Below are 72,089 nucleotides of genomic sequence, written 5' to 3'. Positions count from 1 at the left end.
GTTGCTTACCGCCTACTCAGAGGTGATCTGTGCCTAATGTATAAAGGCATGTCCAACCCAGAATTAATGGACATGCTCCACCTCAGGAAATCCAAATCCCTTAGAGCTACATGCTCCAGGGACTTAAACCTCAGCACAGAAATAAATAGGACATGCTGGAGGGACAGATTCATATCCCAGAGGCTCCCCTCACTCTAACAAAGTCCCAATCCATGTTAGGCAGAGTCCCTCAATGACCCTCATCAAGAGAAATCTTGACAAGTGGATGGGAGATAGTAGGTTTACCCCTGGGATCCCTTCTGTGTGCCTACTAGACAGAGGCACAGTAAACTAACCTCAAAAGGGCTATCTTCTGTGACCTACTATACAGAGGCACAGTAAACTAATCTAAAAGGGTGGTGAAAGCCAAACACACTCTGGCTATGCTTATAAATGCCCTAGGGCAGATAGCCTAGTATCAACCTATGAACCTATGCTGTTCTATTATTACTAGGATTAGTGTTGGGGGCCACCCCTGTGATTTGTAATGCATGTTGTTCTATAGTTTACTAGGATTAGTTTTGGGGTCCACCCCTGTGATTTGTAATGCATGCTGTTCTATAGTTACTAGGATTAGTGGTGGGGGCCACCCCTGTGACTTGGAATGCATGTTGTTTTATATTAATTATGATTAGTGTTGGAGGCCACCAATGTGACTTGTTATGCATGTTGCTTTATTGTTACTGGGATTAGTGTTGGGGGCCACCCCTGTGACTTGTAATGTGTGTTCTATAGTTACTCGTATTAGTGTTTGGGGCAACCCCTGTGACTTGTAATGTGTGTTGTTCTATAGTTACTCAGATTAGTGTTGGGGCCACCCCTGTGACTTGTTATGTGTGCTGTTCTATAGTTACTTGGATTAGTATTGGGGGCCACCCCTGTGACTTGTAGTGCATGCTGTTCTATAGTTACTCAGATTAGTGTTGGGAGCCACCTTTGTTGAGGGTGTGACCACAGCTGCTCACTCCTCCTTCCACATAAAACCTGTTGAAAGCTGAGTCTGAACAAATTTCACAGTTGAAAGGCTGAGTCTGAACATATTTCATAGTTAATCGATGAGTCACTGCTTCATACTAACGAGGAAACAGCCCTTGCGTTATCTAGACTCAGAAAGCTAATTTTTTTAGCCTTGAGAAGTACATTTTAGGCTTGCACCAGGATGATCTTTGGGGTTGGTGCAGACATGATGGCATGCGTGATAAGATGGGGAGACAGAGGACAGAAGTTTGAGCTAAATATGTCAGTTAGTATGTTGGCTATGTCCTCGGGGGCTGTCTGTATGTTATTGTCACATGTCTGCATATTGTTCATAAGGTTTCTACCATAGCTGGAAAGGCTCATGTTTGTCCTTGACAATGATTTATCACTGTCAGATTTGATTTTACATCTAAGTTCCTTATTTAACTTCTGGAGTTAACTTGTTGACAGCAGAATTTTCAGTTTAATCTTCAGTATGAAGATTTATTTTTTCCGTTCATTGCACAATTGGTTTATACTAGTGTTCCACCACAAGGATTTGTTCTTCAATGTGGCACTGAATGTAAGTCAGATTTAAACCAATGCTGTGTACATGGCATTGAGAGGTCAACAGAAGCTATCTGCCAATGATGTGTTGTTAACTACTCTGTTCTCAAGGGCAGGGATGGCTCTTAAACTGTTTCAGGCCATCAGGTAGCTGTAGTAATTTTACCTTTGATAAATCTCCTAAGCAGATTTCTGAACCTCTTAAAACAAGACATCTGAACAAAGTCATAAATAATGGGGGGACAAAGGTCCAAAAATAGTGCCAAATTTTAAATACTGGTCTTAAAAACTTAGAAAGTTAATTGAATAACAGGTTTTGCATTACAATGCATTTTCTGAAGAGTATAAAGCCTGAAACCCAAATGACTGACTCACCTTGAAATGACACCTATAAATAATTTAATTATTGAAGTTGATTATCTTCTGTTTATTTTGTGGCAAAATTCTCAGTGAATGTAGGATGCTGCTGCTGAAGAGTAGATCCATACCAATTCAGGACACATTCTGAGTGCTCCATCATATCAGCCCGGGGCACATTCTGAGTGCTCCATCATACCAGCCTGGAACACATTCTGAGTGCTCCATTATACCAGCCCAGGACACATTCTGAGTACTCCATCATACCAGCCCAGGGCACATTGAGTGCTCCATCATACCAGCCTGTGGCACGTTCTGAGTGCTCCATTATAACAGCCAGGACACATTTTGGGTGCTCTATCATACCAGTCTAGAACAAATTTTGAGTGCTCCATCATACCAACCTGAAACACATTCTGAGTGCTCCATTATACCAGTCTGAGACATATTCTAAATGAGCCATCATACGTTTCTTCATATACTCCAAGGAAGTGTGTAATGGTTAAGGTGATTAGCTCATTCAGGGACACAAGGTACAAGGTTTATTTCTCATGTTTGAAGGAAAATATCTAAGCTTAAAATAACTCACAAGGGCACAGCTAGCCTAGTATTTACCTATGAAAAATATAGGTGTTGGAAAATTTTAGGTTGGGGTTTGGCATAAGGATTAAGACTTTTACTTCCTACACACAAGGTACAGGGTTTGAGTCACATCTTTGGTCACTGTCTGGTTATTGGCTAGGCATATACTAGTCTGCAGACTAATTCCAATATATTTAAGTTGGATGAGTTTGGCATAAAGGTTAATGCCTTCACCAAGGTACAAGGTTTCATAAGATCATAGGATCGTACAATCATATGATGTTACTAGGCTAATGGCCCTAGGGCCCTTACAAGCCTAGCCAAGAGTTTATCCTCAGAAAAGAAACCTCAGTCAGCACGTGTCACCCCTGTCAATGAGGGACACAGGTGGAACCCCTGGGACAAATTTGTGCTTTCCCATCCACTCAATAAGGCTGTGCTTGAAGACAGTCAGCGAGGTACTCTGCTTGACATGTATGGGAAGTCAATTCCAGAGACAGGGCAGCCTCTGGGAGACAAACCTGTCTCTCCAGAAGGTTTTGTTGATATTGCATATTACATTTAGGCCTTTTGAGTGGGTAATGCTCAAGGAGTTAAACTTATGGGTATGCAGTATCTCAAGTAGGGCAGTGTCCAATATTGCCTTGTTGGCGAGACACAGATTACCTCTAAACAATCTGTATGATACCAAGTAGAGTGACAGCGATTTGAGCTTGTCTGCATTGGACATGTGTTGGAGGCCATGGATTCTCTCTGTGAGGTATTTCTGTGACCTTTCTAGTTGGTGTAGGTGTTTGGAGAGGTACATAGCAAATGGGCATTATACTCAATTATTGGCCTAATGAGGGACGAGTACAGAGAGGTAGTACCTCCTTTTTTCTGGATGCAATCCCTTTACTTATGAGATGAACCAAGTAAAAGTCTTTTCTGGCCACTGCTGCTACATGATGGTCAAATGTGAGATTGTCATCAACCCAGCCTGAGTTTGATTGTGACCTTGGGTTATTAGCTAAGTACAAAATGGCCTTTCAGTGCAGTTAGCCTAGTTTTCAACCAAGAACCATGCTGCATGGTTCCTAGGGCCTAAATATCATAGTAACTTGTTAAATCCTGCAACCTGATAGGCAGCACTGTCATTCTCTACACAGCTTAGTGAGTAGAGCGTCAGTATGGAGTCAGCTCTGCCTTTGATATTTCCTTGTGTAATGACTCACACTCAAGTAACCTTATGGTCTTATGCTTATGAGTTGGGTGACTGTCTCTGCAATGTACGTGCTACATGGTACTATATGCACAGTTAGTGGGCTGTCTGTGCCCAAGTTGGGGATCTGTGCTTCAGCCTTATGCGTTTAATGTTTTGGGAGACATTTCATAAATATTTCAGTGTAAGAAGACGTACTGTTCGGTGAGAGGCATGCGAGTGTGAGGTGCACATGGGTAGTGACAACTGGATGAGTGCTGACATTATATTTTAATGAAAAGCTTGTCTTGAGATTTAATAAATATCAGCACGTCTGACATGCAGATTCATTATGTCTTAAGTAAGTGGTTGTCAGTCAGTCAGTCATAATAAGGCTGTCTGTGCAATGCATCAGGGTATTTATTACTAACAGACTGGTGACAGATGTTATAAGGGCAGACTGTGATGCTGTGATTTCTAAAATCTGGTATACAATGATAAGCTGGTATATAGTAAGCTAGAGAGTTCTATCTACTATAGGCCTTAATGGCCTGCTTAATGTTCTAATAATGTAGGATCTTTATGGGCTTAACTGTGTAGCTAGCAGTAGACTGCCTAATAAACTAGCAAGGAAGTTTTTTAAGAGATTAACCATGCATGACTACTAACAATTGGGATTTATAGAAGTGTATCTGGTATGCCTCAGACCCAGCTTGTTAGAGCATGACTTGACTTGTGCTTCTAAGTCTAGATGAGGGGAAGTCCATCACTGTAATTTGAAAAGGGGAGGGAGGGTGGCTTGGTGCTGCATGGCATTTCAGTTTCAATTCTTTCACAGATTCCATCTAGATAATGTATGGGACAGTAAATTTCCGTCTGGATAATGTATGGGACAGTAAATGGAGGAAGACAAAGAAATGGATCATGTTTACCTATCTGAAGGAGGAAGAATAAAAAGTATTTTGCTAAAGAAAAGTGCAGAAGTATTCATTCAAGATTCACATAGGATGGTCTCCACTATGGGCAAGGCTGAAGACAAGTACCTTATGGTGTCCAGCTATGCACATGGATTGATGGGTAGGTTCTACTTCTCCCGAATGCACTGGGAGCTGAAAAACTTTGCATACGTTCCATAAAACAGGTAAGATGACAAATGTCAGTGGAGTGCCATCCAAGTAGCGTGCTTCCTCCCTCCACGTGGAATCAGCTGTCTGTAAACACATGCAAAAACCAAGTAGCACAAAACTGTTGGAAAGAAGTTCAAATAGAAATGCTTAAGGATCTGAAGCATGCAGGGGGGAAATAAGATCAGGCCTGTAGCCTTGAAATTCATGAATTTTGGAGATATTTACAATCACAGACACCTGAAATTATGGCCCTTGTTGGATACATAGACCATTCCTGCATTAATGTATCAATGGAATACACTCCATCTACTGTAGTCTTCACTTTAAATTAGAGCATATCTTGTTTACATGGTCATGGCAGGAAGTTGTATTCAACAGATGGCAAATGGCATGAGCACAGTGAGAGACATGGCAGCACAGCACATATAGAGTGAGTGAGTTAGGTAAGTACTTTAGGCTTGGCAGCACAGCACATATAGAGTGAGTTAGGTAAGTACTTTAGGCTTAGCAGCACAGCACATATAGAGTGAGTTAGGTAAGTACTTTAGGCTTGGCAGCACAGCACATATAGAGTGAGTGAGTTAGGTAAGTACTTTAGGCTTGGCAGCACAGCACATATAGAGTGAGTTAGGTAAGTACTTTAGGCTTGGCAGCACAGCACATATAGAGTGAGTTAGGTAAGTACTTTAGGCTTGGCAGCACAGCACATATAGAGTGAGTGAGTTAGGTAAGTACTTTAGGCTTGGAAGCACAGCACATATAGAGTGAGTGAGTTAGGTAAGTACTTTAGGCTTGGCAGCACAGCACATATAGAGTGAGTGAGTTAGGTAAGTACTTTAGGCTTGGCAGCGCAGCACATATAGAGTGAGTTAGGTAAGTACTTTAGGCTTGGCAGCGCAGCACATATAGAGTGAGTGAGTTAGGTAGGTACTTTAGGCTTGGCAGCACAGCACATATAGAGTGAGTGAGTTAGGTAAGTACTTTAGGCTTGGCAGCACAGCACATATAGAGTGAGTTAGGTAAGTACTTTAGGCTTGGCAGCACAGCACATATAGAGTGAGTTAGGTAAGTACTTTAGGCTTGGCAGCACAGCACATATAGAGTGAGTGAGTTAGGTAAGTACTTTAGGCTTGGAAGCACAGCACATATAGAGTGAGTGAGTTAGGTAAGTACTTTAGGCTTGGCAGCACAGCACATATAGAGTGAGTGAGTTAGGTAAGTACTTTAGGCTTGGCAGCACAGCACATATAGAGTGAGTTAGGTAAGTACTTTAGGCTTGGCAGCACAGCACATATAGAGTGAGTTAGGTAAGTACTTTAGGCGTTGAATGAATTGAGAGACATCTTCTTCTGATTGCTTTCTTTTCTATTACTGTACAAAGAAGTGTCACTTTTTAAAAACATCATGTTTAATAAAGATATTAAAGCAGAGAGACAGAGTGACAGAGGACACAGATGTCTTCGACTTTTAGGAGACTATGCTTTTGTTTGTCAGGCTCATTATGAACTCCAGTCTACAGTTTCAGGTCTGAATGCCTACTACCATCAGAATCCTCTTGTTGTAGGGCACAAGTGGCAAGGAAGAAACAACTTTTTGGGGTTATCACTGGAGATCAGTAGGATGAGTCTTCCTGAGAAGGCGTCTGCAGCTTTGAACTGCAGGCCTCTCCTTCTAGCAGAGGATTGTGGGTTCACTTACTCCCAACCTTATTTTGTTGGGCAAGTGATATGGAAGGGAAGTGGATTCTACAGCAGGCTGACAGGGACTGAATAATGGCAGTTGCTCAGTGATAATTTCTATAATTGCTTGGTTAAAAAGAGATAAAAAAAGAAGTTTGGTAAGGCATGTGATTAAATTAACTATTGGATTCGGACTTTTGTAAAAGTCACTGGCAACCCCGCAAGATGTAAACGTACCTCTTAGCTAGTATGGCAGTTTCAAACTGTATGTTGTTATTGTTTATGATTATTAAAGAAATGTGCACAAACTATACAATGTAGCAGATCAATTGTTTTCCATTCTGTCCACCCTACTGTAATAAATTTCTCTTTCTTCACTGAAACATCCATCAATAAAACAGTTAAAATTAATAAACAAAAGAAAATGGATATAATTAAATGAGAAAATGACACCAACCAAAACCACAACGTTGAACTTCAGGGTGTCGCCCTTTGCACTGTAAGCCGCCTGATCAATTGCCTACTTATCACAAATATGGTGAGGACTGAATGTATTCACTACACACACCAGTCATCTGCAGTCAGAATGAGACTGCAGGTTTACGGTGCATGGGTGGAGTATGTCATATGTACACATAATGGACATCATCTTACAGAAAGACACTATGCTGCAGATATGTCACAAATGACATGCACGGATATCAGATATAATCTTACAGAAAGACACTATGCTGCAGCTATGTCACAAATGACATGCACGGATATCAGATATAATCTTACAGAAAGACTATGCTGCAGATATGTCACAAATGACATGCACGGATATCAGATATAATCTTACAGAAAGACACTATGCTGCAGCTGTGTCACAAATGACATGCACGGATATCAGATATCATCATACAGAAAGACACTATGCTGCAGATATGTCATAAATGACAGGCACAGATATCAGATATAATCTTACAGAAAGACTATGCTGCAGCTATGTCACAAATGACATGCACGGATATCAGATATAATCTTACAGAAAGACTATGCTGCAGCTATGTCACAAATGACATGCACGGATATCAGATATCATCATACAGAAAGACACTATGCTGCAGATATGTCATAAATGACAGGCACGGATATCAGATATAATCTTACAGAAAGACTATGCTGCAGCTATGTCACAAATGACATGCACGGATATCAGATATAATCTTACAGAAAGACTATGTTGCAGCTATGTCACAAATGGCATGCACGGATATCACATATCATCATACAGAAAGACACTATGCTGCAGATATGTCACAAATGACATGCACACACATCAGAAATCATCTTACAGCAATATACTACACTACAGATATCTCACAAATGAAATGCATGCACATTGGATATCATCTTACAGGAAGACACTACACTCCAGATATCTCACAAAGCACACTTGTAGTTTCTGCTTCTAGATTAAGCAGATAATAGATACAGAAAGATAAAATAATTGCTACAACTGGTCAACAACTACAGAAGTGGAAACATGGAAAATATTAATATGTTTTGCATATAACATCTGTGTGCACAAGACTAAAGTAAATCCAAGCTACAGAAAACAGTCCACACTCCAAGTATTTCTGCATTTTATATTTGCCGCGAATAAAATAATCTGCAAGTTTCATAAGAGCAGAGGCCTCATCAGTTTTTTAAATGGCGCGGTGCACAAGGTGCGATTTTAAATACCTCTCATCACGTGACACAGCATGCGATCGAAATGTGACTTTACACTATGCATAAGAAAAACCAGAATAAACCACTACTAAGCATTTGATCGATGGAATAATAGGATGTCTTGTACAGTCAGCAAGATGAATAAATACTTTATGTACAGAAACATATACATAAATTAATCAACTGTACTACTATATATTTTTTGGTGTCGTTACTTTTATTGACAAATTCTTTAGGAAAAAAGTCAGTACATTTCATTAAAACTGAGCTAATCCCACATTACCTGCTTTTATTGTGAATGACATCGTGGAAGACCAAGGATTGGGGAAATTGCTCTTTTCGCACTGTAGTACAATCTCAGACTTATATATTTAAGTTGCAGAGAGTGTGGTGGTGAGGGGAGGACTTTCCTCTCTCATAAAATATGTTTATTTTGTTTTTGTTGTTTTTAGACAAGTTGTCATTCAATCAATGAAGATCAATGTGTTGAAGTTTGATGACTTAAATTTTCATTTTAAGGACTTACACCCATATCTATCTATCTATCTAGATTTATATCTAGATAGATAGATAGATATAGATATATATAGATTAGATAGATACATAGGTATAGAATGTGTGTAGATATATATATAATATATATATATATATATATATATATATATATATATATATATATATATGTATATATATATATATATATATATATATATTCATATATTATATATATATATATATATATATATATATATATATATATTATATATGTGTGTGTGTGTGTGTGTATATATATATATATATATATATATATATATATATATATATATATATATATATATATATATATATATATATATATATATGGGTCCTCTTCATTAGATCGAATGTTTATAAGTTCAAACCACATATGGCCAAGACCATATGTTCGAACTTGTAAAAGTCCAATCTGACTGAATGGAGATCTCCTTACAGAGCGGAAAGGGAAGATTTCCCATTTCCTCAATGTAGTGCGATCTCGGAGTTAGGATATTTAAGTAAGGGGATGTGGGAGGTGCGGGGGGGGGGCTATGCCCCCCTGTTATAGACATTTAGTATTGTATTTTTTGGTTTTATGTGGTTTTACGTCAGTGTTCGAACTTTTACGAGTACGAACATATGGTCTTGGCCATATGTGGTTCGAACTAGTAATACTTCGATCTACTGAAGTAGATCCATATATACATATAGATATCGCTATATATATAGCTATATAGGTTCATAGGTTCATAGGTTTATACTAGGCTATCTGCCCTAAGGCATTTATAAGCCTAGCCCAAATTATTGTGGCTTACGCCACCCCTTATATGAAAAAATACTGTGCCCATTAGTTTGTTGTGCCTCTGTCCAGCAGTGACACAGAGTTGATTCCTGGGGTAAACCTACGATCTCCCATCCACAGGTCAAGATTTCTCTTGAACAGAGTCAGCGAGGTGCTCTGCCTCACATGGACCGGGATTTTATTCCACAGCATAGGGAGTCTCTGAGTGATAAATCTATCCCTCCAGCACGTCCTATTTATATCCGTGCTAAGGTTTAAGTCGCTTGCTCTAGTGGTTTTGGTGGATTTGGATTTTTGAGGTGGAGCATGTCCATTAATTCCGGGTTGGACATGGCCTTGTATGTCAGGCACATGTCACCTCTGAGCAGACGGTATGCGACTGAATAGAGCTGGAGTTTCTTCAATCTGGCAGCATATGACAGATTTTGGAGTCCCTTTATCCTTTTGGTGAGGAACTTTTGGGGTCTCTCCAATTGCTGCAGATGTCGGGTGAGATACATCTCGAATGGGGCATTGTACTCGATCATTGGTCTGATAAGTGAAGAGTACAGGGAACAATGACCTCACTAGATCTGGATGTGAATCCCTTCATGATCAGGTGGGCAATGTAGAAGGTCTTTCTAACCACTTTAGCAATGTGAGTGTCAAAAGAAAGGCCACTGTCAACCTGGGTCCCCAGGTCCCTGATAACCTCTTCTGTGCTTAGTGGATTGCCACCTATATGGTAGCTTGGGGTTACCTTGTCTTTCCCGAAGGGTATGACTATACATTTTTTGGCGTTTAACTTCAGGCCATGGCTCTGGCACCAGCTATCTGTTTCCGTGAGTCCCTTCTGAAGGATATCCGTGTCCGATGCACTTTCCACTATGGCGCCCAGTTTGCAGTCATCTGCAAACTTTGTCAGCCAAAGTCCTCCCATGTTGGCCTGTACTTCTGAGAAGTAGATGCCAAACAATAGGATGCCAAGGACCGAGCCCTGTGGGACACCACTTGTGACCGGCTTGGAGTCTGACACAGCGCCAGCAACTCTAACCCTGTGGGTTCTGTCCTTAAGCCAGTTTGCAACCCATCTTGTGACATATGGGTTTACATTTAAGCTGGTAGTTTTTCTACAATACCCGAGTGGGGTATTGTGTCGAAAGCCTTTGCAAGGTCAAGGTAGGCTGTATGGACTGCCTTTCCTCATCAATGGCCTTGGTGACTGTTTCAAGAAGTCAACCAAGTTCAAAAGGCATGATCTTCCCTTGACAAAGCCAAACTGGGTCGGGTCCAATGTCTGCAAGTCCCCTATATCTTTGTTTATGAGCTCCATTATGATCCTCTCCATAGCTATGCAGACTAGACTTGTTAAGCTTATGGGGCGGTAATTACCAGGGTCCGTAGAGGCACCGCCTTTGTGCTGTGGGTCCACAGTTGCAGTACGCCACTCCTTGGGCACGTATCCTGTGGTAAGGCTGAGATTAAACAGCTGCCTTATGTGCGGGTTTAATTCCTCATTTAGCTCGTGTAGCACACAGCCGGGGACACCATCCGTCCCATTGATGCTGTGTTTTAGCTTTAGAGAGACCAGCTTTCCCCTGCGCTTTTGAGATGCCGGGGAGGCTACACTCCGCGGGGATAGTTATCTCTCCTTTAGGGGAGAGGGGTGAAGTTTGCACTGAACCTGTCTGCCAGTATGTTGGCAATGTCTGTGGGTTCAGTGATTTTTGTATCATTTTGGACTAATTCTGAGCATATCTGGGAGTTTCCACCCAGGTTCCTAACATAGCTGAAAAAGGCCTTATGATTGTCCTTTGAATCCATGGCAATTTTTCTCTCAAAATTGGCCTTAGTTGATTTTATGAGTGCTCGTATTTTTTACTAATAATGATCAGGGGTGACTTCCCTTTATGGATTTTGTTCTATCATGTAATAGCTTTCTCCTCTTATTGTAAAGTTTGTTAATGGCTGGGGTCCACCAGACTGGACGTTTGCCCTTTGTGGAAAGAGTCTTGGTTTTATTTGGGATTGCCTGATCCATGCAGTCCTGGAGGTGTTCATAGAAGGCATTTGTAAGGGCTTCCAGCTTGGGTTGTGGTTTCCTCTGGCTCAGGGGCCTTGAAGGATACCACACCAGTCTTGAGTAGTGTGAAGTTTGCTTTAGAGAAGTTCTTCACTATGGTCTTTTTTGCTTGGGGTGGGGGCGGGATGTGGATTTCCAGTGAGATTATTTTATGATCAGATCTCACCAATGAGGGATATACTTCTGGTGTGGAGCATTTTGTCCCCATGTTTGTGACAATGAGATCTAGTATATTTTCTCCTCTCGTGGGAACAGTGACTAGCTGTTCCATGGCATTTGAATTTATGAACTCCAGGAACCGTTGGGCTAGAAAGTTAGGGCTTGAGTAATGTTCCCAGTCTATATTCGGGTAGTTGAAGTCACCCAATATGATGGTGTTTGGAGATACATTTATACCCTCCAGTGTCTTCAGGAAGGCTGTGTGGGGTTCCTGAGTTTGAGAGGGTGGCCTGTAGCATGCTACAATTTGTAGAGCAGTTTTGCCTATGGTTAGTTGCACCTGGATGGTTTCCGAAGCTTCGTGCGTTGCCACCAACCTGGAGGTGTGAGTATCCTTTATGAATATGGATACACCCCTCCTTTTGTGGTGTGGTCCGGGTTTTGGGGCGGAACGCATGATATGAGGTAAAACCTAATAGTGCCGGGTGCTCTCAGGAGCCTTGAACCAGGTTTCAGTTACAGCACAGACATCGATGTTCTCCATACTGAGAAGGGCCTCGAGTGCGTGCATTTTGAGATTTAGACTTCTGGCATTGAGCAGCATTACCCTCAGTTTCTTCCCATTTTTGTTTTCTAGGGTGGTAGGTTTAGAATTTGAGCCTTGCCTAAAAGGCACTATGGGGTGGCAAGAGCCTTAGCCAATATCCGGAATCCCAGGGTGACAGGTGCAAGCCGTCCCTTGAAGCAGCGTGGCTTGTCAAGCATGTCATCCCAGGCAGACAGACACTGGATCCCCTTTGAATGACACCAGACATTAAGCCAATTGTTAAAGCTGATCATCTTGTCTCTATATTGTGGCATCATTCTTGGTGAAGGAAGGATACTGCTCAGGGTTAGGGTCATACCTGCCTGGGCTACATAATCAGAGAGCTCCTCTATGTCTCTTTTCATGTAGTCCAGGGAGGTACGTCTCAGGTCGTCCACACCAGCATGGACAATGACTGTGTCATATTTGTACTTGCCATGGAGTGACCCGAGTGCTTGTGTTATGTGGCGGATTCTAGCGCCCGATAGGCAGCTTACTGTGACCCTCTCCTTGTTCAGCCTGGTGAGTGGGACGTCAGTGTGTCTGACTATGGAGTCACCTATGACAAGTATGTTTGGTGTTGTATTTGGCCTTAAGGGCTGTGACTGCTTTGCACACTGCTTTTGTGGTTTATGTGTTGCTTGTGGGGTGTCTTGAGGTAGCAGTTGTTTGGGTGTCTGCTTTGGAGGCCTCTGCTGTTTAGGTAAATTTTTACTCAGAGCCTCCGAGTATGTCTTTGTGTGTTTATGTGTTTGATTCAGTGGAGTGGTAGCATTATGTGAGGCTGGTTTTGTGGTGTGTGTATTATTTATTTATTTTGACATTTGTTGACAGGTATGTCCGACTGAGTCAAAGCCCATTTTCAGTGGAAGCCTGGGGAGAAAAGCTCCATACAGAACACTTATAAATGCAGATTAAAGTAAATTGTACAAATTTCATTAGATACATGGGAAATCGTATACACTGCTAAGATTGATAACATGGAAAGTCTAAGTTGCAGTACACTAATATGTAAATCAGCAGACAGTGAGGTGGCTGATATCAAGAATCCATGCTTGTATTAGAATATAGAACTCTGGATGTTAATTAGAATGGTTAGAAGGCTCAGGAAATATTAGTGACAGTAAGCGAAGAAACAGATTCAACCTAATGTAGTAAAGGAGAACAGTTTATAAGTAGCATAAAAAGGACATGAGTACGTAGCGTGAAGTGTTGCAAGAAAGTTAGGTTATGCTATGGCACAAGCACATCCATGGGTTTAGTAGGGTTTCCTATAAAGCTTTTTTGAAGATGTTAACATTGATTAGAGTTCTGATGTCCAGTGGAAGTTTTTTCCAAGCTAAGGCAACTGTGCAGCTGTATAACTGTTGGCCAGTTGTTCTTTTGGGCTTGTATATGTCTAAGAAGGATTGGTCAGCACTTCTGACTGAGCAGTTTGGAGTATAAAAGAAGATGAGGGAGAAGATGGTGTGGCAGTTGGAAGGTTTGTTGAGGATGGAGTGATTAAGGAGAAGTTGAGGTTGTAGGAGTTGATGGGGAAATTAGAGCCAGTTAAGGGTTTTGAGAGAAAGGAATTATGAGAGTTATAAAGTTGATTTGCAGCAAACCTAGCAATTTTCTTGTAAGTGAGTTCACTCTTGTTCTTTAGTGAGGATTGCAAGTTGGTCAAGATGGTAAAGGCATAAAAATGAGTCTATATTATATACTCGAACGCTTAAAAAAGCGAACGCTGATTGATCGAACTTATTTTCGCAAAACTGCAAAATATCGAAGCAGCAGAAACTCAAATCTTTTCCTAGGGAAAGAATTCGGTTGTCCGTTTCTGTAGCTTTGGTATTTTCAGTGTTTTGGTGGAAAGTTACCGGTTGGATTCAGGTAAGTGTGCAATTGTGTGGATGTGAGGGTTAGGGCGGATTTAAGTGAGTTAGGGTTAGGGAGCGGGTAAGGTGAGTGTGCGATAGTGACGGACCTTAGGGTTAGGGTTTGGGTTAAGGTAAGTGGGTAGTTAGTGGTGTGTGCACAGTTTAGTGTAGGGTTAGGTATCAGATTTTAGGTGTATGTGTGTGGATTTCTGTTTGTTTGGTGTGCTTGTGTTGTGTGTATGTGTTTTAGATCAGCGATTTTTTTCCCTGGGAAAAAAAAATCGCTGATCTGACAGTTTGAGATTGTAAGCTTTCACTTAAATTAGGTCGATCAATCAGCGTTCGCTTTTTCAAGTGTTCAATGATATAATATAGACCCATAAAAATGACTGGGAAGAAGGTAGGCATCCTTGGTGAGGATTTTTTAATTTCTATAAAATCAGTGCAGGTATTGGTGAGTTTTCTTAATACAGTTTTGGATGTGCAGATCGAATATGAGTTGATCACCAATAACTACGCCTAGTAGCTTGGTATGAGCTTCAGTGTTAATGACAGTGTTGTTGAGTGATGTGACAGCAAATGTGGGTTTAAGATGATAAAGAGATTTAGGAAGGAATATGAGGAGATTTTTTTTAGGACTGAGTATGAGTTGATTATTAGTTAAGCACCTTTTGACTGAGTTGAAGGAGTTTTGACTTAGAGAGTACAGATCTGAGAGAGTATCTGAATGTGATGATGTTAGAATCATATGCATATTGTATAAAAGAAGAGTGAGTACATAAGGTATGAAGACAATTTGTGAAAATATTAAATAGAAGAGGTCCAAGAATGGAGCCTTGTGCTACCCCTGTATTGACAGGCCAGAAGTGCAAGAAGGAAGAGAGACATTTGACACACTACTCTCTATTGGTCAGTTTTTTGAGAACCAATTTAGAGTAGAGGTAGAGATGCTAAGATCAGACAATTAAGAGCATGAGGTTGGAGACAGTATCTAAAAATAGGAAGCTAGTTTGTTATTGTCTGGTGCTTGTGATATTTATTGAGTGAAGGAAATTAGAGCAGTAGTTAGTTAGATTGCAAGCCATGTTGGGTAGGAGTGAGTAGGTTTTCTTGAAGAAGCTAGTCCATGAGTTGACTATGAATGCAGTTTTCTAGTATTTTTGATAGGAGGGACTGAATAGCTATGGGTCGGTAGTTAGAGACTTCTGTAGAGTGTCCTCCCTTGTGGATTGGCATAGTGTAGAATAGCTTCCTGATGGGGGAGACAGTAGATTCTTGGATTGATTAATTAATTATGAGAGAGACAGGGTAGGCTATAGAGGTAGTGGCAAGTTTTAGAAAGTAGGGTGGTAGATTATCGGCTAAGGGGGAGCATGGCTTTAGTTTGCAGAGTAGGGATTTTATATAGGCAGTGGGAAGAGAATTGAGTGAGAAGGTAGGTTTAACATTGGGGGGATTAGAGAGGGTAGAGGAGTTTCCATTCTGGGTTAATTTGCTGATGGAGTTAATAAAATAAGGGTTAAGAATAGTGGCGTTTTCTCATGGCGAGTTGTTGGGACATGGGTTAGGTGTACTAGGGCTTACAGATGAAAGAATCTTATTAATAGTGTTCCAGAACCTTTTGGGATTATTGTGTGGACTTGACTGAGGCTTAAGATAGAAGTTTTTTTTGTCAATGCTGACAAGTTGTTTTGTGAGGTTTCGGAGTTCCTTTTAATTTTGGTGGTATATTGCGGATTGGGATTTCTGCCAGTTTTTCCAGGATTTGTCTCTCTTGACCATTAAAGAGTGTGTGTACTGTGAAATCCAGGGTGCAAAGAGAGGTTTTACTCTGATTTTCCTAGGGGGAGCTAGGGAGTTTAGGATTTCTAGGAGAATGCAGTTGAATTGATGTACTGCATCGTCTAGGGGTAGGTGAAAAAGGAAGGACCACTTTAGGGAGGAGAGTCTGTCATTGAATACATCAGGGTTAAAGTTAGAGAGAGTATGAGAGTCTTTGTATTTGTTAGGTCTACAGTGTTGTAGGGAGTATCTATGAATGCATGTGGGTGAGTAGTCACTTAAAGTTTTAGGTAAAGATTTGGGGTTATGGTAGGGGGTTCAGATTGGGGACAAGGATCCAGTCCATTATTGTGCTTGAGTTATTTGTTTTGCTAAAGTGGGTAGGGGTTGTAATCAGTTGTGTGAAACCATGTACATTTATGCTAGAGTTAGGGGAGTGAGAGATTAGGGTGCAGCAGTTTATGTTGACATCACCTAGTATGATAGTTTCATTATATATGGAGTCAGTGATCCAGGACAGAACATGTTCGAGTGGAGTGATATTTCTGCTGGGGGGGGGTATAGATGTCAGCAATAGTAAGTTCCTTATGACTGATGAGTTTGCAGTTTACTATTAAAAATTCCGCGGGGTGAATGTTGTGGAGTGATATGGACAGAGGGGATAGGCTAAGTTGGTTTGAGTAAAGTGTAGCTACATCTCTTCCTTTTTTATGGACTGTCTAAATGGACGATATTGTATCCAGGAGGTAGGATATCATTGTTACTATTGTGGGCTTAAGTCAGGTTTCAGTGAGTGTTATTACATCAGGACAGTATTGGCTAAACCATGAGTGGAATTCACTAACTTTATTAAGAATGCCGCATATATTCAGGGAGTATAAGGTCAATTATTTGGAGATGGAATTGGTCTGAAGGGGTGTGGTGTCAGGGAGAGGTTGTCAGGATCAAGTATGGAGAAGGAGACTGGGTTAGCTTGGATGTCTCCAGATATCAGTAAACTTTTTGTGAAGTCTAAGAGAGTAGGAAACGTAGAAGAGTAGGTGAGGTATTTGGTTTTAGTTACTATGGGGTGAGCTGGGTAGAAGACTTATTTGATCTGTGGCTTAGTGTCCTTAAATAGGGAGGGAGTCATAAAGAAAGTATAGGGTGTTTGTAAGTCTACATGTGGGTGCAAAAGAGTGTGAGGGAAGTTTATGGGAAATAAATTAGTATGATAAGAGGAGAGATTTGTGAGTAGCAGAGGAAGAGGAGCGGTCACAATGATGGTCAGCATGCTAAGGGTTGGTAAGAGAAAGTGAGAGGGGAAAGCTTGAGCGGGATAAATAGAGAAAATAGGTAAGCTGTTGTGTTAAGGTTAAGGTAGAGGTGAATTAAAAAGGAGAGGCAGGTGTGAAAATGGAGTTTAGTTGTGAGATGGTGGGTGAGGAGGGGTTTGTAGAAATAAGAGAATGTAGGGTAGTATAGCTAGAAGATGGAAAAAAGGAGTTAGTAACTATGAGTGAGGGACTAGAGTGATGTGATAGGTGCAGGGTGGTTAGTGCAATGTGTAGCTGTAAATTTAATCAGTGTCAGTGTCTGTTTGAGGGTGTGGTTAGGTGGAAGTGTGAGAGATGTGATTGGAAGGTGTTAGTAGGAAGGGGAGGATGAGAGAGGTGGAGAAAAGGATTGGTTAGAATATAAATGTAGAGTAGGTAAGGGTGGGTGGGAATTGGGGGTATTGTAGGGGAGTGGAGTGAGCCCAAGCATACTGAGGGTGAACAGAGTGGGATGAACCATGAGGAGCAGACCAGGTAGCAAAAAAAAAAATATCAGTTTCTATAAGATGCTACAGGGCAGTGCCACCATTCCAGTATTAGATAAAAAGAAATCCATCACAACTTTGCATAAAACTAAAACACATAAAAAAAGTATTAGATGTTGGCAGGTACTGTAATCCTAGAGGTGCCAGTTTCAACTGGTTTCTTTTGCTAGTCAGAGTAGCAGTTAGGTGTACCTTTTTATGGAACGTAAGACAGAACAGTCGAAGGCTAAACAGACGAAGGTACGGTAGGAGATGGGGTGACCAAGCTGTTGAGCCCCAGTTCATGTGCATGCCACTACCTTCTTGGCCAGTAACTATGCCAGTTACATTAAACTCAAACAGTAACAGTTTAGTGATGAACACATACATTTAAAAGAACTTGAGTGTGAAACCAAGACTAGGTATTTGGGACTCAGTCCAGTAGAAAGGGTGAATATCACAGGTGACCAATTCAGAGGGAGGAAGTTCAACACCCTCAGTTTCTGAATTGAAAAAAAGAAAAAAGAAACGTTGCAGATGAGGAAGTTAGAGGGCAAGCTAGAGTGAGTTTGCAATAAAATGCAAAGTACAGATGGTAAGTTAAAGTCAGAGTTACAGAGTCACAGTATGAAAGATAGCATAAGCAGCAAGCAGAATATAGCAAGTTCATGAATGCTGAATAGGATATAGAATCAAACAATGACTTACAGAACTAGGAATGCAAGTAACAGTATACTGCATAAAAACCTAGAGTAATGTTCAAGTGCTACTACAATAGCTGAACTCTCCGACAGTACAGAAATTAGGAATGAGTCTTGTGACTCAGCAACTAGCTCATTCAACTAGTATTGCCAAAAACAATTAGTACTCTAAAACAGCAGTTAGCAGATATCTGACCAGTGCACTTGTAACATTTTCTATAATTTGTGTCTCTAAACCAGTTCAAGGTCACCCTAGCAAGCCACAGTTATCTACAGTGTAACAGTTGGAGTGACAAAAAGAACTCACTTGAATGTTCATTTATAACACTGTTCAGGATATATATATATATATATATATATATATATATATATATATAAGAAATAGAGTGATAAGACACACATTTGAACATGCGATTTCTACACTGTGCAGACTGAGTTGTTGTGTCTTTCGGCTTATCCCGGTTAGGGGTCGCCACAATGGAACTATGGTCAGCTAATGTTTGGTAGTGGATTTTTACGTGCCGAGTTACCAGCCCTGACGCACAACCATCAATGAAGGCACGCCCATTCATGTATGCCTTCACACAGAAGATGCTCTAGCTGAGAATCGAACGGGACAACGTCTTGCTGTGAGGCGACAATGCTACCGCAGCTCCACTACTGCGGACACTGTGCAGATGGAGAACGCATTTAAATACAGCAATTATGTTGAGACCAAATGATAGCTTGCACCTAAGACAAAAAATACCTAATTAAACAGTGCCTTATCTAAGCAGTTATACATTGAAGTAACGGCTCAACTGTACTGAGCGTGTCTTACATAGTTACAGCATAGAGAAACAGTATTTTATCACAAATCACTCCTGCTCAAAAACAGTACAAGGGGTAGACTTTGATAGCAGAGAAAAATAAGTAATAGTTTCCTAAAATAGATCTTCAGAAAGGGGTATACATAGATGGTGTGCATACTAATTTCTATAGTATATATATATATATATATATATATATATATATATATATATATATATATATATATATAACTATATACATAGTAGAGAAATACTATATATGTACATAGGATCATAGGATCATAGAAAGTTACTAGGCTACTGGCCCTGAGCCCCTTATAAGCCTATCCATTAGATTATCCCATGTTCCCACAAGTCAGCACTGGATGCCCCTGTCCAGCAGGGACACAGGTGGAATCCCAGGAGTGTATTTTCCATTTCCCATCCAGTTATCCAGGTTCCTCTTAAAGTGGGATAATGAGGTACTCTGCTTAATGTGGAGAGGTTGTCTATTCCACAGATGGCGGAGTCTCTCTTAGACAAATTTATCCTGCCAGAAAGTCCTACTGATGTTGCAGACCAAGTTGAGGTTGTGTGTGGGTCATGCGAGTGGAGTTTGGCTTGTGAATATGCAACAATTTCATCAAGGTCGGGTCAGAGACTGCTATGTATGCCAGACATAGATCACCTCTGAGGTGTCTGAGTAAGAGAGTAGAGGGACAAGGCTTTTAGCCTATTCATGTAGGATATATTTTTGAAGCCCTGGATTCTCCTGGTCAGGAACCGCTGTGGCCTCTCCAGCTGCTGCATGTGCTTCACGAGGTACATGCTGAAAGGGGCGTCATACTCGATTAGCGACTTGATAAGGGAGGAATACAGGGAAGTTATGACTTCCTTGTTCCTGGAAGAAATACCCTTACTATTGAGGTGAGCCATGTAGAAAGTTCTCCATACAATGGAGTCAACATATTGGTCAAATGTTAGAGTGCTATCAACTTGGGTGCCCAGGTCCCTCACAACTGCTTGCATGCTTAGGATGTTATTAATGTAATAATTTGTGTAGACGACACTCCTCAAAGGGGATGATGATGCATTTTTTGGTATTTAGTTTGAGGGGTGTTTCTGGCACCAGTCATTTGTCATCACTAGGGGAGTTGATAACAGCACCCAGCTTGCAATCATCTACAAACTTGGTGAGCCATAGACCTCTGGTTTTGGCTTGCACCTCAGAGAAGTATATCCCAAAGATCAGGAGCCCCAGGACCGATTCCTTGAGTACACTGCTCATTATGGGTATACTACTTGAGGTAGCTTCTCCTATTTTGACTGAGTGAATCAGTGAACTAGTTAGCTACCCATCTGGTCATATATGGATTTACACCAAGCTGGGATAGTTTTTCTATTATGCTGGAGTGGGGAATGGTGTGGAAGGCCTTGGCCAGGTCAAGATAGGTGGCATGCACTGTATTCCCCTCATCCATGGCTTTGGTGACCGATTAAAAGATGTCTACCGAATTTAATATTCATGATCTCCCTTTGACAAAACCAAACTGTGTGGGATCAAGCATTTGGAGGCTGCCAATGTCCTTGTTAATGTGGTCCATGATAATACATTCCATGGCCTTGCAAATCAGGCTAATTAGGCTGATGGGTCTATAATTGCCTGGATCAGTGGATACTCCACCTTTGTGCAGAGGGATGATGGTGGCTGCCCTCCACATGGCTGCGACGAAACCTGTACTCAGGTTTAGGTTAAATAGGGTGCCTAATGGTGCTGTGAGTTCCTACCTGAGTTGATGCAAGATGCAGCCTGGGATGTTATCTGGTCCCATGGAAGTTGTGTATTTAGCCTTTGAGAGGGTTTTAATGACTTGTTCCTTAGAGAGATAAGGGTTGGGGGGTAGGTGCTGCGGATATTCTGGATTACTGATGGGGTAACAGTGGGGTGACGGTTTCATTGAACCTTTCTACCAGCAAGTTGGCTACTGTATATTCTTAAAATGTGTGTATGTGGTGTCCTTGACTATCAGTTCTGAGCATATTTGTGTGTTTCCCCTTAGATTGCGGATGTATGTGAAGAAGGTCTAATGATTGTCTTTAGTAAATGTGGCCAATCTGGAAGTTAGCTTTGCAGGACTTCACTAATACCCTTCTTTGCCTGTTTAGGCCAAGGAGAGATTGCTTCCAATTTGGCACCTGTTCCTTCTTGATCCTGAACAGCATTTTCTCCTTTTGTTGTAGAGTTTATTTATAGCTGATGTCCACCAGACAGGTTTACTCTTCCTTGAGGTAGAGGATTTTGTCCTGTCAGGTATTGCTGAATCCATGCATTTATGTAAATGGTTGTATAGTACTTTGGTGTAGGTTTGGACATTAGTGCCAGTTCCTACTGTTGGGAAGGGGTCTGTGAAGCTGTTTAGACATTCCCTCAGGAGGTTGTAATCAGCTTTGGAAAAGGTTTTTTTGTTTAACCCTAGCTGGGGGTCAGTCAGGGGAGACGGTGACTTTGAAGGTGACTGCTTTGTGGTCTGATCTTACCAGGGACGATAACTGCAGGGATGCTGCAGTGGTTTCCTATGTTGGTTAGTACCAAGTCCAGGATGTTGTCACCCCTTGAAGGGGTGTCAACCAGTTGGTCCAAGGCATCAGCACTGACAAAGCCAAGGAATCTTTGAGCATTTGTGTTCCAGCTCAAGTAGTTCTTCCAATCCATGGTTGGGTAGTTAAAATCCCCCAGGATCAGGGTATATGGTTGGATCTTATTAGATTTGAGGAGGTCCAGATAGGCAGCATGGGCATCCTGAGTCAAAGTTGGGGGCCTGTAGCTAACTATGATTTGAATAGGAGTCTCATTTGGTTTTGCTGCCATCAGTTTGGGGTCTGTATGTATGATAGGATGAGTAACTAGGAAAGGCTGGGGTGCTCTCTGCAGTTTTGAACCAAGTTTCTGTGACTGCACAAATGTCAGTTTATTCCAGGGTTAAGAATGCTTGCAATGAGTGCAGTTTCATGTCGAGACTCCTAGCATTCATCAGCATGACCTTCAAATTGCATTTAGATGAGATTCTAATGTTGATAGTTTTAACATCAAGACATTTCCCTAAAAAAGGCACTATGGGGGAGGCAAGAGTCTTTGCCAGGAGAGCCTGAAGCCCAAGAGAGACAGATGCAGGCCATCTCTTGTAAAGCATTGTGGTCTGTCAAACATGTTTTTCCAGGCTGACAGGTACTGCATCCCCTTAGAATGACACCAGAAAGTAAGCCAGTTGTTAAAGTCAATCATTTGTGTTTGTATTGAGGCATCATTCTGGGTAATGGTAGAATGCTACATAAGGCTAGTGACATACCTCCCTGGAACACATATTCATAGGTTCATAGGTAGGTACTAGGCTATCGGCCCAAGGGCCTAAATAAGCCTTGCCATCAAGGTTCCATGGCTTACTCCTCCCAAGAAAGTTAATTTCCCATGGCTCTATTGAGCAGAGCCGCAGAAGTGATCCCCTGGGTGTATTTCCTATTTCCCATCCCACGCATCAAGATTTTTCTTGAAGAGTGCTAATGAGGAACTTTGCTTGACATAGATGGGTAGCTTGTTCCAAAGTATAGGAAGTCTCTGGGACAGGAATCTATCCCACCAGCATGTCCTGTTTATTGTCGTGAAAAGGTTTAGGTCCCTAGAGCATGTAGCTCGGAGGTATTGGGATTTCTTTAGGTGTAGCATGTCCAACAGCTCTGGGTTTAGCATAGCTTTATATGTTAGGCAGAGATCTCCTCAGAGTAGGTGATATGCTACAGACTAAAGCTGGAAGCTTTTGAGACGGTCAGTGTAGGGCATCTGTTTGAAGGCAGTAATTCCCTATGTGAGTTACTTCTGTGGCCTTTCCAGCTGCTGCAGATGTCTTATGAGGTACAGTCCAAAAGGGGCGTTGTACTCTATAATGGGTCTAATGAGTGCTGAGTAGAGGGGAACAATGACCTCTTTTTTCCTGGATGAGAACCCTTTTGTGATGAGGTGTGCCACATAGAAGGATTTCCTGACTACTGTGACGATGTGATTATCAAAGGAGAGACTACTATCCAGCTGTGTCCCAAGGTGTCTTATCACACATTCACTGTTAAGTAGACTGCCGTTTATGTGGTAGTTCATGGGTGCAGAGTTTTTACCAAAGGGGATGACAATGCACTTTTTGGCATTGAGCTTGAGGCCATGCCTCTGACACCAGGCATCTGTCTCAGTGAGGCCCTTCTGTAGGATGTCCACATCATTTGCGGACTCGACTATGGCTCCTAGTTTGCAGTCATCTGTGAACTTCATTAACCAGAGGCCTTCTGTGTTAGCCTGTACTTCAGAGAAGTAGATACCAAAGAGGAGTGGTCCCAGGACTGAACCCTGTGACCTCCACTTGTCACTGGTTTGAAGTCAGATTTGGAGTCTGCAACTTTTACACTGTGGAGTCTGTCAGTGAGCCAGTTGGCAACCCATCTTGTGACGTAGGCTTTTATACCTAGTTTAGTGAGTTTAGCTAGAATTCCAGAATGGGGGATGGTGTCAAAAGCCTTGGCGAGGTCAAGATAGGCTGTATGAACCACCTTACCCTCGTCTATGGCTTTGGTTACTGCCTCAAAGAAGTTGATCAGGTTCAGAAGGCATGATCTGCCTTTCACAAACCCAAACTGGGTGGGGTCCAGAGTTGGGAGGTTACCAATGTCTTTGTTTATGAGTTCCATGATGAAACATTCCATGGCCTTGCAGACCAGGCTCATCAGGCTAATAGGGCGATAGTTCCTATGATCAGTGGTGGCTCCCCCTTTGTGGAGTGGGATAACTGTTGCTGGGCACCATTTATCGGGCACAAAGCCTGACATGAGGCTATCATTGAACATGGTGCTTAGGTGGGGAGCCAGTTCGCTCTGAAGTTTGTGTAGAACACAGCCTGGGATGTTGGCTGGTCCCATGGATAGTGTGTTTTTGGCTTTAGAGACTGTAGCTTTTACCTGTGTAGTTGTGATAACAGGCATTCTGCATTCTTCCTGTATAGATATGGGCCCTTTAGGCGGTGAGAGGGGGGTAAAGTTAGCACTGAACCTATCTGCCAAGATGTTGGCAATATCAGTTGGTTCTGTAATTTTCATGCCATTGTGCTGTAACTCAGAGCAGATCTGGGTGTTGACATTGATATTCTTGACATACCTATAGAATGCTTTGTGCTTGCCCTTAGAATCAGTGGCAATTTTGTTTACGTAGCTAGCTTTGGAGGATCTTATAAGGGATCTCAGCTTCTTACTGAGGCTGACCAGGGAGCTCCTCCACTCATGGGATTTTACTCTCTTTTGCAACAGTTTCTTCCTTCTGTTGTAGAGTTTGTTTATGGCAGGGGACCACCAGATTGGCTTCCTTTTTTGGAGGATAGCTTCTTGGTTCTGTTTGGGATAGCACGATCCATGCGCTAGTGTAAGTGCTTATAGAGTGCATTTGTGTAGGATTTAGCAGTCATAACTGTATCGTCGATCTGCATGGGTGTCATGAAGTTCATCACTTCTGTCTTAAGAAGCATGAAGTTGGCTTTGGAGAAATTTGTTACCGTGGTTTCCTTAATGGTGGTGGGGGCGGGATACGGATATCTAGGGTGATTTCTTATGGTTGGATCTAACCAACAAGGAGTTGACTTCAGGTGTGAAAAACTGGTCACTCATGTTGGTAAGGGCTAGGTCTAGGATATTGTTGCCCCTGGTGGAGATGTGGTTAAGTTGATCCAGGGTATTGGAATTTATGAATTCCAGTAAGCTCGATAATGCCTCTCTTCATACAGTCCAGAGAGGTACATCTCAGGTCATTCACACCAACATGTACTATGACTGAATCATAGTAGTACTTGTTGATGGACTTGAGTGCATTAGTGATATGGCAGATTCTGGCACCTGAGAAACACCTTACAGTGGCTTTCCCCTTATCCAGCCTGGAGCGGGGCACATCTGTGTATGTCACAATGGAGTCTCCTATGATTAATATATTTGGTTTATGGTTAAGCCTTAATGGCTGTGAGACACAAGCACGTGGACTATGTGTGGTGTGTGGTGTGGTCGGCTGTGGAGTCTGCATGTGTTTTTGTCTAGGAGGTCTCTTTTGTTTAGGTATGTTTTTCTTAAGAACCTCCGCATATCTGGGTGTGTGTTGTGTTGATGTGGGTGATGTTTCAGGTGTGGTGTTTGTGCAGACAACCTTCTCAGTGACAGGTATACTGGCTTGTAAGGGAGAGAGCATAGACTCTAGGTTTTTAATGTAACTGGATCTCTCACAAATTGTGCTACTAGGTGGTAGTAAGAAAGGGTTATCCGTGTACATGAGACAGTTGTTACACTCTCTCAGGATGCCCATATCAGCCAGACTGGCAAGAAAAACTGCAGGAAACTGTCCATCCATATTTGTCAGAACTGGTGATTGGGATGAGCTAAGGGGCGTAAAGGTGGATGGATTTGAGATGGTTACTAGTAGTTTGTGTTTGTAAAGAGGCTGTAAAGAAACTTCACTACCTCAGGATCAAGCAAGTGCTAATAAGGAAAATTTGATGCTGGAATACCTTGCAATGGATTAAATCAGTCAGCAGTGGTGCGCAATGTGCAAACAAATGCAGCCCCTGAAAAGACAAGGCTTAAATAACAGAAAAGACGAGTCTCTAGAAGCTCAGATTACTACCCAATCCTGCTAGCCCCTGCACTTTCAACCAATCACTCATGTTGAGAAGGTCAGGCAGCCCTTTTAATCTTACTAACAGAGAAGGCAGGCCCCTACTAGCACAAGATGGCTTCCAGGAAACTCAGCAAGCAAAACAACCAGGCCTGGATGCAGCAAACCTGTAGCCAGACTATGCTACTTGACTAGAACATGGAAAACTCCCAGAAAATGCACAGAAGAGCACAGATAGAGCACTCACAAACAGAAAATACAACTCTCAGTATGAAAAAAGCAGTTTACATTTAAGTAATTCAGTACAAATGCACTTACAGTAATGAAACACTACTTAGCAATGAAAATACAGTTAAAACAGTATAAAATAGTAAAGAATGCAGTGAAAAGTTAAAAAAGCTTTATAACAGTGCAAAATGCAGTAGATTAGTTGTAGAGCAACAGTGATAGAAAGTGAAGTTTAATAAAATAAATGTAAAAAAACTGCACTTATTCTGCTCTTGGAGCCTCAATGAATTTCCGCTATGTCACAATGATGAATCACCACTCCTCAGACTGTAAAAACAAGCCCAAACAACCATGTATAATAACTTAACATATATGAAACTACAGATAAAAACAGCCTAAAAATCATTTAGCAATGTCCATTCAACCATGGTAAAAGCATAACCCCATGGGTGGCAGTCCAAATAGTTTTGTTGTTATTTAGTATTATTTGCCAGTTTGAAACAATACTTAGTCTTTCATTTACCTTGTCAATACCAGTAAAGAAAACATTAGCTGTTGAGAGTCTCTCAGTAGGTTTATAAAGGGGACTTCTTTATCTGCAACAATTAACATCAAGGAGATAAAGTGAAATGTGTTGTTTCTATGGGCCCTTAGACTGCCCTACAAAGAAAATGCCACAAGTGCATACAAGCCATATAAACAACACGTTCTGTGATGCACATAATTAGAGACATACTCTAATACATCTTATTTCATTTACGGGGGAAAGTTCTTAGTTTTACAAATGGACTTGCAAAAAAAAAAAAAAAAAAACAGCTTCCACATAGTGAACATCTAACAAGTTCAGCGTGAGAATATGTGGCCCCTTCAAATACAGTAGAGGCTTTTTTAAAAAAATAAAATACTAATTGTTGTCCTATATTCCTCCATCTTCTGTATGATCAGGTAGAATGTTGGAAAATTGTATGTGCTGCTAAATGCCAGTGGTTTTATATGACTGGTTTTATGTTAAGCATATTATTTCCTCAAGTAGTAATCAATCTGACAGGCCGATAAATACAACCGGAATGCTTGTTATACTCTATTAAGTTTGTCTCAGATTTATTAAGTACCTTTGGTTTAGCATATTTAATCTATTCAGTACTATATCTCCATTGACAGAATTTTATTTTCAAATTAGTCATTTCCTGATTCATCATCACATATTTACTACAAATCCTTCTGACACTTAAAAATTGTGAAAAGGCATGTTATTGAAAACATGGCCTGGATGAGAACCACCAGCAGATAAACAGGTATCCACTGCAAAGGGTTTTCTATAAAGGACTGTATTTGCTAAGCCATCCAACAATTTGGTACCTGAAATATCCAAAGGATGACATAATCAGGAGTGCAGCATTTACATTTACTACAGTTGCAATAGTTTATTTACTTGGTATGGGAATAGAACCCACAACCTTCTACACAAAATGTGAGTGTATTTGTTGCACTACTGACATCTAAAAAATTATTGTAAACAGTAAATGTTAGTGCACAGTTATTATTACCTACTAACAGACTCACAAACATACATAGTATCACACGTACTCACACATTCAGAACACAGACAGACTCACAAACATATATAGTACCGCACATGTACTCACACATTCAGAGCACAGACAGACTGACAGACAGACTCACCAACATACATAGTACCACACATACACTCACACATTCAGAGCTCAGACAGACTAACAGACAGACTCATACCTCTCAACCTGGAAATATCAAAAATCTGGACAAGGCCCATGAAAAATAGGTACAAATCTGTACACTGATTAACATCTAATTTGCATATATAATTACATAACCCCACCCACTCCAATGGAGTTGTGGGATACCAACTTTCGAACACAAACTGAACAGAGCCAAAATATGGCACCAGAGTCCCCCTGTAGCCATTCCAATATCCCATTACCTGGCTATTTCGCCCCATTTACCATAAGCACTAATGTGTGCATGCATGCTGCTTTACTTCTACAATGATTATTTGGATTTTATTTTTACATTTTGTAGCACATCAATGCACAAACACTAACAGACATCTGATAAAGCAATACTGTCTCACGATGAAAACAGACTTGGCATTAATACTTCTCTGCCCTTGAAACTCACATTCATCGAAACAGCATTAAAACCAACACCACATCCAAAGAAAATGCATCTGGCCAGTGGTGGATAAAGATTACCTTTGGGCTGTTTTCAAATCATTGGCTCCTTGCACACAAAACAACATACATGATGCGTTCTTTTCTTTGATGCACCTTCCTGACTTTATTAAGTTATAGTCCTTGTGTAATACAGCACACTTGCTAGACAGAGCACATTTTAAATTTATTGTTTGAATGGACATTTTTACAGTAGGCTGTACTGTAGGCAATGAAAGAAAATGCATGAACCAATAATTATAAAACTGCCCAATTCAGAACATTTCCATCATAAAAGACATTTCTAATTTATAAACAGTTTTTTTGCTCCTTCTGGAAAACAGATAATAAAAACATTCAACTATTAAAAACAGGAAAAGCATATTGGAATGAAACCCCAAATGTAATGTCTAGACCAAGGTATTTCTAGCAGTGCTTTCTCAATTACTGAATGCATGAAGCAGCCAGGCTACAATTGCTTTCATAGCTCCTTTCTTGCCTGCCTCTGTTCTTTAAATGACTTTATGTATATTTATGCAAGCCCTACCAGCTTCTGTGACAGTTAATTAGCAGCATTTCTCTTCAAAGCATATATGTTAGCATTACCACCTGTCCCACTTTGCGAGGGACAGTCCCTCTTTGCGCAGTTGTGTCCTGCAAAACAATTGTAAAAATGGCAAATGTCCTGAGATTTTAGGACAAAATTATTTCCTATATTTTAAGTAATAGTTGCATAAAACAGTTATTATGAATCTGAAACACCTAAATGTTATAATAAACAGAATAAAAAACTAAAATGCTTCAAGAACAAGCTTCTATTTAGGCAAAAAAGTGAAGTTCTGTCCTTTGTACTGGCCGTGGGCATGTTTCGGCCTGCAAAATCAGATGTTTGTACCAAAAATGTCCCACTTTGGGCATTTGAAAAGGTGGCAACCCTAGTTGTGTATGAGTCCTAAAAGAAACTAACAGAATAGATCAAATGTTTCAGTAAGCTAGCTGCATGTTACGTACATCCAGCTGAAGCTGGATTGAGTCCAGTAATCCCACTAGGATGCTACATTACTCAGATAATTTATATAATGTCCAGGTCCTCCGGAATCCTCCTCAAATGTAAGTATGTGGACTCAAGAAATCAGATCCTTTATAACAGTACAATAACTAATATGCACTTATTGGGCATAACAACTAGAATATAAGTTTAACCTGGTAATACTGTTCTGTGTGGCTCTCAATGTCCTTTATTCTCACTGAAGCATTTTTTTCCACAGACCAAAGCCACTTAAACGTCTCGGACGAAAATTGCCCCTAATAATCTATAAACATATCATGTGTATCAAACTGAACAAGCAAGAAAACAATAAGGCAGGGCCAGGTCTCAGTAACATAAAGCGAAAACACAAGAGAGAGAGATAGAGAGAGAGAGACTCATAATCAGAAAACTCTAAATATTCCAAACAGTGACAATGAACCACCCTCAACTACCAAGAGTGCTGCAAGTTAAAACAAAGAATAACCTATGTCAGGCAAAAAGGAACTAGTGGCACTGTAGAAGTTATACAAGCTTAAATTGGGTTGCACTGCTAGTTGCATAGGGGAGCACCCATCTCGACTATGAAGCTGAAGTGGTTGGGGATATCTCTACATCTGTTTTTTTTTCCTTATTTTGATAGCCTTGCGGCAGACAGGAATAAACTTTGCAAACAACAAACTGTAAACAATATGTTGGGGGGATTTACTAGACAGCAATTACATTACTAGCTTCTTGCAGCAAGATTTCTAGGCAAAGAGAGATATAGGGGGTGTATAAAAGCCTAAATTAGTATATGCCTTAAGATTTGCTGTTAACACTTAAAATTTAGAAATGGCATAAACTGGTGTGTATACCTCTAAAATGACTCACCAGGAGGACATTTCTACACTCATCAAGAACCAAAGGCAAATCCTCCAGCAAAAGGCCTATATTACAGTTCCATATAGCTTCAAGTGTAGTTGTGTCCAGGGCAGGCCCAGGTTTGTGTCATTTACATGAACCCCTGCCCTGGTGGCTTTTTGAGCAATGAAGGAATGCCTCAAAGTAACTCTCTCTCCTTGCCAACTGTAGGAAAACCACAACACTAAAGAGAGCAGAGCCCCAAATGGTTCTAGTGCACATAACTCAAAAAGGCCCAAGAGGGTCAACATAATATCTTTTTCATATGTTATACCGATTACACAGCAGCAGTAGCATTGTTACCTCACGGCAAGAGGTTCGTCCGTTTGATTCTCATCTTGGGTTTGGAGACAATACCATACCCTTTGAAATGACACCAATAACTAAACCACTTACTGAAGTCAGTCATTTTTTGTTCATTCTGATGCATCATCTTTGGAGAAAGCAGAGTGCTGCTCAGTGACACATAGTGCAAGAACTGCATCGTGCGTCTCTTCATATAGTCCAAGGAGATACATTTCAAGTAATTTACACCCACATGTAGTATGACATGCTGGCACTTGCCATTCAAGGACACACAGTGCATGTGTGTGTCATCTGACAAATCCTGGCACTAGACCAGCAGGTGACCATCACTCTTTTCTTGCTCAGTTTGTGAGTGGCACAGCAGTATGTCATACACTGGTGACACCTATGACTAGAATGTTTGTTTGGAAAGATACCTGCCTTTTGTGGAGAAGGTGACCCCTAGTGCTATGGGAGGTAATAAAATGTATCCATGTTGCTGGTCTGGAGTGCTGCTGGGGGTGCTTATTGCCCATATTTCGTTTCAAAGGTGTTTGTGGTTTGGGCAGGTAAAGCTTTAGAAACTTGGCATAGGCTGGATTATGTGTTTTATGTCGACTGTGGGTAGGCATGTTGTATGGTGGCCTGCTGATAATCCTGATATCAGTATTGTCTGACTTCAGTGGCATAATATGTGCACATATCTTAGACACGTCCTGTGCTGTTTAATTAATTGGTGATCACCAGACAGTATGAGGCATGTCGTACATTGTCTCAAGATAATCATCTCAATCAAGCTGATCACAAAAATTATAGGTGCATTTATTTGTTAAATATAAAACTAATAGACCTGCAATGGCACAACACAGCAATGCACAAACTACTACTAATAAATTCCATTATTCCATAAAATCAGCTGATACCTCCACATAAATAGAGAGCGATGAGGCAAAGAAGGAAAGAAAAGAGTCCGGGCATATATGGACCATTATATCGACAAGCTTTAGAACAAGTAATAACTGATAGTTTGTTTGGAGCTTTAGGAGGCAAAGTTATTGGTCAAAGTCTAGGAGCATAGAATAAAGAAGTGCATGTCTCTGCTATGTTTCAGATGTATACTCCCCAGATCACCCATTTAGCTGATATACAGTTAAATTATTGAAGGAGCAGCAGACAGGGTCTCTGTAGTTTGAAACATCATCTCTTCCTCATGCACATGATACACAATGATAAACCAGTGAGAACAGAGGAAGTCCAACTAGAAATTTGTATTAGTTACGTTTACCTTTATCTTTTTTTTGCTCCTTGTATTAACACAAGGTAAGTGGGCTGGTCCCCAGACCCTTCTGGACTTACAACCCTGATTCAGTATGGAGCACTGCCTGAAGTGCTGGAGCACATTCTTTCCCCAACATATACATCAAGAAGTCAAACTAACAGTGGAAAAATGACAGCATCCACATGCTCCCAGAACTAAAGCAAAGGTGAACAGGTCAAATAATTTAAACCATTGCAGATAAGATATAAGTATAGTTAAAAGAAATAATCACTATAATCCATTCATTGTGATGGTTTAAACAGATCAGTTGATTGAGCTGCATTAGTGACCACACCTCCACACACACACACACACACACACACACACACACACACACACACACACACACACACACACACACACACACACACATTGTTTCCTTACCTGGCTAATGCCTTACCTTGCTTCATCCCGTTCTCTCAGCCTGCAGCCCAAAGTCCGTTTAAGTCGGCACCGACTCACGACTCAGCAGAAATGTGCAAATAAATAAAGTAACGCCACTACGCCAGTCACCAGCCCATTGTCAGCATAGCAATTTAAAAAAAGAAAACCCTTAGCCAACAGCCCATTCTCGGCAGCATTAGTGCTGCTGCTGTTTAATTCCCATTTCCCACCCGCTCACAGCCAGCCAGAAATAATGACGCGAGCTCCTTGAGCTCAATTCCGACTGGCTGGTAGCGCTGATGGAGCTGACATCATTGCGCATGCGATGACGTCAGCTCCGACAGTGCGAAAATTCAAAACATAAAAAAAAAAGCAAAAAAATCGGAAATGAAGGGGTGCCACTCGGGAATCGTGGCACCCCTTCATTTTGACCCCAAAACTTGGTAAAAACCAAGTAATTCGGGACGGTTGGGAGGTCCGTTGGCTGGCCACAATTGCTCATTGAGTCCTGGCGGAAATAATCCACCTAATCTAATTATCCATCTTTTCTCTTTTCGATTAAGGATAGTATGCCAGCCAATCTGGTTACCTCTATTACCCCTAATAATAGCAATAATAGTAAATCTAAAGGAAGCAGATGAATGCATCATAACATGTTTATAAATGGCATTAGCCATTTTTTTATGTATAATATCGCTCAAGTGTTCATCAGTGTGATATTTGACTGATCTTGACGTCTGGCCCACATAAAAAGCTGAACACAAGCAGGTAGCTAGATAGATAACCCAAGCAGTAGTGAAATTTGCAAAAAATCTAATATCAAAAACCCTGCCCATGAAACGACTACTGAAGTGTTTAGTTTTATTCATCCTGACACAATGGACGCAATGTCCACATGGAAAACACCCATGAAGAAAACCCCCTGTTAAAGTTGCCTGTTTGGGTGAAGGGGGGTTTACCAACCCATGTTTGTAATGATTAAAATATGAGCCTAAAGATTTGCCCTTCCTATAACCTAAAAAACACCTGTCATGAAGCAAATTGGCACCTCTGTCATCAGACATCAAAATATTCCAATTACGCTGGACAACCTCACAAAACATATAGGTATTCCGTCCATAAGTTGTAATCAGCCTAATCTGAGACAAATAATTACTGGTTTTGTCCCTATATGCCATCAATTCAGTCCTGTCCCTAGATGATACATCACGGCAGACCATAGTGATTGTCCCAGGTTTATAACACCAACACTTAAATCTGTGAACCATATCCCTCCTAAAGTGTTCATATGTACTTGAGTCCGAACAAATCGGCTTAATTCTCAAAAACTGAGATTTTGGTACATTTCATATAACATGGGGTGGATGATGGCTGGATGCATGTAATATAGAATTATATTCAGGATATTTCCAGAACACCTCAGTATTCCGAGTATGATCTGAATTCCTTGTTACCAATACATCTAAAAATGTAATCTGGTTTCTATCATAATCACATGTAAACTGTATTCCCCACTTATTATGATTGATGTAATCCATAAACTCCTGTAAATATGCAGTATTGCCCTTCCAAACTAATCAACAATCGTCAAGATAATGACGCCAGATGTCCATTTCAGGCAGATACAGATTGTGTAGGGGATCATAGATCAGTTGTTCTTCTATATACGCCATGAATAAATGAGCATAAATGAGGGCAAAAGATGCCCCATTGCTGTCCCCTGTGTCTGCCAAAAACAATTGTCCCGATAATAAAAGACATTTTTGGTTAGCACATGTTCTGTGAGCCCAATCAAAAATGTATTAAATCCAGGTGGATAAAGCTCCGAAATCTCTAACCAATATTCAATGGAAAGAATTCCCGCCCAGTGAGGAATACTGGTATAGATAGCCGATACATCTAATGTACATAAGAACCAATCCGGTTCTATTTGAGTATCAGCTATAATCCATAGGAATTCAGTCATATACTGGATGCGGGCTGTGACATGTTTAAGTAATGGGTGTAAATACTGGGTCAGGAACACAGACAACAGTTCTGTTAATGAGCCCTTGCCTGAAATGATAGGTCTGCCAGAAGGATCCAATACAGATTTATGAATCTTCAGAAGTAGATAAAGGTATTGTCTTTTAGGATCAGATACCATAAGATGTTTAGAAGTAGTTTGAGATACAATACCTTCCTCTACAGCCAATTTAAGAAAATAGTCAATCTGATGTTTAAATACCCTTGTAGGATCCAACGGCATGGGCATATAATGTAATCTATCACCAAGTTGCCTGTGAGCCTCAGTGTCATATTTCTCCCAGTCCATCACCACAATTGCTCCCCCTTTATCAGTGGATAGGATAACAATGTTTGTATTAGATCTAAGTTCATGTAAGGCTAATTGTTGGTGCTTGGAAAGGTTATGTGGCTTTAGTTGTGTATCACTATGATGTACATGTAGATTTTTAACCACTTGTTTTAAAAATAGTTGAACAGTAGGCTGCATTGGCAGCATAAAACTAGATTTCTGAAAATAGAAAGGTTGATCCACCAGGATATTAGTCTCTTTATCAAAAAATAATTTCAAGTTTAATGTACGACAAAATGAATTAACATCAGAGACAAAATCATTCTCAGCTACAAAAAATGTAGGAACAAAATTGAGACCTTTATTCAACAGATCAATCTGATTCACATAAAAAGCCAAATACGAGCAGGTAGCTAGATAGATAACCCAATCAGTAGTGAAATTTGAAAAAAAAATCTAATATCAAAAACCCTGCCCGTGTTACAACTACTGAAGTGTTTAGTTTTATTCATCCTGACACAATGGACGCAATGTCCACATGGAAAACACCCATGCAGAAGAGCCCCTGTTAAGGTTGCCTGCTTGGGAGAGTGCTGAGTATTATTCTGATTTCACAAGCCAAATACCCCAATATCATCTCGATTTCCAAAGCAATAATATCAGAGGACAATAATATCTACCACATAAAAATTTCCATGAGAATAAGGACATAAATCCATACCCCCAAATCAAATATCCAAAATTACTGTGGTGCTACATACCTCCGCTACTCTCACTCAATATTCTAAATCATTGCCACAGAGTGCAATAATAGCCCCTACCAATCTTATACAATTAGTCCAAAAAAAGAACATGAAGAAATGTTAAGCTCATTACAATCATTTATATGTTGCTCATCATTTGTAATAGGGTCTCCAAATTGGGTATGTCTATGATGTTTGCGTCCTGCCCCATGCTTTCTGATCCTAAAGGGGTATCCATGGTACTGCGTTTGTGTGTGAGTGAGGCCAGGCTATGTGATGCCTCAGAGTCAGTCATGGAAGAAGATTCCTCCCCTGACGTCCCCCCAAAAGAAGAGGTAGAGTTCCTTAGTATGGACCTGGGTCACTTCCCTTTGTTCGGTTTGGATCCCGTGGTAGTAAATTTCACATTCTTTTGTGGTCCAAAAGGCCTGCCACGTTCATAATCCACCTGATTCCTATTAAATTTATGTAACTCCATCTCTTTTAATGGTTTTTCTAAGGACAATAGCTCTTGGCCCAATTGTTATTGGCATGTCTGATAACTTGTTTGTCCTTCAAATTGTTTAGTCTCCTCACATAATTGAGTGACCTCAACCAAACCACTGTCTATACAATGATCCTAATATGAGGCTAAGGCTTCAACAAAGCCCATAGAGGCATGTTGTTGTACAGATAGTCACTGTTGCTCAAGTTCCTGAGCCACAAAGGGCACTAATGGCTGAGTCCTTACCCGAAGTCCTCTAAGACAAATATTCTTAGCTATATAGTCTTTAAAGAGCCAAAGGTTCCAGACATTGGTTCTAAGACATTTCATACTCCTTGACAATTTGGAAAAAACCTCATTACAACTGGACTTAGTTTGAACATGTTCTGTTGAATCCTGAGTATTATTCTGATTTCCCAAGCCAAATACCCCAATATCATCTCGATCAGATGATAATCCCTTTAGTAAGTGACTAAGCTCCATGATGATTACATACAAATTAAAGGTATAAACCAACCTGATAAGTTTGTATTGCACCCAAAATTTGTGCCGAAACTGTAGGAGTTCTAACAGTGTGTGTATATATATATATATATATATATATATATATATATATATATATATATATATATATACATATATACACCCAAAATGATACTTACAAAGAAATAAACTAAAAGAAGGGAGCTATACTCAACCTAGGACCTGTCTTAACAGGAGACACAAACTAAATAAACCATTAAACACCAAAAAGTAGATATCCAGACATTAACACTGCAGTGCTAAAGTATTCTTTCAATATATTTACAAAGCAATAATATCAGAGGACAATAATATCTACCACATAAAAATTTCCTCGAGTATAAGGACATAAATCCACACCCCCAAATCAAATATCCAAAATTACTGTGGTGCTACGTACCTCCGCTACTCTCACTCAATATTCTAAATCATTGCCACAGAGTGCAATAATAGCCCCTACCAATCTTATACAATTAGTCCAAAAAAAGTTGAAAAAAGAACATGCCTGTTCACCATAATGTTAATCGGTAGTGCTATGTATCTCCGTGGTCACCAAATATACATCTAACCGTTTGTTGTTACATCAACCACATCAATAATAATAAGCATTGCCAGAGCAGTGTAATAGGCCCCAAGCACAACGGCTAGGAAATGATTACATATATTTGTATTTGATCGTGTCTCCAAATTAAGAAAGGTACTATTAGTATCTTCTGTATAAACCCCCACACTGTTCCAACAACCCTGCTTACTATAGGCGTATCAGAAAATACTAGCCACTAGATACAACCAGTAGAAAACAGGAACTAAAATATCAATATCTTATATGTTCATAGGTAGAAATACCCGATATTGAGACCCAAACAGAAATATAAACTACACAAAAAAGACACATTCATATCAATGCTTGAAAAATATGTCCGAATGTAATATTTCTGCACATATATACATCCGGCTAAGTCCTAATGGTGTTTGAGGCCCACACACCAAATCGCCATTAAGCACTAATATATAGAGAAGGAGTAGTTACTAAATCAAACAAGAAACCCTTGTCCTGCATAAAATATGAGCAACCATGTTCTAATTATACATTCAAAGTTACAAAAAAAACCCCACCAGGATATTCCTAAACCACAATCCTATCAGACTAAAAGCGATGAATATGTATGTCAGTCAATATCCAATCATGTATACATTAATATATAAAGCTGATGCTTTATTATTTTAAATGCTCAACAGGCAACCCAGACTATAAAGTATATTACATATCACATCAACCCCACTTTCATTAAATCATATGTAAAATTGCCAAGTCCATACAATAGTAGTAGAAAGTAAGTCCAAAAAAAGTCTAAAACCTGCAGTTAGCAGGCTAACCCTCTGTGACTCCAAACAAGATGTAAAAAATAAGAGTCATTAATCATGTACACATTTGGGCTCAAAAAGCTAGTCAATCCAAAATGTATAATATCCAAAGCATTGATTAGAAGCAGCGTCCCTGTTCCTATATGTATAAACTAACCCAAGCGCAGCAATCCAGATGCGAATGCTCGAGAACCGTGGCCACCTCCAAAGACGCCCGTTGGTACACAGTCAACTGATAGATTGCATAAAGGACAATATTGAGTTCTAAAATGTACCCAGTTCAACAACTCCTTCATAAAGTGAATATAAAATTGTGAAATCCATACTGTTCGAGGATTCCATGCAACAAATGTAGGCCCAGACAAAAAAAATATATCGCCAACAGGATATTGTCCATAAACGCCACAAAGCTCACAAAAAACAAGATGATCATCCACCAAATAATAGCAAAAATAGAAAAATTAGAGGAATGGTAACTGTTTGATACCAAAAGTGCTCTAAAATAGCACATATCTGCAGCCTTTCACCACACACCAAAAGCAAGGAACAGGAAGTAGTACCATTCCAAAATACATCCCCCTGCAAGTACAGCCGTGCACGGCTTAAAGTCTGAAAAGTCAATAAAAAAGAAGGTAGCCAGCACAAAAGTGGTTTGAGAACAAACATTTATTCCAAAACAGACCGGTTTCGGCAATCCAAACTGTGCCTTCCTCAGTGTAACTAATAACCACAATTAGCCATATTATATAGAAATGGTAAGAACAACAGCACAAAATGATTGGCTGGTCACAATTGCTCATTGAGTCCTGGCGGAAATAATCCACCTAATCTAATTATCCATCTTTTCTCTTTTTGATTAAGGATAGTATGCCGCCCAATCTGGTTACCGCTATTACCCCTAATATTATCAATAATACTAAATCTAAAGGAAGCAGATGAATGCATCATAACATGTTTATAAACGGCATTAGCCATTTTTTTATGTTTAATATCGCTCAAGTGTTCAACAGTACGATATTTGACTGATCTTGATGTCTGGCCCACATAAAAAGCTGAACACGAGCAGGTAGCTAGATAGATAACCCAAGCAGTAGTGAAATTTGCAAAAAATCTAATATCAAAACCCTGCCCGTGTTACGGCTACTGAAGTGTTTCGTTTTATTCATCCTGACACAATGGACGCTAAAGCTTCAACAAAGCCCATAGAGGCATGTTGTTGTACAGATAGTCACTGTTGCTCAAGTTCCTGATCCACAAAGGGCACTAATGGCTGAGTCCTTACCTGAAGTCTTCTAGGACAAATATTCCTAGCTTTATAGGCTTTAAAGAGCCAAAGGTGCCAGCAATTGGTTCTAAGACATTTCATACTCCTTGACAATTTGGAAAAAACCTCATTACAATTGGACTTAGTTTGAACATGTTCTATTGAATCCTGAGTATTATTCTGATTTCCCAAACCAATTACCCCAATATCATCTCGATCAGATAATAAACCCTTGAATAATTGACTAAGCTCCATGATGATTACATACAAATTAAAGGTGTCAACCAACCTGATAAGTTTGTATTGCACCCAAAATTTGTACTGAAATCGTAGGAGTTCTAACAGTATATATATATATATATATATATATATATATATATATATATATATATATATATATGTATATATACCCAAAATGATACTTATAAAGAAATAAACTCTAAAAGAAGGGAGCTATACTCAACCTAGTACCTGTCTTAACAGGAGACACAAACTAAATAAACCATTAAACACCAAAAAGTAGATATCCAGACACTAACACTGCAGTGCTAAAGTATTCTTTCAATATATTTCCAAATAAATAATATCAGAGGACAATAATATCTACCACATAAAAATTTCCATGAGTATAAGGACATAAATCCGCACCCCCAAAATCAAATATCCAAAATTACTGTGGTGCTACGTACCTCCGCTACTCCCACTCAATATTCCAAATCATTGCCACAGAGTACAATAATAGCCCTTACCAATCTTATAGGATTAGACCAAAAAAAGTTGAAAAAAGAACATGCCTGTTCACCGTAATGTTATTCGGTAGTGCTATGTATCACCGTGGTCACCAAATATACATCTAACCGTTTGTTATTACATCAACCACATCAATTATTATAAGCATTGCCAGAGCAGTGTAATAGGCCCCAAGCACAATGGCTAGGAAATAATTACATATATTTGTATTTGATTGTGTCTCCAAATTAAGAAAGGTACTATTAGTATCTTCTCTATAAACCCCCACACTGTTCCAACAACCCTGCTTACTATAGACGTATCAGAAAATACTAGCCACTAGATACAACCAGTAGAAAACAGGAACTAAAATATCAATATCTTATATGTTCATAGGTAGAAATACCCGATATTGAGACCCAAACAGAAATATAAACTACACAAAAAAGACACATTCATATCAATGCTTGAAAAATATGTCCGAATGTAATATTTCTGCACATATATACATCCGGCTAAGTCCTAATGGTGTTTGAGGCCCACACACCAAATCGCCATTAGGAACTAATATATAGAGAAGGAGTAGTTACTAAATCAAACAAGAAACCTTTGTCCTGCATAAAATATGAGCAACCAGTTTCTAATTATACATTCAAAGTTGCAAAAAAAACCCCACCAGGATATTCCTAAACCACAACCCTATCAGACTAAAAGCGATGAATATGTATGTCAGTCAATATCCAATCATGTATACATTAATATACAAAGCTGATGCTTTATTATTTTAAATGCTCAAAAGGCAACCCAGACTATAAAGTATATTACATAATCACATCAACCCCACTTTCATTAAATCATATGTAAATTTGCCAGGTCCGTACAATAGTAGTAGAAAGTAAGTCCAAAAAATGTCCAAAACCCGCAATTAGTAGGCTAACCCTCTGTGACTCCAAACAAGTTGTAAAAAATAAGAGTCATTAATCATGTACGCATTTGGGCCCAAAAAGCTAGTCAATCCAAAATGTATAATATCCAAAGCATCGATAAGAAGCAGCGTCCCTGTTCCTATATGTATAAACTAACCCAAGCGCAGCAATCCAGATGCAAATGCTCGAGAACAGTGGCCACCTCCAAAGACGCCCATTGGTATACAGTCAACTGACAGATTGCATAAAGGACAATATTGAGTTCTAAAATGTACACAGTTCAGCAACTCCTTTGTAAAGTGAATATAAAATTGTGAAATCCATACTGTTCGAGGATTCCATGCAACAAATGTAGGCCCAGACAAAAAAAATATATCGCCAACAGGATATTGTCCTTAAACGCCACAAAGATCACAAAAAACAAGATGATCATCCACCAAATAATAGCAAAAATAGAAAAATTAGAGGAATGATAACTGTTTGATACCAAAAGTGCTCTAAAATAACAAATACCAGCAGCCTTACACCACACGCCAAAAGCAAGGAACAGGAAGTAGTACCAATCCAAAATACACCCCCCTGCAAGTACAGCAGTGCACGACTTAAAGTCTGAAAAGTCAATAAAAAAGAAGGTAGCCAGCACAGAAGTGGTGTGAGAATAAACATTTATTCCAAAACAGACCGGTTTTGGCAATCCAAACTGTGCCTTCCTCAGTGTAACTAATAACCACAATTAGCCATATTATATAGAAATGCTAAGAACAACAACACAAAATGATTGGCTGGTCACAATTGCTCATTGAGTCCTGGTGGAAATAATCCACCTAATCTAATTATCCATTGTTTCTCTTTTTGATTAAGGATAGTATGCCACCCAATCTGGTTACCGCTATTACCCCTAATAATATCAATAATACTAAATCTAAAGGAAGCAGATGAATGCATCATAACATGTTTATAAAAGGCATTAGTCATTTTTTTATGTATAATATCGCTCAAGTGTTCACCAATGCGATATTTGACTGATCTTGACATTTGGCCTACATAAAAAGCCGAACACGAGCAGGTAGCTAGATAGATAACCCAATCAGTAGTGAAATTTGCAAAAAATCTAATATCAAAAACCCTGCCCATGTTACGGCTACTGAAGTGTTTAGTTTTATTCATCCTGACACAATGGACGCAATGTCCACATGGAAAACACCCATGAAGAAGACCCCCTGTTAAGGTTGCCTGTTTGGGTGAAGGGGGATTATCCAAACCATGTTTGTAATTATTAAAATATGAGCCTAAAGTTTTGCCCTTCCTATAACCAAAAAAACACCTGTCATGAAGCAAATTGGCAACTCTGTCATCAGACATCAAAATATCCCAATTACGCTGAACAACCTCACAAAACATATAGGTATTGTGTCCATAACTTGTAATCAGCCTAATCTGAGATAAATCATTGCTGGTTTTGTCCCTATATGCCATCAATTCAGTCCTGTCCCTAGATGATACATCACAGCAGGCCATAGTGATTGTCCCAGGTTTATAACCTTGACACTTAAATATGTGAACCATTTCCCTCCTAAATTGTTCATATGTACTTGAGTCCAAACAAATCCACTTAATTCTTAAAAACTGAGATTTTGGTATATTTCGTATAACATGGGGTTGATGATGACTGGATGCATGCAATATAGAATTATATTCAGGATATTTCCAGAACATCTCAGTATTCAGAGTATGATATGAATTCCTTGTTACCAATACATCTAAAAATGTAATCTGGTTTCTATCACAATTACATGTAAACTGTATTCCCCACTTATTATGATTGATGTAATCCATAAATACCTGTAAATATACATTATCACCCTTCCAAACTAACCAACAATCATCAAGATAATGACACCAGATGTCCATTTCAGGCAGATACAGATTGTGTAGGGGATCAGAGATCAGTTGTTCTTCTATATACACCATGAATAAATCAGCATAAATGGGGCAAAAGATGCCCCCATTGCTGTCCTCTGTGTCTGCCAAAAACAGTAATCCTGATAATAAAATACATTTTTGGTTAGCACATGTTCTGTAAGCCCAATCAAAAATGTATTAAATCCAGGTGGATAAAGCTCCAAAATCTCTAACCAATATTGAATGCCAAGAATCCCCGCCCAGTGAGGAATACTGGTATAGAGGGCCGATACATGTAATGTACATAAGAACCAATCTGGTTCTATTTGATTATCAGCTATGATCCATAGGAATTCAATCGTATCCTGGATGTGGGCTCTGACATGTTTAAGCAATGGGTGTAAATACTGGGTCAGGAACTCAGACAGCAGTTCTTTTAATGAGTCCTTGCCTGAAATGATAGGTCTGCCAGGAGGATGAATCTTTGGAAGTAGATGGATCAGATACCATAAGAAGTTTAGAAGTAGTTTGAGATACAATACCTTCCTCTACAGCCAATTTAATAAAATAGTCAATGTGATGTTTAAATACTCTTGTAGGATCCAACGGCATGGGCATATAATGTAATCTATCACCAAGTTGCCTGTGAGCCTCAGTGTCATATTTCTCCCAGTCCATCACCACAATTGCTCCCCCTTTATCAGCGGATAGGATAACAATGTTCGTATTAGATCTAAGTTCATGTAAGGCTAATTGTTGGTGCTTGGAAAGGTTATGCGGCTTTAGTTGTGTATCACTATGATGTACATGTAGATCTTTAACCACTTGATTTAAAAATAGTTGAACAGTAGGCTGCATTGGTGGCATAAAGCTAGATTTCTGAAAATAGAAAGGTTGATCCACCGGGACATTAGTCTCTTTATCAAAAAATAATTTCAAGTTTAATATACGACAAAATGAATGAACATCAGAGACAAACTCATCCTCAGCTACAAAAATTGCAGTAAAAAAAACTGAGACCTTTATTCAACAAATCAATTTGAGTAGTTGTTAAAACACATGAAGAAATGTTAAGCACATTACAATCTCTGATACTGGTGTTTTTTGTATACAAGTAAATAAATTCTGGAGAGTTGTTGACCCTCCCTACTGGTCTTAAGCACCTTGGCCATAGGATACCCACGTTCTCTGAACCAATTAATTAGGTCTTGGTCAAAATGCCTATAATCCTTAATGTTAGAGCAAATCCTACGTATTCCCATGAATTGCGACTTAGGGATGTTATTGATAACATGTTTAGGATGACAGACTTGAGGCATGTAATAATGTATTTGAATGATGGGGTTTTCTAAATAATGAACTGGACAAAGTACCATCCTGTTGTCTATGTAAAGTTACATCCAAAAAGGAAATAGACACCAAGTCATAGTTGACCATAAATGTTATACCCCATTTATTCTTATTCAAATACTGGACAAATTCTCGTAGATATATTACGTCCGATTTCCACACCATCCAGCAGTCATCCAAAAAACGTCACCAAATATCTATTTCAACTAGAAATATGCTGTGACAACTATCATAGATAATAATCTGTTCAAGATAGCCCATGAACAGATCGGCATATATGGGTGCAAAGGATGCACCCGTAGCTGTACCCCTGAGCTGTAAATAACATTTGTTATTAAAGTAGAATACATTTTTTAGTGAGGACATGCTCAGCCAAACACAAAAGGAAAGTGTTAAAACCCAGACTGTATAGATACATTTTCTTGAAACAATATTCCAAGGCACATTATCCTGTCCAGTATGACCTAGCTTAATAGAATTTAGCGTTTTCTTACCAAAAATCAAGGACATGTCCCCCCTCAGTTACCCTGACAACCATACAACTGTATTACTCTTTACCATTTCCTACCAACTATCAAGTGATCTCTGTTTTGTCTACACAATCTTAAAAGATATGGTCCTTTGTAATCTACACATCAACAAAACTAGAACCACACTAAACACCTGCTGAAGAAACCTACAATTCCTCAGAAACATAAACCGTACCTTTTTAGGCAGATAGACATCTTTCACTGAGAATATCTCTTTTGTAAAATAGACACCCCTTTGAGGTTAGGAAAAGTCGCTCTATGTCTCTTTTTAAGCATAACCTGCATGACAGGATAGACAATTGTAAGTGCACCCCTGCAGTGTGACCCCTCTAGTCCTTAAGGAGTGGGTATGAAACTTGGTTGGGGTCTGGTTTTAATTCATGTCTGGTAAATGGGTAGAATCATTGGCTAGGCTACAAATCATCATCATCATCATCATGAACCCCCTTCTTCTTCAATTTTCTCTATGGGGTCAGGGTGTTACTGTCACCATCTCTCTCTCTATTCAGTTACACTATCCTACCTTTTTTGACACTCACACCTGACTTTCACAGATCTTCTCTCACACAATCCATCCACTTTTTTGCTAGGTGCCCTAATTTCTCTTGTCTTCTTCTGGTCTTTCCCAAATCATCTTCACCAGACTGTATTCTGCTTTTCTGCACATGCACCTAAACCACTGTAATCTGTTCTGTTTGACTTTTTCTGTAATTGGAGCTTCTTTGGCTTCTGCTCTTATGTCCTCATTTCTTTGTCTGTCCCACAGTGTTCATCCTACCACTAGCTAGGTTTCTGTACCATACAGTAGTACTTGCCACACCACTGTTTTACGCATCTTACTTTTCAGCTTTTTTGATGTTCTTCTGTCATAGATTACACCTGATACTCTGTGTCAGCTGGTTGCAGACACTCTGGTTCTAGCTTTGACCATATCATTCAAACTTTCCTTCTTCTCAACCCATCCTCCAAAATAATTGAAACTGTTAACCTGTTCCACTGTTTTCTTTTCTTTCTTAGTTTTCAACTTCTGATTTTCCACATTTGCTGTTATTACAAGACTTATCTGTGCTCGTTTTCATCACGTGCCTTCCATTTTGCATTCCATTCACCTATCCTTTTCTGAAGTTCTTGTTCAGAGTCTGCTTGCACTGCCACATCACCTGCATACAGCAGCTTTGTTGATCTGTCCCCTTCAGCCTGTTTGCTGGTGTAGTTCATCACCAGTATGAACATCAGTGGGCTCAGAGCTAAACCCTGATATACACCCGCTCCCACTGGGAACTACTCTGTGAGACCAAACTCTGTTTATACTTGAGTCATTGGGTCCTTGCACATAGCCTTCACTAATTCTGCCAATGTTTCTGGCACTTCAAACCAGTGCAGGACTGCCCATATCAGCCCAGTTGGACTCCTTGTTTATTTCAATTTTTTTCTCAAGTATCTGTGTCACTGCAAACATTGAGTCAGTTGTGCTGTTTCCTGATCTGAATCCAAACTGCTCATCTCCCATCTTACTTTCTACTACTCTGTGCATTTGTTTATCAGTCACCCTCTCCAGAACTTTCATGCAGTGTGACAGGAGCTTGAAACCTCTGTACTGCCCACAGCTGTGAATATCCCCTTTGTTCTTGTACACTGGCACTAATAAGCTTATTCTTCAGTCATCTGGTATACACCTTTACCTCCACACTGCTATGAGTACCCCCAGGAGCCATTTGTCCCCTATCTTACCCAACATCCTTATAATATCTGCTGTGACCCCGTCTGAGTCTACTGCTTTCCCTGACTTCATTTTCCTAAGTGCTGTTCTTACTTCTTCTAGGGTGGGCTCCTCTTCTTCTATCATCTTAGGCTGCTATGTCTAGGACAGTACAGATAGTGTGGGGTTTTCTTCAATCAGATGCTGCTCAAATCACTCCCTCCATCTTCCCTTGATGTCCTGTCAACTGCTGAGCATGGTATTGTGTTTATCTTTCTGTCTTTACTTTACAACCTGATAGTTTCTTTGTGATATCTAATAAGTCACTTTCTTGAAGCTGGTAGACAGCCACGGATCCCTTGTTTTTTGCTAGTGCAACTCCTCTCTTAGCCTCTTTGTTAGCCAGTTGGTATTTCTTCCTAGCCTGGCCCATCTTTTCTGTTGCCCACTTTTTCTTGCATTCCTTCTCTTTTTCTTTTTTGATGACTTCCTGATTTTTGCATTCCACCACCAGTTATCCTGATGTACTGTATTTCCATACCTGGCTTGGTCACACATCTCTTCTGTAGTCCTCACACATGCTGTTCTGAGATGCTACCATTTTCCAATTCCACCTATTTTCTCTTCTTCTTGAGTCACTAGAGACTGGAGTCATCCCTTGAACTCTTGTGCCTTCTCTCCAGCCAGCTTCCAGGTCTTCATCCTGCTTTCTGTTGACTTTAGAGCCTTCTCTGACCACTGCTTGCAGCTGATTGTGGCAACCACTGGGTTAATATGTGGGCCGATTATTTCATTGAGGATGACTTTGCAATCATTGATCTATCCCACTGCCCACTCCATAATAGGAAGTAGTCTACATGAGTTGCATATTTGCGATCTTCTGAATGTCTCTCTTATTGAACCATGTGTTGACCACCAGCAAGCCATTTACCAGACAGAAGTCTAGAATGCCCACCATCTATAGTGAAACTCCATTCATGGAGGAGTCTGAGATGGAAACACTCAGCATGACTTAGGGAGGTTGGAGCAACCCCACAATGATACAAGGAGAACATGGACACTCTAAACAAGCATAGATTACAAATGCTCCACTGGATCAACAGGCTAGTATAAACCTATTAATTTGTGTGGGTCAGTAACTGGTTGTAATGCTTACAGGCATTTTCTGATTATAGTGGATTGGAGCTGGGTGGCGAAGTCGGTTGGTTGATTTTTTTTTTTTTTTTTTTTTATGAGAGACAGAGTAATTTTATGCTGGCCATTAATTTTAGGGTGGATATACCAATTGTGGATATTACTGGACGAATATGAGCTGGACTGGAACATGGACTCAGTATTCACTGTTGCTATCAGATCTTGGTATATTGTTATCTAATCCTGTGATTAGGGACGTGTTGGACTTTATAAAAGTACTGGTAATCATTTTTACTATTCCTATAAACAAGTGGAATGTTCTAGTAATTATTCATTTTGCAGCTTTATTTACTTCTGTTTTCAAATTATTATGCTTTAATTTCTATTGTAATTGTACTTAAGAAATACGCACATAAACAAATTTGAACTTTATTTTGCATTGCCTTTTGCACCCCTATAAGTTTTGTATGTATAACCTGGTCTCAAGTAGTGTTATTTGCAGAACCTCTGTTTAATTTGCATAGTTATATATGATACAGAAGGGGTTCTGCCAGTAGCAAGACTAAAGACAGACAGAAAAAGCTCTGATGTAGCCTTTTCTGATTCCGAGACGTTGCCATCTCGGTGACCGAGTTGAATGCTGATGAGGCATGCGGGGGAGCTGCCTGTCCTACTTAGCCATATGCTGACCCTAGTAAATACATACGATAAGGGATTTATGTACTTGTGTGTAAATTAGCATGGCCAAAATGACATGGCCACCCATTATGTCTAATGGGAGAGACTACATTGCAAGTAATTGTCGAGGAATTTAGCGGAGGGCTAGTAGTGGGAGTGCATGAGTGTGTGTAAGCATATGTGGATGTCTATCAAAGCAAAAGTAAGCTCAGTTGACAAGAACTGCTCAGGAAACACAATAAAGAATAAAAAATAATATATTCCTTGCACTAGTCCACGGTATGAAGAAAAACTCCTTGAGCGGTTAAAAAATCATAAAATGCTTTATTAAAATAATAAATCATAAGCGTTTTCGTAATTCCTCCGGATCACTTCATCAGACCATGTAAAAACAGTGAATTTAAAGTGCTTAAATACAAAATGATTTATGATGTTGCAGACCAAGTTATATATAGTTAAGTGATATAGTGAATAAAACTAAGAAGGAACTTAGATGGATAATGCTGCTTGCAGCTCACAAGGCACCTGGGCTAAATGATTACATTTACCTTAAACCTATTCTTAAAGATAGGAAACTTAGGAAACATACTTCGACTGCAAGTTTTGATGTTAGTATTTAATGAAATATAACATATATATATATATAGCACTCATTTTATTTAATGCTTCCAGTTATATGAAACATTTTTATAAATCTGAGAAATGTTTTTCATTTTATTTTTATTTATTTTACATTTGTTGACCGGGCTGATCCAACTGGATTTATGTCCATTTTCAGCAGAGGCCTGGGGAGAAAAGCTCCAGTGAAATACATTAAACATTGAGCATTAATCATTAAAAGCATTTAACATTAAAAAAAGTTACACATATAGTTCAGAGAATAAAAAAAATAATAATAATATATTTTACAGTGTCTGCAATAAGCAAAATAAGAACATCACGGGGAAAATTCGAATTCGAATTTAGTAGTAAGTTTTTGAAAAGATTTGAAGCAAGATAAGTGAGAGTTCTAGGAGCAGAATGGTATCTAGTCAGGGTTAGAGCAGGGGCAGAGCCGGTGAGTTAGGAGGAGAGTTCAGGGGCAGAGCCAGTGAGTTAGGAGGTGAGTTCAGGGGCAGAGTCAGTGAGTTAGGAGGTGAGTTCAGGGGCAGAGCCAGTGAGTTAGGAGGAGAGTTCAGGGGCAGAGCCAGTGAGTTAGGAGGAGAGTTCAGGGGCAGAGCCAGTGAGTTAGGAGGTGAGTTCAGGGGCAGAGTCAGTGAGTTAGGAGGTGAGTTCAGGGGCAGAGCCAGTGAGTTAGGAGGTGAGTTCAGGGGCAGAGCCAGTGAGTTAGGAGGTGAGTTCAGGGGCAGGGCCGGTGAGTTAGGAGGTGAGTTCAGGGGCAGAGCCAGTGAGTTAGGAGGAGAGTTCTGAGTTGGGATTTGAAGCTGGGAAGAGAGGAGGGAGCAGTGAGGCTGGAAGGAAGGGAGTTCCAGGCTTTTCCAATTGTGTTGGAGAACAAGGAATCGCCTGCTAAGTTGTTGGATTTACAGGTAGATATTATAAGTTTGTTAGAGGAACGCAGACTTTTGAGATTACAGTAAGGGCTAATGAGAGTAGTGAGTATAGGGGTGCTGGTAGGTTTGTAGAGGATTTTATGGGCTAAAGAGAGCTGGTGAAATAAGATGAGATTTTGCAGTTCTAGCCATCCCAGTTGTTTTAAGTTTAGGCAGTGGTGAGCTCTAAAGGTAGAGCCAGAGGCAAATCTGGCAATACTGTTGTAAGCAACAGTTAGTTTGGAGAGGTTAGTTTTGGACAGATATGTATAGATGGGGGAGGCGTACAGTAAGGTAGAAATCAAATGGGTATGTGCTATGGAAGTTCTGACTAGTGGTGTAAGAAATGGTTTAATTTTAAACAAGGAGCCACATTTTCTGTTGACTAGTTTTATTGTGCTGTTAATGTGAGAGTCAAAGCATAGGTTGTTGTCTATCTCTACTCCAAGGAGTCTGGTGGAGGGGTTAGGAGATATGTAGGTGCCATTACTAGAGAAGACAGAGAAGTTGAGTGGAGAGGATTTTCGGGTGGGGGAGAAAAGTAATAGTTTGGTTTTCTTGGTGTTTAAGATTAGGCATCTGTTTAAGAACCATTTTTCAACATTTTGGAAAGTGTGTTGGGTGATAGAGTGCAATTCAGAGGGTGATGTGGCAGAACAAATCAAAGTAGAATCATCAGCATATTGTATACAGGTAGCAGAGGACATACTGGTATGTAGATCACTGATGAAGATTGAGAACAAGAGGGGGCCCAGTACTGATCCTTGGGGGACTCCAAGGGTAATAGGTAGGAGGTTGGATAAGCTGTTTTCCCAGCGCACTGCCTGTTGTCTGTTAAGAAGATATGATTTGAACCATTTTATTGCAACAAAGTCAAGAGCAAAACTTTTAAGTAAGTTTAATAGTATCTGGTGGTTGACCATATCAAAAGCTTTGGATAGGTCAATAAAGAGAGCAGAGTTTAGTATGTTATTGTTCCGGTTTTTGTTGATACAGTCAGTAAAGGAAAGAAGGGCTGAGGTGGTGCTGTGGTAAGGCCTGAAGCCATGTTGACAGTCAGCTAGTAGGTTGTGGTTTAACAGGTGTTTAAGAAGTTGTTTTTGGATGCATTTCTTCATGATTTTAGCTAATGGGCAGAGTAAGGCTATGGGACGGTAGTTTGAGAGTTCTGTAGAGGTCCCTCCTTTATGCAGGGGAATGATTGTGAAATTTTCCAAAGTGAAGGAATGCAGCCTTCAACAATGGTTCTGTTAATCAGAATGGAAATGGGATAGGCTAATGGACTGACTGCAATTTTTAGAAACTGAGCTGATGAAAGGTCAGCAGAAGGAGAGGAGGTTTTAAGTTTGTGGAGAAGAGAACGAATAAGTAAAGTGGGTACAGGTTGCAGTTGAACGGTGGGAATGGAAGTGTTAGTAGAGGGGGACTGAGAGGAGATATTTTGGGCTAGTTGGTTAGCTAGAGACTGGACAGTTTCAGTGAAGAAGGTATTGAAGGCATCAGCAGTTTGTTTTGGGTTGTTTTTAGAAGTGCCTAGGGGGTGTGGGGTGTCATTGTGGCCAGGCTTTAGGAGAGAGTTTATGCCTGCCCAGAACTTTTGCGGATTATGTTGGTTGGCTTGTTGTAGATGGCAGTAGTAGTTTCTTTTATCCAGTAGTACAGCTATTTTAGTGGAGTTTCTTATTTGTCTAAAGTTAAGTTGGTCAGGGGGATCTTTTGTGCTATGAAATTTGGTACAGAGTTTATTCTTCAGGAGAATTTTATTCCTTGTATCTTTTGAGAGTCAAGGGGTAGGTTTGATTTAATTCTAATAGAGTTTAAGGGAGCATGAGAGTCTAGGATAGAAAGGAACCTGGAATTGAAGTACGATACAGCTTTATCCAGTGGCAGTTGTTTAAGAGGAGACCAGTTGCATGCATTTAGTTCTGTAAGGAAGCTTTCAGGGTTAAAGTTTTTATTTGATCTGACCATCTTGTATTTGGTTAGGTTAGGGGAGGTAGTTTTATGTCTGATTAGATAAGTGAGGGCGTGGTCACTTAAATCGTTGGGTAGGGTCCCTACTGTATAAGTGTGGGAGTGACTATTTATTAGAATCCAGTCCAATATGCTTTCTTTGTTGTTCATTTTGTTAGTTCTGGTTGGGGTTTGAATGGTTTGTGAAAGGCCGTGAAGATTTAAGAGGGTGGGAGGGTCTGCAGAGTTAGAGGTTTTCCAGTCTATATTGACATCACCTAACACTATGGTTTCTTGTGGGAATTGAGTTGAAAGCCAGCTAAGGCTCTCTTCTAAGGAACTAATATTATTTCCAGGGGGAAGATAGGTGCAGATTATATTGATGGCTTTGTGTGTATTAAGTTGCAGCTTGGAGATAAGGATTTCGGCATTACTTATAGAGGGGGGTTGTTCATGTTTGATAGTAATTTGCATACGTATTTTGTAGAGAATAGCTATCCCTACAATGTTTTTGGCTATACGGTCTAGTCTGAAGATGTTGTAGCCAGGGGGAGTAATTTCATTGTCTAGGGTAGTAGGTTTGAGCCAGGTTTCTAATAGGCAAAGGATGTCGAAAGCATGTATGTCTAGTAGTGCATGGAGGTGAGCGATTTTATTATTAATGCTGCGGATGTTAAGGTGAGCTATGGAGAGAGAGTTAGGGGGCTTAGAGGGTAAGTCATGGCTAGAAGGAGGGGAACATGGGGATTTTTGTGTAGCATAGTTGTTAGGACCAGGGTTTGGATGAATGTCACCTGCTAGAAGGGAGAGGAGAAGTGTTTTATTAGGTCCAAGGGTTTGGTGAGGAACTGTAAGGATTTTTTGTTAACCTGATTGTAGTAGGAGATGTGGAACTTTCTGTGAAACTTTGCTTGAAGGTAGGATGGCGAAGAGATTATGTTAAAGAAAGGTTTGAAAGTGTTTTGGGAAGGTGAGCTCATGTGTTGACTGAAGGAGTGTGGATATTTTAGGCTAAGATGTTCATATGAGGTTAGGAGGTAGGGCAACAATAAGAGAGGAAAAGCAGAGAAAAGGAGTGTATGTTTAAAATAAGAAGATCTAAGTAGAGGAGTCATAGTGCTAAGGAGGTTTGAGCAAGAGAAGAAGGGAAGTAGAATTGGAAATACAAACAGGAAGGAGGGAGAGGTTGTGTAAGTTGAATTAGCACAGGTGGATAGGTTTTGGATGTAAAAAGGGGGGGCAAAGTGTGATTGGATAGGAAGTGAAAACAAATAAAGGGGTGGAGGGGTAAAGTGTGATTGGAGAGGAAAGGAGGTGGGAGTGGTTAGGGAAGTATAAGTTTAGGAGTAGTGGGGCAGGTGGGAATTGGGGGCAGGGTAGGCGAGCGGAGTGAGCCCGAAGGGCAAACGGAGCGGGTAGAGACAAGTAAGTGAAGAAATATCAGCAAAACCAATCTGTGAGTAGCTGACCACAGTGTAACTTTCAGTTGACACAGGTAAGTAATGTGGGTAAGACACAGTTGGTAGTGATAGTACTGGATACCAGAAGGCACGTGTGCAGTAAAGTAATTGAATGGGAAAAAGAGGGCTGGAAGGGGTTCTAAGACTGGGCAGTAACAGTTTCCTTAGGCTTCCTTGTAAGTTTAGGAACTAGATCGCTATTTTAGTTTCAGTTCAATTCTAGGGTGAGCAGATAGGCGAAGTAGGAGCTGGCCTAGTGTATAGTGCCATCTAGTGGGCAAAACTATATTTACAGCCAAGGACTGGAGAACAGGGAAGTGGGTAAAAGGAAGGAAAGGCTTTATAGTCAGTTACAGGAGATAGTGCAAGGATGGCAAAGAGTATAACTATTAAGGGATAGAGTGGGGGGTATGGCTGCTGGGGTATTCTGGCAAGGTAGCGTGCTTGATAGAATGCACAGGTTACAAGGCAAATACAGTTTTTATCACTGGGTTAGGTTAGCGCTTACTTTCTTGCCTCCTTGGTAGCAGGGTTCTTAATCAGGACGGCAAGATAAATTCTGTTATAGATTAGATGGTTTTAAAAGTTTGCAGGGGTCCTTTCACCAGATAGTTAGACTCTCAAACTCTAGTGTAGGATAGTTGAGTTAAACCTAGGGATGGTGGGGAGAAAAGACATAAAGATGAGTTAAGAAAATCAGCCATTTACACAGAAATTATGATAGTGAACACAGTGTCATACTTCAAAAATACACACATACAATTAAAAGTTAAGAGATAAGGCAATTGGCAAGTGCATGCAACTGTATCTGAGTGAGAGAGGCATTAGTACATTTTAACAAACAAGAGATCGGGTAGAGTTCTAGTAGATTAATGCAGTCTATTAACACTAATTAAGTCTAGCTAAGACTGTCTTTTACAAGTACATCTATGTTCTACTAGGTAAGATATTATAAACAGTGAGCTCGGAGTCTATTAGCAACCTAAGGTTCAGATGATAGCAACCCTTGAGATGTTACATTTGAATCTGTATCCTTTCTAGCGACAACAATAGTACAGGTAGATAAAATAGCTTTACAGTTCAGTAAACCTTTTCCACATTACATAGAAGAAAAATATGCTTATAGTGTTAAATGAGTCAGGATGTTACAATAAGAAGCAAATGACAGCAGCATGTATTAGTACAGTTCAGTTAAATCATTTCCACATTGTATAGAAGTAAAATAAGCTTATTTTGTTAATTGAATCAAATTGTTAAAATAAAAAGCAAACAACAGCAGCATGTATCAGCGCTCATGTAAGTCTAAGGTACCGCAAACACTTCACAACTTAAATAATTGCTTTGCATGTATTGAGGGGAACAGACAGGGAAGCAACAGCTTGTTGTTTCCGTATGTAGGTCTAGGCTAACATCACCGCTAGGAAAAAGAGGGCTCTGAGGCTCTGTTCAGCTGCCTCGCTGCCCCAGGCAATGTAAATGAAACAGCGCTACTCTAAATCTGACAATGCCCTGACTATTCTCTGGTAAGAGTTAAGTAAAATGTGCCCAGTTCCTGATATTAAGGGGGGAATTATACAGTGTTGGGAGACTTCTACTGTATCAAACAGAGTTCTGTTCACCTTTGCTGAACACTCCAATCTCAACAAAGGTAATTAGTACCTGGTATCAGTTTTGTGAGATGATCCTTGGTGCGCAGTTACCATAAAGCTTTGGGCTTTGGGTGTTGCGCTTCAGTGTAACATCTAGCGCCTAAAGTTAATTCACTTAAAAAGAGGGGAAAAAAGATATACTCGAAAGAGTTTTGTGGAAGAATGCTATCGCTTCTCAAATAGCCTGTAGGGAGTTATAGTGAGATAACATGCTCATATTAATGTCAGGATATCTTGATAATGCTATCGGAGCTAAGAAGTAAACAGGGTTTAACCCTAGTGGGAATCTGGCTCTGTGCTAGATATATACAGTAAAATAAGAGCCATGACTACTAGTACAACCCTTAATTGGAAAGGTTACCTAAGGAATACACAGCTAGTGCAAACAGAAGTGGGATAGCTTGCTACAATTCCACATGGTCATATTTAAATGGAAGCCTCTGTTACTGTTTCTTGGATGTTTTGATTACTTCTATGTGATAGGTTGAATGGTGAAACCATTTTGTATTTAAGCACTTTGAATTCACTGTTTTTACATGATCTGAAGAAGCAATCCAGAGGGATTGCGAAAACGCTTACCATTTATTATTTTAATAAAGCATTTTTTGATGTTTTACCGCTCAAGGAGTTTTTTTTCATACCGTGGACTAGTGCAAGAAATATATTATTTTTTTTATTTTTTATATGTGTATGTCTGTAGAGAAAGTATGAGTGATCTAAGAACAGTGCACGTATGTGTGTGTGTGTGTGTGTGTGTGTGTGTGTGTGTGTGTGTGTGTGTGTGTGTGTGTGTGTGTGTGTGCATGTTTGTGGGTGAATGTGTCAGTGTGTCTGTGAGTTTGATCAGATTGGGGTGTTACACGAATGGTGAATGAATGATGTGTGTGTGTGTACATGTTTGTGGGTGAATGTATCAGTGTGCCCATGAGTGTGATCGGATTGGGGGAGTTCACATGAATGGTGTGTGTGTGTGTGTGTGTGTGTGTGTGTGTGTGTGTGTGTGTGTGTGTGTGTGTGTGTGTGTGTGTCTGTGTGTGGTGAATATGTCAGTGTCTCTGTGAGTGTGATCGGATAGCAGGGTTTCACTTGAATGGGGATTGTGTGGGGTATGTGTATCTGTGTGTGCATGTATGGCAGGGTGGTATGAGCCGTAGGCATTCAGTGACAGACCAAAGATAATAGAAGAATGGCAACTCAAATCACAGAAAAAATTAAAAATATTAACTAATTAGAAGTTAATGGAACAACAGGCTAGGCATTACAATGCATTTTTGAAGCAGTAAAACATGCATTTTTGAAGCAGTAAAAAATGAAATGCTAATGTCTGTCATTATTAAGCTACCGTGACTGTCCATGATTAACTACTGAGCTACTGTGACTATCCATCATTTACAAGGGACATGACAGATATAAGGGGCAAAATCAGGGATATTCTGTAAAATCAGGGACAGTCTAGAGGTCTGTGTTTATGTTTGTATGTTAGTGTGTAGTGTGTGCCCATGAGTGTAATCAGACTGTGGAGGTTTACATAAATGGTGAGTGTGGGAGATGTCTGTGTGTGTGTGTGTGTGTGTGTGTGTGTGTGTGTGTGTGTGTGTGTGTGTGTGTGTGTGTGTGTGTGTGTGTATGTGGGGGGGTATGTGTTTCTATGTGTGTGTGTGTGTGTGTGTGTGTATGAGGGGTGTGTATGCGGGGGTGAATATGTGAGCGTCTGCCAGTGTGATCGGATTGAGGAGGGGTTACATAAATGGTGAGTGTGTGGGATGTGTGGATGTGTGTGTGTGTGTGTGTGTGTGTGTGTGTGTGTGTGTGTGTGTGTGTGTATGTGTGTGTGTGTGTCCATGTGTGCCAATTCTAGCAATATTAGCAAAAGTTAATGCTGCCCCTGAATCTCATTCACTTGTTTACAGTAACTGCCAGTTTACCCAACACTTGTTTTATATACATACATACTTTATATATATACTATATATATATAGTATATATAGTATATACTATATATATATATATATATATATATATATATATATATATATATCTGGCATTAACTCACATGTGCTTACCATAACCAAAATCACTTCTCTAACACCACATGGCACACACATCTGCAGCAATTATATTTCTGTGACTCCAATGTTTGGCAAAACTCGTAAATGGTAAAAAAATGCATACATATGAGGCTTCATGAAAGCACCTAACACAAGCCAAAGGTGGTATTTCGTCAATGCAGTATTTTGCAATTCTGAGACATGTTAGTCCACAGTGTTGAAAGACCTCATTATTGACCAATTTGCATGTTGTACATATCACTGAATCACAGTTAAGGACTGTGGCTGCATCATGTAGTTCATCCCCCAATTCCTGTACTGCTAAAGGGCTGCTACACCATAGGAGTAATATTACCTCCTGACTAGTGCATCCCTCAGTCAATGCGCCTGCACTATTATGGTGCTGCTATGGCTCAGAAGTAATATTCCCTGATGACTAGTGCATCCCCCAGCCTGTGATCCTGCTCTGTTATGGTGCTGCCATGGCCCAGAAGTTATATTCCCTGCTGACTAGTGCATCTCCCAGTCCGGAAGCCTGCACTGTTATGGTACTTCTATGGCACAGAAGTAATATTCCCTGCTAACTACTGCATCCCCCCATCCCGGGATTCTGTACTGTTATGGTACTGCTATGGCACAGATGTCATATTCCCTGATGACTAGTGCATTCACCTACCCTGTGATCCTGTACTGTTATAGTGCTGCTATGGAGCAGAAGTAATATTCCCTGCTGACTAGTGCATCCCCCAGCCCGTGGGTCTGCATTGTTATGGTGCTGTTATGGCACAGAATAAATATTTCCTGGTGGCTAGTGCATCCCCATACCCAGTGCTGTTGATTGTGCTCATATGTTTATGAGAGTATGGTGTTAAGACTGACACACACACACACACACACACACACACACACACACACACACACACACACACACACACACACACACACGCAAGCACGCAAGTACATGTACACACACAGATGCACATGCACACACACAGACACACACACACACTCACATGCATACACACACATGTGCATGCACACAGAAGTCCGCACACACTCAAGCATACAACCCTTGCATACACTCACATATCTCCTGATCCCACCTTACTTCTAAAATCACAAGTACTTACTTCTTCTGCAGTGGCAGAACATGGCCTTTTGGCCTTGGCCACTACTGAGATGTGATAGTGGTTGTCATGCTGGTCCACACTCCTGAATGATTTCATGAATCTCTCAGTGTGTGCATGAATTCTTGGAGGCAGTTCCTGGGGAAAGAGCACGTGGTTAATTAGCATGCATCAGTCTGTCTATCAGTCTGTCTTTCCTGTTTCTGCTATGAAACACCAACTTCCTTAAAGGCAATGTGTTCAAAAGACAAAAAAAAAACTGCCAGAAATTCAAAATGTGCAAGCCCCCCACACTCCTAGAACTTACACATATATTAACTCCATAGTTACACCAACTGGAAGAAGGGATAAATCTCCCAAAACAGGTGAATCATTGCTGACAAATACTTGGAAACCACAATAGTAATGATTTCCTATGTGAAACAGTGTTCAATGATATGCGGTTCATCCGTTTTTCTTGGTGATACTGTTGGTTGAGCAATTTCATCTTCAGCAACTGTACGGGAGAAGTCAGTCCATCTGAATGTGTATTTGTGAATGTTTCTATATTTATATATCTATGTTTGTGAGTCTGCCAGTCTCTCTGTGCTTGTAAATGTATATGTGTGAGTTTGTATATGTTTCTATGTTTATGTCTGTGAGTTTGTCAGTCTGGCTTCAGAATGTGTATTTCTGGGTTTGTCTGTGTTTCTATCTGTCTGCTTCTAAATGTGTTTTTAATTTCTCCAAGTCTTTTGGGTTTCTAATACCATGACAGGAATGAACCCCATTCCTAAGTCAATGCATGATTAAAGTTCATGAAATTAGTATTGTATCACTCTGGTGTTAGCCAAAAGTGCTCTCCGCAGCATCCGCAATGTGCCCAGTAATGACTCCTTCTGCGATTCATATGGTCTTACATGAATTGGTAACATATCTAAATATGATTCTAAATTCTCTTTTATAAGACCAGTTGTTCCTACGACTATTGGAACTGTCTGGGTATCTTTCTTCCACATGGCTCTCATTTCTGCCTGCAGATCAAGGTATTTTATGACTTTGTGTCTCTCTGTACGCAAGACACTGCAGTTACTAGGTGTGGCGATTTCAATGATCACAGCTACCTTTGTCTTCTTTTCTTGGACCACTATATCTGGTTTTCTAGCATCTACCTTTTGAACTGCTGGTATTGGGTGATCCCATGTGATCATCATTTTCTATGATGCTTTCTGGCTTGTTTCCAGTGTTTTTCAGCCACTTCGATATCATAATGTTTGCACAATCTCCAGTGTAACATTCTCGCCGCATTATTATTTCTTTCAGTATAAAGTCTCTCTGCCATTAGTGCATCGCAACCAGCGACAAGGTGTGGGACTGTTTCCAAATCGGTTTTACAAAACCTAAATATGTCTGTTTCTCCCACATGTTCAATGGACTTTGTAAACCAGCATGTACGTAGCCCACTATCTTGGGCTGCCAATATTAACCTTTCATTTCTTGATGTGAATTTACCTCTCCTTAACCATTCCTGCATTCATTCTTGATCAACATGAGGCTCTTCCACAAGTTTTTTATACTTGCAACTATATATATATATGTTTTTTCCACATTTCATGTCTTCTCATCTGATCCTTCACCTTATATTCTTGCTTTTGTTTTTTTATCACATTCACTTGCTGTCTGGTTTTTATCTACTTCTGGTTTGATTTCCATTCCTGCTTGACGTTGATATTCTTCTGTTAAATTAAGCAGAGATGTCATCTCAGATTTATTCTCCACATGTTTCAAAACTTTCACTACATTTTGATCTTGTGTGGTCAGTACATATGTGTGGAGTCCCACGATTGCAGATCTATACATGTAATCAATTTCAAGAAGGCCCATCCCTCCTTCAGCACGGGGAATGTATAATCTTGTTATACACTGATTTTTATAAAACATTTGGTGAGCATGAAGCATCCTTCTTGTTTTAATATCCAATATATCCAACACGTTTTTGGGCCAGCCATTCACTCCAAAACTATAAGTTAGTACAGGAAGAGCAAATTGATTTATGGCTTGGATCTTGTTCCTAGATGTCAGTGCTATTTTCAGGATTAATTTAAGTCTTCTAAAGTACTCCTTACTGAGCTTTATTCTCATTTGTTCATGTTTTATTGCTGATCCTTCATCAATTCGTAAGTAGTTATGCTCAAGTTCTTTATATCACATTCTTGTCCCAAACTGGTGTTTTTCTGGTGCTGCAATTTTCCTTTTTTAAAGGTTGCTTTTGCACATTTATCAAGACCAAATGACATTCTAATATCATCTGAAAAGTTTTGACAACCTGCAGCTGTGCTTTCAGTTCCTCATCTGATGGGCTATACAGTTTTTAATGATTGACAAAGAGAAGATGAGAAGTCATTAGACTTTGTTGTTTTCTAGAAGCCAAATTGTAGTCATGGCCTAAGCTGTTAAGTAAACAGCTTAATAGATTAATGGCAAGGCAGAATAGCAACAGTGACAGAGTGTCACCCTGGAATATCCCCCATTGGATTTTTATCCCTGGGATAATAATTTGACCTTTATCATGGCTTAATTGAAAAGTGGTCTGCCACTGTTTCATGGTTACTGTAATGTAGTCAATCAGTGTAGGGTGTATCTTATACATTTTAAGCACTCTTTTATCCATGAATGTGGGATATTATCAAATGCCTTTTTGTAGTCAATCCATGCCATACTTAGATTCTTCCCTTTCTTACAGTTCTCCACTATAACTTTGTTTAATAACAAATGATAAAAAAGAAACACAGCACCAAAACTAAGAAGCAAAGGGAAGACCACCGGCTCAGCTTTCAACAACAGTACAACACCAAATGTTCCTTCTTATGGGAGCAGCAATCGCTGAGTATACTCCTTCACAACCTTTTGTCAGCAAAAACAAATAAACCAGCACGTAAACATTTAAGCCTGGAACAAGACTTCTTTATTCACACAACAGTAAACCCAAGCGCTTTCGCCTGAGAGTCTCAGGCTTTTTCAAGGTGAAATAACTGTGTGGCCATTCAGCATATATAACACTCTTAATAGGCCAAACCCATTAATTAGATCATAAAGAATTAATCAATTAAAAAATTTAAAACAGTTGTTGTTACCTTCAAATAACCTAGTTCATATTTAAAGTGCTGTGGTACTTATAAAACCAATATTCATTAAACATCCATACAACTACATAATTTAAAAAGTCTGTGTATAATTTAAAATAAAGTTGCACTCGTACTGAGTAAACTGTGCAAAAATAAAAAAATTTTGTAGCCACATACTAAATAATGTGCTGGTTTATCTGTTTTTGCTGACAAAAGGCTTGCGAAGGAGTATACTCAGCGATTGCTGCTCCCATAAGAAGGAACATTTGGTGTTGTACTGTTGTTGAAAGCTGAGCCGGTGGTCTTCCCTTTGCCTCTTAATAACAAATGATCCTTTGTTCCATATGACTTTCTTTTATTGCCCTTTTGTCCTACTGCTATAATTGAGTTTTCTTCTAAATGACTATAAACTCTGTCGGCGTCAATTCCCATGTTCAGTTTATATGTCATCGGAAGACAAGATCTATAATTTTTAGGGTAGCTTGCAGGTTCACTCTTAAGTAAGAGCATTGTTTTTCCTGTTGTTAACCTGTGCGGTGTGTGCTTGGGGTGCGCATATAAATAGTTCTTGCTCATGGCTAGATCTTCATGCAAAGAAGTTAATATTTTAAGCCAAAAGTTAGGTACTGCATCTGGGCCTGGGGTTTTCCAGTTTGAGGCTTTTCTTAACTTTGTTTCAATCTCTCTTGCTGTTACTTCATCCCATTTCATATCCTGTACCTTTAAACTTCTTATTCTTTCTTTTACTTCTGTCCATTTAGCATCTTTGTTATGTTCCACAGGATCTTCATAGATACTTCTTCAAAATGTATCTCCTTCCTCTTTTTATGGCAGTCTTTCAGTTCATTTAACTTTATTTCCCAATTCTCTATAAAACTTTTTTTTACGTCATCAATAAATTGCTTATTTTGTACTTTTCCCTTGTATCTGACCTGAATGATTTCATGAATCTCTCAGTGTATGCATGCATTCATGGAGGCCGTTCCTGGTGAGAGAATGCATGGTTAATTAGCATGCATCAGTCTGTCTATCAGTCTGTCTGTGCTGTTTCTACTATGAAACATCAACTTCCTGAAAGTCAATGTGTTGAAAAGCCAAAAAAAAAAAAAATGCCAGAAATTCAAAAGGGGCAAGCCCCCCACCCTACCCCCCCTAGAACTTACACATATATTAACTCCATAGTCACACCAACTGGAAGGAGTTAAATCTCCCAAAATAAGTGAATCATTGCTGACAAATACCTAGAAACCACAATGGTAATGATTTTTCCTATGGGAAACAGTGTTCGATGTAATGTGGTTCATCCATTTTTCTTTGAAATACTGTTGCTTGAGCAATTTCAACGTCAGCAACTGTAGGGGAGAAGTCAGTCCAACTGAATGTGCATTTGTGAATTTTTGTATGTTTTTATATCTGTGTTTGTGAGTCTGTCTGCCTGTGCTTCTGAATTTGTATGTGTCAGTCTGTGCATGTTCCTATGCCTATGTTTGTGAGTCTGAGTGTCTGTACTTCTGAATGTGCGTGTGTGCATGTGTTTCTATGTGTATGTTCATGAGTCTCTCAATCTGTCTGTGCTTCTAAATGAGTATGTGTGTTTGTATGTGTTTCTATGTTTATATTTGTGAGTTTGACAGCCTGGCTTCAGAATGTGTATTTCTGAGTTTGTCTGTGTTTCTATATATATATATATATATGTTTGTGAATATGTCAGTCTATCTGCTTCTGAATGTGTTTTTAATTTCTCCAAGTCTTTTGGGTTTCTAATGGCATAACGGGAATGGACCCCATTCCTAAGTCAAAGTATGATTAAAGTTCATGAAACTAGTATTGTTTCACTCTCTGATGTTAGCTAAAAGTCCTCTTTGCAGCACCCGCAGTGTGCCCAGCAATGACTCCTTCTGCAATTTGCATGGTGTTACATGAATAGGTAATATATCTAAATACGATTGTAAATTCTCTTTTATAAGACCAGGTGCCCCTACTACTATTGGAACTGTCTGGGTATCTTTCTTCCACATGGCTCTTGTTTTTCTCTGCAGATCATGATATTTTATGACTTTATGTCTCTCTGTATGCAAGACACTGTAGTCACTACATGTGGCAATTTCAATGATCAATGCTACTTTTGTCTTCTTTTCTTGGACCACTATATCTAGTTTTCTAGCATCTATCATTTAAACTGTTGGTATTGGGTGATCCCATGTGATATAAACTTCATCATGTTGTATGATTCTTTGTGGCTCATGTTTCCAGTGTTTTTCAGCCACTTCAATACCATAATGTTTGCACATTCTCCAGTGTAACAGTCTCGCCACATTATTATTCCTTTCAGTATACAGTCGCTCTGCCATTAGTGTGTCGCAACCAGCAACAAGGTGTGGGACTGTTTCCAATCCAGTTTTACAAAACTTACATATGTCTGTTTCTCCCACATGTTCAATGGACTTTGTAAACCAGCGTGTACATAGCCTACTATCTTGGGCTGCCAATATTAACCTTTCATTTCTTGATGTGAATTCACCTCTCCTTAACCATTCCTGCGTTTTTTCTTGATCAACATGAGGCTCTTCCAGAAGTTTTCTGTACTTGCAACTATATTTATATTTTTTCCACATTTCTTGCCTTCTCATCTGGTCCTTCACCTTATATTATTTCTTTTGTTTTTTAGCACATTCATTTGCTGCCTGGTTTTTATCTACTTCTGGTTTAATTTCCATTCCTGCCTGACGTCGATATGCTTCTGCTAAATTAAGCAGAGACATCATCAAAGATTTATTCTCCTCATATTTCAAAACTTTCACTACATTTGGATCTTGTATGGTCAGTACATATGTGGGGAGTCCCACGATTGCAGATCTATACATGTAATCAATTTCAAGGAGGCCCATCCCTCCTTCGGAATGGGGACTATATAATCTTGGTATGCACTGATTTTTATAAATCATTTGGTGAGCACGAAGCATCCTTCTTTTAAAATCCAATATATCCAACACGTTTTGGGGCCAGCCAATCACTCCAAAACTCTAAGTTAGTACAGGAAGAGCAAATTGATTTATGGCTTGCATCTTGTTCCTAGATGTAAATGCTGTTTTCAGGATTAATTTAAGTCTTCTAAAGTATTCTCTACTGAGCTTTATTCTCATTTGTTCATGTTTTATTGCTGATCCTTCATCAGTTCCCAAGTAGTTATGCACTCCTTCTTGTTCAAGTTCTTTTATATCACATTCTTGTCCCAAACTGATGTTTTCCTGTTGCTGCAGTTTTTCTTTTTTAAAGGTTGTTTTGCACATTTATCAAGACCAAATGACATTCCAATATCATCTGAAAAAGATTTGACAACCTGCAGCTGTGTTTTCAGTTCCTCATCTGATGGGCTATACAGTTTTAAATGATTGACAAAGAGAAGATGAGAAGTCATTAGACTTATTTGTTTTCTAGAAGCCAAATTGTAGCCATGGCCTAAGCTGTTAAGTAAACAGCTTAATAGGTTAAGGGCAAGGCAGAACATCAACGGTGACAGAGAGTCACCCTGGAATATCCCCCTTTGGATTTTTATCCCTGGGATAATAATCTGTCCTTTATCATTGCTTAATTGCAAAGTGGTCTGCCACTGTTTCATGGCTTCTGTAATGTAGTCAGTCAATCAGTGTAGGGTTCATCTTATGGATTTTTAAGCACTCTTTTATCCATGAATGTGGGATACTATCAAATGCCTTTTTGTAGTCAATCCATGCCATACTTGTTATTATCAAATTATTCTATGCGGCTATTAGTTTATTTAAATGTGCTACTACTGTCTTATATACTCTGTATTGTTGTGTAAAATTTTCTTTGTATGTAATTAAATGTGAAGCTTTTCCCCCTGGGCCTCCACTGAAAATGGGCTCATCTCAGGTCAAGTGGGCTTTCCCGGTAAACAAATGCAATAAATAAATAAATAAACAACTACATATTTGAGTGTGTCTGTTTCTATGTGTATGTTTGTGAGACTGTCAGTCTGTCTGTGCTACTGAATATGTATGTGTGTATCTGTGTGTTGCAATGTGTATGTTTGTTAGTCTGTCAGTCTGTCTGTGCTACTGAATATGTGAGTATATGTGTGGTACTATGTATGTTGGTGAGTCTGTCTGTCAGTCTGTCTGTGCTCTGAATGTGTATGTGTTTATCTGTGTGTTGCAATGTGTATGTTTGTCAGTCGATCTGTGCTTAAGAATGTGTATGTGTGAGTTTGTGTATGTTAGTTTGTTAGTCTGGCAGTGTGTCTGTGCTTCTGAATGTATATGTTTGAATTTGTGTGTATTTCTATATTTATGTATGTTTATGAATCTGTCAGTCTGTATGTGCTTCTGAATTTGTATGTGTTAGTTTCTGTGTTTGTGTGTTTCTACGTGTATGTTTGTGAGTCATTTAGGCTGCCTGTGCTTCTGAATGTGTATATGTGAGACTGAGGATATTTCCTTGTCTATGGTTTTGTCTGTCTGTGCTTCTGACTGTCTATGTGTGCGACTGTCTGTGTGTGTTTCTATGTCTATGGTTGTGAATCTTTCAGTCTGTCTGTGCTCTGAATATGTGAGTACATGTGTGGTACTATCTATGTTTGTGAGTCTGTCTGTCAGTCTGTCTGTGCTCTGAATGTCTGAATACATGTGTGGCGCTATGTATGTTTGTGAGTCTGTATGTCAGTCTGTCTGTGCTCTGAATGTGTGTGTATGTGTGGTACTATGTGTATTTGTATGTCTGTCAGTTTGTCTGTGGTTTGAATGTGTGAGTACATGTGCGGTACTATGTATGTTTATGAGTCTGTCTGTCAGTCTGTCTGTGCTCTGAATGTGTGAGTACATGTGTGGTGATAAGTATGTTTGTGAGTCTGTCCTTCTTATCTATATGGAGCAGACACTATGTCTGCATACTTCTACAGTAAGTGCTGTTAGTAATCGTTGCTTTAGGTTCTTCTGTTGCATTAGGTCTCTATCTTTGGTGATCTTAAAACTACAGATGATTGGAGGCCACATGTAATGTCTGTGATTTCACTCAGCATGCTTAGTAGCCTTGGGCCTGTATGCCACTGTAGAACATTTCATCACCTTTCTTTACTTGTGGTCTTGTTTGCTGCTGGCCCCCCACAATATCATTCTGTGGGGGGATGCTGAGTTTGAAAACATCCTGATGATATATTGGCTCCTTAGGATGACTCAGAATCTGGAAACCTACCTTCCCTTTCAGGCTACCTTAGCTTAACTTCCTGCCTTTTTCATAGGTAAACCCTTATGTCTATGCATATACTCTCTTCCTGTAGCCACTGTATTTGCATACATCTGAAAAGCCTGAAATGACTGCAGTCCTTCCATTTAAGATGCCTGGTTTGAAATTCTTGAGTACAGTCCAAACTAGAACACTTTGCTTATTTTTAAAAGTTGCAAAGCCATTCATTGCAGCTTTATATGTAGACCATTCAAACTTTGCAAATTAAACTATCTTATCAAATTCTATTTACTAGCTAGCTACATATCTCCCATAGTGGAAATGGGACATTTTAATGATGACATATTCTTTGATTTATGCAGTGAGTATGTTTAAATAGTAATACTTGTTGCTACTCTTCAATTTGCTATTACAAATCAGACAGTTAGGTGTAATTTGGTTAGTTACTGAGTGAATCAGTATACTTAAAAAGTAAAACTCATTTCCATCCATCCTCAACCCCTTTTGCACATGGGATCGGTGTGTCACTACAGCAGTGACAATCATCTTGAGCTAAGGTTTACACCACTGGGTGGCTAGCCCTGCCGCAGTAGTTCATTCATACCATTCACTCTCACCTGCAGCCAGTTTAGAGTGTCCAATCTACCTCCTGGCTCTGTGGAATGTGGATGGAAACCAGAACACCCAGAGTAAACCCAGGTGATCACAGGGAGGACTTCGCACAGAAGGCACCCTAGCCAAGAACCAAACCCGAGAACCTTTTGTCATGAGGTGACAAGGCTACCTCTGCACCACCATGACCACCCATTTCCATTAAACTTTAATTTAGTCTCTAAGTTCAATGTAAGATGTGATCTGCATTCCAGAATATACTTATAAGGATGTGACACTGCTGATCTCAAGTGCATTTAAACATATTGCAAATTTTATGGAACTTAAGTTTTGAAGCAATTATAAAATAGCTTTCTGTCAGGAAGTAAAATATTATGTGGAAGTTAAAAAGCTTCTTCCAAAATAATTAAAGGGAGCATACAGTATGTGTCCCCTCATATTATTGTATCTGTGCATTGTCTGTAGTGAGAGACAATGGCCATTAAAAAAGCAGACAATATAGTAACTCGTTCATCTTATTAAAAGCATTTTTAAAATTTACTTGGGTAACCATGTGCTATCAAGTATGTTCATATGTCCGGTCAGGCGTGAAACTGTTAAATATTCCAGAAATATGTTTCATCCAACAAACTGCCATATGGAAAGTTTCTGTCTGCATACATATATATTTTTCTACTAAAATATGTTTTCCAAAATGCTCAAGCCTCTGTTCTTTTTCTGTATTCTCAGTTAAAGAGAGAATTTAAGGCAGTTGTTGTTTTATTTCTACAATTTATCTAATGTAATCCTCCAGACGTTTCATAACATTATGCCGTGATGCTGTTACAGATATTATGAACAAATGATTGCCTTTGGTGCTAACTGGTATAGAGAAGACAGACTATTATCAGCGGTCAGATGTCAGTAGACCTTTGACACAGCATGAAACATACACTTGCCTTGTCTTGGAAGACGATACGGCTGGAGCAGTCAGGAGCCATTATACGAAACATCACAGAAAGGTACACTCTTTTGTTGTATGGAGCACAAGATCAGTGTGGGCTGGGAAGTGGGAGAAATGAGGTGAAAATAAAAAGTGCACTTTTGTCTCGCTTCAAAATGATTTGTGTCGGCTGCTAGCTTTAAGGATCTATCATGTGAAGGTCAAAAGACAAGTTAGATACATAACTTACAAGTATTGATTTCTGAACAAAATATCTTAACCAGAGTACATTACAAATGTAAAAAAATTACAAAGTAGAAAACAGTTCTCTATTTCTACATATAGCTTTTATTGCACAATAGTATTATATGTTATTTTAAATCATCTGCAATTGTAAATAGTTTACTGTTCATGTCATTTGCTAATTATTATATATTTGTTCTGTCTTACGCAAACATGCTGTTTCCATAAACTTGTTCTGTCTTTTGCTACATCAGATAAATGATAGAAATAAAACAGATGCTTTACATCTACCTTTTAAGGGAGTTTCCTGAGATTATAGAAAGAGAGGATAGGCATGAGCATTTTAATAATGATATTCTTCTATTTCTGCCCCAGTCCACTCTCACAATTAATAAACCAATTATAAATAAATAAATACATACATACATACATACATACATACATACATACATACATACATTTCTTGGAAGCATGAAAAAAATGCCATTTGTATGTCTTAAATATTTCTTAATAAAACAAGTGTTACATTTTAGTGCTGTTTTACAATGCAGTCTCATTAAGAAGCTATCTTTCTTATTTCTGTCCTTACGATACACTCAGTGTGAAAGAACATAAAACATCTCTGTCAGAATGACAGTGTGACCAACCTAGAAACAATGACCTGCACTGATGAAGGCTCAAATTTCTGCAGCCTGTTTGTTCCCCTTCCTATACTTTGGCAAGTTGAAAGGAAAAAGACAGCAGTGGCAGAAAATCTTTAATCTCATAAATTCAATCGCAACTCGAAGGCACTTACTCTACAAAGCTAGATAGTAATTCTTATTGCAGTCAGACATTTAATACAACAGCCAGCTGGGAAATGGGAGTTTCCTGCTTCAAACTCTAAAAATATATTAAGACCCAAATTCAAGTTATTGATTTCAACTTCAAGTAACAGCCTGCGGGCGTAAAGCTATAGCAGAAATTAATTGGTATATGTGTTCTGTTTTGTAAAGATGTAAGAGATAAAGACATGCCTACATAGACAAGTGTGCTGTCTATAACACACACACACACACACACACACACACACACACACACACACACACACACACACACACACACACACACACACACACACACACACACACATACACACACACACACACACACACACACACACACACACACACATACATTCATACACATGCATGCATATGCACACACGTATATATACACACATGCACAGGTATAGTCACAAACACATACACATATATACTGGCACATGTGCACACAGCTACACCACACAGGTACACACTTTACACATGCTCATGCACACATACATGCATACCCATGCTTATATGCATGGATGACGGCATGCATGCATGCAATGTGCCACATACACAATGACATTCTACTTTGTGCATATTTGGAAGTAGACCTTTATAACCAAATGAATATTAATATTTTATTAAGCGTTTTGTCCTAGGTTCACACTTTGGAAATAATAAAGGCACTTATTTAAATATATGACCTTTTTAATAGAAATTACTCCTTTTCCTTGCACCAGCACATTGTGAATCTTCCAAATGCTGTTCTTGCATATTTTAAGAAGTAGTGAAGTGCAAACTATACAGAAACACGGCACATTGGGTCAAAGGTGCTGAGACCTCATTTTGTAAGGAATGAAGATACTTTTAGCGATGGGAATCCGATCTTATCCCTGTAGATAAGCTTATAAACAAGGCATATACAAAAATGGTATTTTAGAGCTTTACTAACAAGGAGCTGTGTGACATTAGAAACAGTATCATGCCTAACGTGTGTCCATCTATAATTCCTAAATTAAATACAACCAATCAAATCTTGAGTAAGCATGGTCCCTTGGAGTCGCAATTTGAAGATATATATATTTATGTGTGAATAAAATGAGTCAGCATTTTATTCCTTTCTGTAAAGCTTTGTATAGGTTCATGGTTTCATAGATTAGTACTAGGCTTACTGCATGCACCTTGTGGCTGTAAGGTAATCACAATCTCCCACCCTATATGCAGCCTGGAATGTCTAGAAGGACATGTCTGTTTCATCCTGTCATCTCCTTTTTGATCAGGAAGCTTTTTTTCTCCCATTTGCATTATCCTATGGGTCCTTACCTAGTACCTCCCATCCATCACTAGGTCCACCAGCCACCTTCTACCCCCCCCCCCCAGATATCATCCAATAGCAAAACCTAAGGGTTTCTAGGGAGTGTGTACTCGATATCTGACCAAGGGTTCCTTTTATGACCTACCCCATTGCCCCACCCCCAGCAGTTCCTGTCCTAAAGTCCAGGTGCCGGCAAACATTGGGGACATACAACATTTCACCCCACCTCTGTGGCAGATTAGCTGATAGTGGCATCCACAGCATCTACCCAGAATCATATCACCAGACATGTCCACATGACTTCTCTTCCCCCAGGGGTTGTAACTCCCATCCCTCCCTGCTGCTCCATCAATCAACCAAGCAGCTAATTGAACACAGGTCAGCTGAGCAGTAGTCAGGGCTGTATCTCTCTCTACCACTGTTTTACTGTAATTGGTCGACTGTTTTGAGAAAACAGTTTGGTCTAATTGTTTCCTAGACAAGGACAGTTACCCTGGCATAAAAGGACACATCCCTATCTGTTAGCAGCTCTAGTGCTTATTTCAGCTGACATGGGGAAGAGAGAAATGACATGGCTTAGCTGTCCCACTTCTGACCTGGAGGGGGATCATGTCTATAGTAAGCATTCACACATTACACTGACTGCAGACAGAGGATGACATGGGAGCACTGGCATTAAGGGGTCAAGGCATTCTAGGGATATTATAGCAATCACAGAAGTGAGTGTTATGCCTGAATTCCTAAACCTTTGAAAGCAGTAGTCCTTTGTGTGGGAGATGGCCCTACTTTCAGTCCATTTGGCTTTTATCCCTCAGAACAAATCAGTCATAGATCTCTCAGTGAGGACGAAAAAGGGGCATCGGAGAAGCCATGATACAGAACTACATCATTAGTGTAGGAGTCAAACAAAAATTGAGAAAAATTACCATTACATTCTAGACATCAGATAACAAATTTCTTAGCTCAAACACCATTCTGATTGCTGTAAAACAAAGCAGCAATTTTCTTTACTTCAACTTCTGAATGATAATCTTTTCAGATTGATTTACTTACATCTTATTTGTAAATTGTTTATATTTTGCATGGCAAAACCAGTATCTCCTATCCAACTTTATTAACTTGTGTTACCAAGTATGTGTTACTGCCAAATGGCTCAGGTCATGGCAGAAAGGATTCCTCAGTCCTATTCATTTCTCCAGTCAGAAAAGTATGTAAGACATAAAAAATTAATTTGAGTGAATCAGATAACTGTTGTGATACTTTCATTGCTGAAGCATCAGTGTTTGTTTGACGTATATTATACTGTTTAATAGTTACGTTTATTTCTGCAAGTTCTCATGTTATTGTATGATGCTCTGAGTCTAAAATACTTAATCATGAAAAAAGTAAGTTAAATGCGATGTTATACATACATCTGGTTGTGTAGCAATGCACACAGGAACGTTAAATTCAGTTTAATTAATTGTGACCTTATTCACACAATATTCTGCAAAGGATTTTCCCATGAATTTCATATTTGTTTGCAAGAGAATCCCTGATTTAATTGCTTTAAAATTCATTCTGGATACCAGATCCTAGACTGAGATTGCCATGACTATATTTCTGGAAGTGTGAATCATGAATACATTTTAAAGTACCTGGCATTATGTAAGCTAAGGAGCTCCATGAGAAAACTGTGAGCTATTGGGCATACTCTGTATGAAGTTAGTTTCTACATTACACACACAGTGGTACCACAGTTATAATGGTACATAATCACTATGAAAGGCCAAAGGAAAGAAAGCTGCCTGCTTGCGGTTGAAGGTATGCAGTGGGTATTGTTAAGACATTCATTGTGAAGGATTTAGTGTACAGAATAACACATTGTATACCCATATGATGCAAGGTAAGGTACTATGAGTATTTGGGAGCTGGGGGGGCAGGCAGGAGAGCATCTCCCCCTCCCTCCATAGCCCTCTTTCTCTCTCTCTCATAGACACTCACACACATACACATGAAACCCAGTGTGTTCTTGTATCTAGATGAGATAACATTATTATGGGCCGACTTTCTTTCACTTGAATATAGACAAATAGTTAGAAAGTAGTTACTGGGTATGAGGCAGTCAAAATATTTACTTCCTACTCCTACTAACAGTTTCGATCCCTTTTCCACAGTCAGGCTGTAAATTTGTTAGGGGCAGTGTGTGTACGGGTTGGGGGGGGGAGAACAAAGACTAAACTAACCATAA

Source organism: Protopterus annectens, chromosome 1.part1 (assembly GCF_019279795.1).
Source record: "Protopterus annectens isolate FY-2018-M chromosome 1.part1, PAN1.0, whole genome shotgun sequence".
Classification (NCBI taxonomy): domain Eukaryota; kingdom Metazoa; phylum Chordata; order Ceratodontiformes; family Protopteridae; genus Protopterus; species Protopterus annectens.
Note: the sequence above shows the minus strand (reverse complement) of the source record.